The sequence below is a fragment of the Gastrolobium bilobum genome, unplaced genomic scaffold, assembly GCF_033153095.1.
Source record: "Gastrolobium bilobum isolate Gb01-03AN ecotype WA unplaced genomic scaffold, APGP_CSIRO_Gbil_v1 utg24947, whole genome shotgun sequence".
NCBI classification, from domain to species: domain Eukaryota; kingdom Viridiplantae; phylum Streptophyta; class Magnoliopsida; order Fabales; family Fabaceae; genus Gastrolobium; species Gastrolobium bilobum.
The window spans coordinates 1-71,894 of NW_026895771.1; the positions used below are offsets into that span (position 1 = coordinate 1).

Genomic DNA, 71,894 nt, shown 5'->3' on the forward strand with positions numbered 1-71,894 from the left:
CATCTATCATTTCAACAATTGCATATCACAGACCATTTCAAAGAGAAACAAAACAAGTTCTAGAGTGATTCAACAGTAAAGTTCACACCAAAAAAAAAAAATTCTGTTTAGGCTCAAAAGCTTACGGCTAAGGGTGTGAGATTCATGTTTCCACTCTCTATTTGATCACTTTAGTTATTCTTCTCTTATTCTAGTGAACTATGAAGCATGCTTGACTGACGCTCATTTATATATGAAAAAATAAATTTATACGTCATACTCTTAATCTCAGATATCAAACAATTTCATGTAATCACTCACTGTGCATACACATCAAGCTCAATGGAAAAATTTAAAAATTCATTATTTGAATTTTCGCGAAATATTTAGTGATTAAGGATGGATGGGGTATTAAAAACTAAATTTAAAGTAAGCTAGTATATATAAAAACTTTAAAATAAACTAATACTTAATCAACATAATTTCTAAAATAAACTAATACTAAATAATATAAAAATAATGAACTATAATATGAAAATAATATTGAGAAACTCCCCTGAAAAACTGCATTTGTAATTTGGATATTTCTGTGTACTCCGTGTAATCATGAGTTTCTCCTTCCGGCCATGTGAAGTTTATGGTCTGATAAATTGCGTGGTACCCATTCCCAGATTTAAATCTTGTTGTCCTCAGCAATAAATTTAAATCTAAAAGAATCCTAAGCAAGAAATCAGAAAAATTTGATACTGTACTCTACACACATGTCACAGATAAAGAAACTACGTCAGCATGTCATATCCAAAAAAAATCATAGTCATGTCAAGATCAGTTTCAATATACATCTCATATCAACATGAACTAAAATCAACAAAAGAAAAAAAATCTAAACATTGAGACAATGGTCAATCCTTATCAATTTCAGTAGTGGGTACAATATCATTTCTATCAGCATCCTGTGTAGTGTCTGCAACCATATCAGCATTAGTATTCGAGTATCCAGTATGTTTGCAAAGTTAGTGCAATTTCCACATAACAATTCCCAGATTTATATTCAGATGCATCTGAAAATAATAATGAGTATATGGAACTGCAATACTTTAACAGTATGCATAATGTCAAAGATGAGTGCGCTTAAGCGCAGTGATTCACGCTTAAGCGCGCTGAGGCAGTGAGAAATGGGATAAAAATTTTATTGTTTATCGCGCTTAAGCGCGATTCGGAGCGCTTAAGCGCGCTAGGGCCGAGAGAAATTTCACTTTTGGGGGCTTAAGCCTCCTTTAAGGGCTTAAGCTCTCAATACTTAGAAAATTTTCTCCATATTTTCCTATTCCTTGCATTCATCTCTACTGTGTATTCTTCCACCTCAATAATTCTACTCAATATCATACACAAAACATATAAATGAATAAGAGTTGCGTACCTGTGTATGCTTTAATCTCACTTACACCTGAAAGTCCATCTCAACAGAATTTGATCATTAACCTCAATGTTTTTATTTTTTTGATTTTTATGATATGACTAAAATAAACTATGCTAAGAATAATTAAAATAAGCTAAACTAAAATTAAAATACTAAAATGTTGGAAAATATAAAATATAGTTGGGTTGCCTCCCACAAGCGCTTGTTTTACGTCACGAGCCTGACGTACCTCTTTTACGTTCATGGTGGCTCAAAGCATGGGCTTGGTGATGACCAAGCTCCATCATTCAGAAATGGTGTCCTCCCATAGTACTCTTGTGCATATGTGTGAGATGCAGTAGGCTCAATAGCTTTGAATTTTGTGTTTACGTGCTTTCCGTTGCTCCTGAGCTTCTCCATTTTAACCTTTGGCTTACTTTCTTGAGAAGAATTCTCTTTGTGCTCTTCTTCTCTTTTCTTTTCACTAATATAGCAGACTTGATCTTCCGGTTGAATTATAGGTGAGGGAACTTCTTTATCAAAGAACTTGAAAATTGCTTGCTCCCCATCTACCCGTAAGATCAACTCGCCTTTCGGTACATCAATCAGCACTCCTGAGGTTTCCAAGAAAGGTCTTCCGAAGATCATTGGAATAGTAGAATTTTCCTCTATATCAAGGATGAAAAAGTCAACAGAAATGATGAATTTGTCAACCTTTACCAGTATGTCCTCAATAATACCATAAGCTTGCTTTGTAGAGCGGTCAACCAGTTGAACTATTGTCTTGGTTGGCCTTACTTCAGTGATCCCCAGTTTCTTTATCATAAGTAGTGGCATCACGTTGATGCTGGCACCGAGATCACATAGAACATTTTTCACTTCCATATTGCCTATGTTGCATGGAATGCTGAATCTTCCTGGATCTTTAAGCTTTGGAGGCAACTTTTTCTGGATAATGGCACTGCATTCCTCTGTCAGAGTCACCGTCTCACATTCTTGTAGCTTACGCTTTCGTGATAGAAGATCTTTCATGAACTTTGCGTAATTGGGCATGTTCTCCAAGGCTTCAGTAAACGGGATATTGATTTGCAGCTTCTTGAAAATGTCAAGGAACTTGGAATACTGCTGCTTTTTGATTTCCTCTCTGAGCGTCTGCGGATATGGAATCTTTGCATAAGGTGAGAGCTCTAATGGCTTTTCTTGCCTTTCTTGAGCTTTCTTTTTCTCCCATTTGAACTCTTTCTTTTCAGGAACAATTTTCTCTGCAGCAAATTCTTTGGAAACTTCCTTTTCTTTTTCCTTTTCAGTTGCAAGTTCATCATCTTTCTTTTTCTCAACTGAAGGCTTTACCATAGGTTCAATGGCTTTCTCACTCATAGTAGTAATCGCATTGCAGTGTTCCCTACTTGGATTTGGAATAGTGTTACCTGGAAAAGTTCCTTGAACTCTGTCAGTGAACTGCTTTGATAGCTGGCCAATCTGAGTTTCAAGATTCCGGATAGAAGCTTCTTGATTCCGGAATGAGGCCCTTGTCTCTTGCATAAAGGCTGAAGTGTCCTCTCTGAAATTATTGGAACTTTGAATGTAGTCTGATGTGGTCTTGGATAGTTGTGCAAAGGCCTTTTCCCATTCTGATTGTTGTGGAGGTTGCTGTTGCACTGGCATAGGAGGATTCAGCTGATGGTTCGAACTGTAACTAAATCCCGGGTGTTGATTTTGATTTTTATTTCTCCACCCTTGATTTTGATTATTGTCGTATTGGTTCCTCCTTGGATTATATGGAGCTTTTTGATCATGCCAAATTCCAATAACATCTGCAGTTTCGGGTGCCTGGCAGTCTTCAGTAGCATGAGTATATGCACAAATATCACAAATGATAGCAGGAGTATTAACAGAAGAAACTTGAAATTCAGAAAATTGTTCTTCGAGAGCATCTAGCTGTTGTTGCTGTTTCTTATTGGATTGTAAAATCTGCTCATTCTGAGCCAAGATGGCATCACAGCCATCAAGCTTCATTATCCCCGCTCTTCTCTGTGGTACCGGAGCATTATCGTACTCTTGAGAGGCTAGAGATTCTAGCAATTCTAAAGCTTCCTCTGGAGTTTTTGTTTTTAACGACCCTCCTGATGCAGCATTCACCAATGTTCTTGTGTTGGGCGTCATCCCTTGGAAGAAAGTTCTCGCTTGTTCCCATGCTTCAATGCCATGTTGGGGACACTTCCTGAGTAGTCCTTTGAATCTTTCCCATGCTTCATATAGAGATTCACTTCCTTTTTGTTCAAAAGAAGTGATATCCGCCTTGAGCTTTGCCATTTTCGAAGATGAGAAAATTTTTTCTAAAAATTTGGTTGCCAAATCATCCCAATGGGTGATGCTTCCTTGAGGTAACGATTGCAAAAAACCTCTTGCTTCGTCTTTAAGTGAACAAGGGAACAATCTGAGCAAAATAGCATCCCAAGACACCCCATTCATCTTCAAGGTATCACAGTATAGTAAGAAGTTTTCTAAATAGATGTAAGGGTCTTCCGTGCTTCCTCCGGCAAACTGGTCCTTTTGAATCAGTTGTAATAATGCAGGCCTGAGTTCAAAGTTGTTAGCATCCACTTGTGGTCTAACAATGCTAGCTGTCTGTGGAACTCTAGCAGGAGTCATGTAATCTCCCAATGTTCTTGGAGGTGGAGGTGGTGGAACTCTATTTTCTTCTGTCATTGCTTCTTCTCTTGGTTCTGTTGAGCTTGAAGCTTCTTTCTCTTGTTGTCTTCTTTCTTTAGCAAGTTTTATGTTTCTTTTTGCTGTTTTCTCTATCTCTGGGTCGAATAGCAAGGAATTGGTGTCAATGATACCTCGCATAAACCAGAAAATAGATTATAAAATAAAAATAAAGACTGGATTTAAATATAAAAAAAAAATAGCAGAAAAATAAGGTCCAATCTAAAGAATTAATAGCTACTATTAATGTTGAAATAGTAATCCCCGGCAATGGCGCCAAAAACTTGTTGCTACTCACAGCAAGTGCACCGATCGTACAAGTAATATAATGATTAAGTAAGAGATCGTTCCCACGAGGATTACGGTTCAAGCACCAATTCACTATCGCAACTTAAGTTGGACAATCAAAAGTGTATTTGGAAACAGGATTTGAATTACAAAATTAAAATATTAAATATTAAAGCTAATTACTTGCAAGAATTAAAGACAAGAAATTAAAGATGTGATTTACGAATGTAAAAGAACGTAGCTAGGGGTTCGATTTCATTTAATCCCATTATTACGTTTGAATTCCTTCTTAATGTTAATTGTCCTTAGTATCAATCTAATCAATTCTTTCGCATGTTATTAGAGCTCAATCCCTTGTTACTCTAAAACCTTTACAATATTGGAAGAACCCTAGTTCCCCGTTTATTCCCCAAGCATGCAAGCATTAAGTTCAAGAATCTTAAAGATTACGCAAACCCTATGTCTATCCCTAGAATCATAACATTTACGATGAAGTTATCAGATATGGATCACACACCAACATTCCTATTGTCATGCATTCACCGATGATCATTATATAAGTTTCAAGCCTATATAAAGCATTAAAAACAGATAACTTCATTCATGATATAAAGGAAAATTAACACAGCGAATTGTTTAAAACATAATAAATCGACTAAAATCCATCTAACCCTAACTAATTAAAGAACTAGCCAGACATAGCAAAGTCAAGAACAAAAGAAACTATAAAATTTCCCCCAAACTCCATAGGTGATTGGTGGATCTTCAATATCTCCAGTGAACACTTGACGTTGATCCGTCTCCGCCGCTCACGAACATGAATCTGATGTTTCTCTGCGTTCCTTCTGCCTCCAAGCACCCAAGAGTTGTTTAGCAATGTAAAAGTTATGTATTTCTGGTCCCCAATGGTCTTTTTATTGGCCAAGAGTTCGTATCCCAATAAAACACATTGAATGGGCCTAAATTGGATCTGACTGGGCGCTTAAGCTTGTTGTAGCGCGCTTAAGCGCCCTAGGATGGTGATTTCTGACTCGCGTTGCGCGCTTAAGCTCGATGGAGGGCGCTTAAGCGCGATCCTCGCGGCAAAACTTTCTTCTCGTGGCGCGCTTAAGCTCTGAGTTGGGGGCTTAAGCGCCCAGAGGCAGTAGCTATTTGCGTTTTTAGGGAGTTTAAGCTTCTGAATGAAGGCTTAAGCTCCCTCTTCTAACAACTTGGGAATCTTGATAAGATCTTCAAATCTTTTTGTTTTGCTTTCCATCTATCCATATCTTTTCTGATTTGATATCCCTTTATCCAAATCTTCATATTTGAATCCATTTGTTATCAAATCCCTTCAAAAATAGCAAATATATTATTTAGTTCCAACAATTAGATAATGTTCATGATTATCATTTTAAAACCCTAATTTTTGACTTGTTCAACTAGATAATTCATATTATTTTAGTCCATAAAACAAGATAAACTAAAGGTTTATCATGCACGTCTTGCAAAACACAGCACACGACACATGGCAATTGCGCGTTGACTTCACACGTATGAGGTGATACGCGACTTGAACACATATTTCATATGCATTTCACTTGCATTAAATTGTTAAATAATTTGTCAATGGGTGAAATATTTCTGATTTTGTATTGTATCGATCAAAAAGCATGAAAATAAAGAGTGGTGAAGGGTGATTTAAGTTATCAAGCATTGTCAGTTCATATATATAAACTTAACTTTACAATTGATTTTGGTTTTAGTGCTGTGACTAGAGAAGTCATAGAATTTGATGCTGCTTTCATTATATACAAGGGCACGAATTTGTAGTACAAGCATTTGAGATTAACTTGTTTCAAGATTAAAAATGCTTAATGTAATGTAGCATTAGTGATGGTTGACTTTGATACCCTATTAGGTAATAGCTGAAGAAGATCAACCGTGGTGCACACCCAACAGCATTGAATACATATCAGCTTGAATACTGTGTAACTTCATTTTGTTAGACATATTTAGCTTGAAGGAATATGAACACTCGCAAGACAAATGCTACAATCATCATAATATGGTATGACAGATATCTCAATGTCATGCAGATAATAATCTAGTTATATGTTTCGTATAATGACACCATAAGACATGTCATTTTATTCCTTTACATAGTACCATAGAGTAGCAAATTATAAACATACATTTTATTCCTTGACATGAATTTTAACTTGTCCTGGTTACTTTAAGTGGTACTGTGCAATTAGGGAATGTGTGAAAGCACACATGCATTCTTCTCAATTTTCGTGGTGTACTTTGGGTCCATTGGCTTCCTGTTCAGAAAATTTGAGTACCATTTAACAGAGAGCTTAGACCGTCTCCTAAACTCTGGATCCTTTATATCTATGTAATATAGGCCATAACTTAATTCATATCCACTTAGTAACTCGAATGCATCCAAGAAGGACCATACAAAATAGCCTTTTACATTCAATCCACTCCTTTCAATGTGTCAAGAGTAAAGGAAAAGATGAGGAAGGAAAAAAGAGAAAAAAAAAATAGTTAGCATTCATGATCATCCAATTGACAAATAAAGTGTGTCATGTTAAGACATCATACACTCTTTGTAACGTTCCCATTTGAAAATGAAAACCAAAGTAGAGGTACCTCAGTGCACCAACCATGCTCTCTCTATGTATTCATGCAAGTACTCCACCCTTGACCAGTCATCCAATGATGAATTACGAAGCGTTTGTTGCCCTGCAAAGCTCAAAAAATCTTACCATACTACTTTATAATTGGAACCTTGAATTTGTTGTGTATGATTCATACTTCGCATGCTGATGAGGGCCCTAATTATCGGGGTCAGCAGAAAGGAAACTGGGGTTCCGCTCCCAGGTGAGCGGGCGGGGGTCGGGGGGCAGCGCCCTCAAGCCCGTAGAGGCTAGGTACTATTGTGGGCCTCTATTTTATTGTAATTTTCTTAGCAGTTTGGGCTTGGGCCCATGAATAACTGCTGTTAGGATTTTCTAATCCTATTTATATTTTCCTTGTAAATCGAGTGACTTGTAACGAGTGGTGGTGAGGAGAATATAGTACAGACAAGCTGGACGTAGACTTAATTGGGTGAACCAAGGTAAATCATCGTGTCAATCTCTCTACTTATCTCTTTTTATGTTTTCTCGATTTTGTGTGATTGTCGATTTCCAACAGAATTTGTTAATAAAAGACATGGGAAGCTTTTGAATTGATGATCTCAGGGAGGTACAAAGATCATGTCATAAATTGGAATATCAAAAAATTGCCATACCATTTTCTTGTATGTAATTAGGAAAATTGCCATAATTGTTCTTCAATGAGTTTAGCATCCCTTGCAAACTCCAGGTTGTGATTGGAATCTGAACGAACCATCTGGTTAGTGGAAATTAAGGACTGAAGATCCATCTTCAGAAAAAAATAAAAAAAAATAAACAAGGAACTGCACCATGTTCCTAGAAACTCTGCTCTTACCTCATATGAAGATGCATCGTTTTGATCAAGTCCTACAACCAAAAGATCATTAATTAGCTCTCTTGTTACAAACTCATTAAAGCTACTTTTGAAGCAAATAATAGCAAGAAAATCTGTCTATCCATGTACAACAAGTATCTTGATCATAAAGTTAAGGATGAGATATGACAGAATAAAGAGACATTTATATATAAGTAACTTGTTAAAGCTCAATATAGAATTCATAATGTAATTGTAACACTCTGTTCGCCACCGGTTAGTTAACATATATATGGTACAAAAATGCTACATAATTAAATATTTAAGCGAAAAATTTAACCTATAAAAATATCACTGTTAACCGCGTAACTAAGTGACTTAACTTTTCTTTTAATTTATCCTTAATTATTGAATCATGTAATTCCTTTTTAAATTATTATAATTTGTACAATCTATACCTGTGCAGACATCTTATTTATTCTATCGGTAACTGTAATTAATAGTCAAAATACTATTTAGTTATGATATCTTGTACCATTCCGAACAGGGTCCAACGGACAACATAATAGCTGTAAACTGGACCTACCGGGATCAAATCCTTAATCTTATATAATCCCTGAAATATAGAGAAGTCTATAAATATATCAAACTATCCTACTCAGTGAACTAAAAATGGCTTTGTACCAATAACATTACCATCTATATACATATACTGCATAACATCTTAACCTAAGGTTACACATGCCTCAAAACAATAACATCTATATAAGTGCATGATCATACATTATGCCAAAACAATAAGTACATTCATCATCCCGAAATATCCAGTCATCTCTCCAGTATATCTGGGATCTCTATCCTGACGTCACCTCCTACTCTGTGAAGGCTCTCCTGCAGCTGAAGTACCTGAAATATATCCCAATAACATCGGGTGAGAATAAATCTCAATAAACTTAGGGTTTATGGAGTAGTCTCCCCTGTGAGTTCATTTCCTGCATGTAAGGTCAAATACATATAGCATAGCATATATTTTATAAGCCTATTAATTTTATCATGTTATCTTAGATATCCAATCACATGTCATCACCTATATGAATGCAACTATACTAAGTATCTAACATAATGCAATAGATAAACGCACAGATATTGCAACCATGATCCTTCAGGACCCCTGGTGGAACAACACAGAGGAAAATCCTCCTAAACCAAGAGCTTGCCTCTTGAAACTCTTACATCAAACTTACTTGAAACACAAGTAATTAGGTCAAATCCTCAGAACTCTGGTCAGGAATCATTATATCTCCTGATTCACACCTGTTATTCAAATATATATCAGATTTGACTTTCACACATCCGAATGTATCAGAAGACTTATATCTTGTCAATTCCACATTTCATTCTTGACAATTTATACCTATACCACAAGTCAGACCTAAACCTTAATAATTGACATTCTTTTACATTATGTTAAACTTATATCCAAACAACATCAGTTAGAGACTTAACCACTCAAACCAATTTGAAACTTACTTCAATTAAGTTTCTAGGTTTAATTATTAACTAACTTAATATATGCTAATAATTAAAAAATAACGAGACAACATGAATTTTTTGCGAGTTATTTTTCCTAATACGAATTCACAAATTTTTTTGTACGAATTTTTGTGTCATGTTGGGAGTCGACCCGCGTGTGACACCCCTACTTGGTGGTATTTTTGATAATTTTAATTTTCATCAGGTTCATACATATTCAAAAACAAAAACAGCAAACTATCAAACTAAGCCTTAGCAAAGTTACTGACAAAAAGCAGTATTCCGAGGATCAACAAACCATCTTTGATTCTTCGGTCATGATATTTTTATCCACCATTGAATTTCAAATGATAGATGTGACACATAAGAGGATTATACATCCGAAAAAAAAAATTACAACATACAAAAGAACATAAAGATATAAACTTTAAAACATAATCCTAAATATTAGATAAAGTTAGAATAAATTAAAAAAGTGATAAATTTAAAACATAAGATAGCATTAGCTTGATTCCAAGGAACATTCCTGCAAATGAAACAAAAGAGTAACATCAACCGTAAAAAAAAAAAAAAAAAAAAGAACACAATGGTTATTTGAAGCAAAATAGTAATCTATTGTCACCATTATCCTTTCCAAATTTCTAATTAATAATTATGATAAATAATAAGATTGCTTTATTTTTTAAAATTGATAGTTATCCAATTGCTTCTACCAAAATTATAGGATAAAAGCAGGAAAAAGCACCATACAGATGCAATTGGGATAAAGAATTTCCCAGTTAATGATGATTGAATAAGTTTTTCCAAACTAACACAGACAAAAGCCCAGTCAACCGGTACAAGACCAGTCTCGCACCTGCCAAATATGTGACTTTTTGCCACGTAGACAGTCCCATACCATTCCTGTGTGTCACCTTGGAAATATCTATGGTACTATTGTTGTACCATTCACTTAGTGCATCTATCTAATAAAAAATAAGTAATGGCTTTCATGCTTGCATGGAAATGAGAGACTTTTTTTTATCCAATATCACTCGTTGAATGGCAGATATACCTACTATAGATGTACAGAAGATGCTCTTGTGTCACCTTCTTCCATATGGGCCACTATAACACTGAAACCATATGGTGTTAGTGCGAGACTAGACCCGCATATACTGTATGTGGCACTAGTCTTGTACATTGAATGTGTGGGACTAGTCCCGCACTGACACCATACAATTTTAGTGTTGCAGAAGCAAACATCAAGTGCGCAACTTACAGGATCATGCCATATGGCTCAATCCTGACTGTCCATCCTACCAAACCCATCGCCAAACCCCAATATATACCCTCTAACCATCCGAAAATCACAACTCCAGCTATTTTCTCACCTTCCTCCTTTTTGTGTTTGATATTTGCATTGTGTTTCCCCTCATCATATTCATATCCTTTCTTTTTTATCACTCTCATTTTGTGTTCTATAGCTTTCAAACACCTTTTTTACCTTATCATCTTATTTATCTTATCCTTATTTTGAGCCATAATCTTCCCTTCATTTTTTAGTTTTATTTGTGCAATAGTACTACTACAATAGATTAATTTCATTCATTCATATATTACAATGGTTCTAAATTTGTAAGTGTAGGCAATTTGACTTTTGAAAAAATAAAAAGAGTAATGTATAATACCCAAGGCATGTCCGTTGAATATCTAAAGAAGAAGATCCGTCAAAATGTAATTACTTGTGTTTATCTATGCAAGGAATGTCTCTTAAGCAACATAAATAACATTACTGCTCATTTTGGTAATTACTTGTGTTTATCTAACCAACTTATTTTCATTATCACCCTCCATATCTGCTGGGAGTGGAGTCACTCCCATGAAATGATGTATTACTGTTAAATTGATGACATTTCCCTTAAATTCAAATGTACAAAACATTACAACTTAAATAAGTAAGGCTGTTACTAAACAGTTCATCAAAAGCATCCTAAATGCACGTAACAATAAAGTAACAACATGTAACAGTAAAGGCTAACAAAAGCTAATCAAAGACTATCAGCGTAGATATACTAACAAACTAAAGGTTACAACAATACCTACATTAATATCTACATATCATAACAGTCTATAGAATCTTCTATTCCAACACTCCCCCTCAAGTTGGAGCATGAAGACATGAAATGCCTAGCTTGGGAAGAAACGCAAGGAAAGAAGCACGACCAAGTGCCTTTGTGAAAATGTCTGCGAGTTGCAAATGAGAACGAACAAAACTAGTCTGAATAGTCTTAGATAATAGCCTCTACGCGAACGAAATGACAATCAATCTCTATGTGCTTTGTGCGCTCGTGGAACACAGGATTGGCCGCAATATGTATAGCTGCTTGATTATCACAACATAATTCCATCGGGTCATCATGTAACACTTGAAGAGAGTCAAGAAAAGACTTCAATCATATCAATTCAGCTGTTGCAGCAGCCATGGATCGGTACTCAGCTTCTGCTGAGGAACGTGAGACAGTAAGTTGCTTCTTTGTTTTCCACGAGATAGGAGATGTACCAAGCATAATAAAGAAACCAAAAACTGAACGGTGAGTCAAGGGACAACTAGCCCAATCTGAATCACAATAAGCATGAATCTTGAAATCACTTTGAGATACAAGAAAAATTCCTTGGCCAGGATTCATTTTAATGTATCTCAGTGCGCGGATAGCAGCTTCATAATGGGCTTCTTTCGGGGCTTGCATGAATTGTGAGAGAGTATGCACTACATAACTCAAATCTGGTCGAGTTATTGTCAGGTATACCAACTTGCCAATAATTCTTCGATATCATCCTGGATCACCATAGTCTGGTCCATCATCAAGTGCCAAACGGTGATTTTGTTCAATTGGGAACTGAACTGGTTTACAATCTGACAATCCTGCTTCTTTGAGAATGTCCAAAGCATATTTTCTTTGACACATAAAAACACCCTCTTTATTACGAGCAACCTCAATGCCTAAAAAATACTTCAAGTGTCCCAAGTCTTTAATTTTAAAGCACTTATTAAGATAAACTTTAACCTCTTCACAAGCATGAGAATCGTTACCTGCTAGCACCAAATCATCAACATAGACCAAAATAGCCAAGAAAGTAGAACCACGCGTCAAAGTGAACAAAGTATGATCTGCCTCAGATTGAATGAAACAGTACTGTACAAGTGACGAACTGAATTTAGCAAACCAATTCCTTGGAGATTGTCTTAAACCATACAGAGACCTTTGCAAACGACACACTTTTCCTGCTTGTCCTTAATTAAAGCCTGGTGGAATACACATGTAAACCTCTTCATCAAGTTCTCCATTAAGGAACGCGTTATGAACGCCCATTTGATGCAAATACCATCCTTTTGCTGCTGCCACTGAGAGTAGAGTTTTGACACTTACCATTTTTGCCACAGGAGCGTAAGTTTCATGGAAATCTTCTCCTGGAACTTGGTGATTTCCAGCAATCACTAACCGTGCTTTATAAAGTTCTATGCTCCCATTGGAATGATATTTTATTTTGTATACCCATTTGCATGGAAGAGCGTGTTTGCGTATAGGTAGATCAGTGATTGTCCATGTTTGATTTTCTTCTAAAGCGTGGATCTCTTTTGCCATTGCTTTCCACCATGCATCATGAGTCATTGCTTCTTTAAAAGAGCGTGGTTCACTGCCTGCATCAATACTAGCAAGAAACACACGATGTTTTGGAGAAAATTTATTAGTGTTCACAAAGTTGGCGACTGGATACCGCATACCTGAGGTGGAGTTGGATGACGTGATGCTGGATGGTGGTGTATGTGTCTTGATGGAATTGCACTTGTAATCACTTAATTATGCTGGAGGCTTTCTTGTGCGTGAAGGGCGAGGAGAAGCAGGTTGAACCGAGGCTGGATTTTCTTGCGCAAGTGCAGTGGTAGGTTCTGCACGCCTCTGATCATCAAGTGCAGTAACTGGTTCTGCACGTCGCTGAGCATCAGTAAACATAGAATCTGCATTTAGTTCATGTGCATGATTCAGTGCACTCCCCCTATCAACCAATAATGCTTCGGGGGCAAAATCATTTGCATGTGATGGGAACAGCAAGACTGGAGAGTCATTTGATATAGAAGAAGGTAACAATGGAGTAGCTGCTTGCATTACACCTGTATCAACAAATGGAAATTCATTTTCGTGAAAGCTTACATCCCGTGAGACAAAAAATTCCTTTGTTTGAAGATCATACAGTCTCTAACCTTTCTTCCCAAACGGATAGCCAACAAATATACACCTGTGAGCCCTTGCACTAAATTTGTTTTTTGGTTTTGGTTGTTTTACAGCATAACACAAACAACCAAAAACTCTTAGATGATCATAATCTGCAGCACAACCATGCAAAAGCTTATAAGGAGTCTTACCATTAAGAATTCTGGTTGGTGTACGATTAATAATATGAGCTGCTGTCATTACACTCTCACCCCATAATTTAATTGGCAAATTAGCTTGAAATAAAAAGAGCACGGGAGACATTCAAGACATGCCTATGTTTCCTTTCTACTCGGCCATTCTGTTGTGGCGTATGAACACATGACTTTTGATGAAGAATTCCATTTTCAGCAAATAACTCAATCATTTTGTTAGAAGTAAATCGGTTCCTTTATCTGATCGAACCCTTTTCACTGTTGTATTAAATTGATTTTGCACCATTAGAAAAAATTTACGCAACAAATCATATGTTTCACTCTTATCACCCATCAAACAAGTCTATACCGCTCGACTAAAATCGTCAACTATTGTAAAGAAATAATAAGCATCAGATGAAGAGGAAGTACGGTAAGGACCCCATGTGTCACAATGAATAAGATCAAATATTTTATTGCTTTTTGGATCACTAAATGGAAAAGAAGATCGATGTTGTTTGGCTCGATAACAGACATCACAAGCCTTATTGTCATTGCAAAAAGGAAAACTACCAGAAAAATTAATCATAGAGAGTGCCTCAGATGACGCATGTCCTAACCGTTGGTGCCAAACTTCTTGCATGTTACTGGAACGAACTGTTAATGCTGCTGCTTGGCTTGGCTGAAACACATACACACCATCCTTGTGATCACCCAATCCAGTCTCCGTCCTCAGCGTGCGGTCCTGCAATATACAACTATTATTAGTGAACACAATGTGAACATTTTGTTGACGGACCATCTGAGAAACAGATATTAAATTGCATTGTAAATTTGGCACAAATAAGACATGAGATAAAGACAGTGAAGGAGTTAACAAAACGGTTCATTGCTTCACTGCATGAGCAACAACACCATTTGGTAACCTAATGGGCAAAGGTGCAATGTCTGTAATATTTTTCAGCAGCTGCAACGTTCCTGTCATATGGCGTGATGCACCGCCTATGTAGCACCGATACGACACGCGACACGTGACACGATACGACACGACACGTCAATCCTAAAAAGTTATGGATTTCGACACGTTGGGACACGTTTTAATATTAAATAATATTTTTAATTTATATAGTATATATTTCATTTAATATTTAATAATTTAACAAAAAATTGAAACTAAATTAATAATACCCATCAACACGTTATAAAGATGGAAGCTTTAATAAAAAAAATAAGAACTGGGATGAGAGATATATAATATCAGATAGAGAGATCAAATCATATTAGAGAGAGAGATCATAGACAAGGAGATACAACAAGAGCGTGATAGGAATTGACAACAATGATGCTGAGATGATCTCTTATCTACTTAAGGGGAAAAAAGACAAAATAATAAAATTGATATGATCAGGTGGAAGCTTTATTAATATATTTTAATTTTAAAAAAAATTAAAAAAAATTCAAAAAAATTCAAAAAATTTACGAAAATGTCATTTGACCGGGTCGGACACAGTCAAATTCGCGTGTCAGAATGGTCAACGTGTCGAAAAAAGTTGACCGCGTGTCCGACACCGTGTCGGAGCGTGTCGCCGTGTCGGAGCGTGTCTGACACGACTCTCCCTGTTTTTACAAGTGTTCGTGCTTCCTTGTGCACCGCTATCTACAAGCCATTGATAATTTAAAACATTACCAGTTAATTTATCTGTTGAGCTTTGCGGTTTATCAACCAGTGTGAGCAGCTGCGTGACAACATCAAGTGTTAGAGCAGAGAACGCATTAGCTTGTGGTACTGGTTCCTCTATCTGAGCTGCATTTTCCACAAAAGGCTTTGCATGAAATCCTCCACGTTGGTTGTTCCTATCACCACCAGAAAAACGTTGTTTTGGTTGTTTCTATCACCACCAAATCGACCACGTCCTCGTCCCCTTCCAACACCACTGCCAATAACACATCCAGGATAACCAAAAGCCTGCCAACATCGAGAGGCTTCATGATTATTCTTTCCGCAGTGAATTCATGGAGGGCGTTCAAAGAACTTGTCTTTGACAGGTGCGACCAGCTGTGTTGCACAGCCTATTTCATCAACACGAACATTCTGAGTTCGCGTAATAGATCGATGAGTTTCTTCTTGTGTCAGGATTGCATAGACTTTATTCATTGATGGAAGTGGTAACTGATTGAGGATTTGCGAACGTAATTAGTCGTATGCAGAATCGTCCAGGCCCATAAGAAATTTGTACACCCGATCATGCTTCCTCTCTTCTTCAATCTCCTTCGCATACACACAGTTGTCACCACATGGACAAGGCGTGTAGCTCTTGCTGCTTGCAAGCTCATCCCAGATCGCGCGCAGCTTCATGTAATATTCAGCAACGATGCTGTCATGTTGTTGGACATTGGCAAGACTAGCTTTGAGTTGATACTGCCGAGTAAAATTCTCGACTGCATATCGCTCCTTTAAGTCATCCCAGAGGTCTTTTACTTCATCAAAACTGAATGAATGGTTGTAATTTTTTATCGAGGGTGTATTGTATCCATCCGTTGATCATAGAACTGCACATCTCCCAAGCGCGCTATTCGTCAACCTTCGCTTTGTCTGGTTTCTTCACTGATCCATCAACAAAACCGATTTTATTTTTTGCTTTCAGGGCATTTTTCATGAGTTTTGCCCAATTGTCATAGTTTGCCTCTCCACGAAGCATAACAGTTGTCAAGATAATCCCTGGGCTATCTGATCCAGCCAGATAGAATGGTGATCCAGGGTCTGATGGCTTCAACCCACTACTACTGGTGTTGGTCATTTTTGAATGGAATGGAGCTTTTGCTTACACTGTCAGAGTTTGAATGTTGCGGAAGTTTTATGGAAGGATCGCTCTGATACCATGTTAAATTGATGACATTTCCCTTAAATTCAAATGTACAAAACGTTACAACTTAAATAAGTGAGGCTGTTACTAAACAACTCATCAAAACTGCATCCTAAATGCACGTAACAGTAAAGTAACAACATGTAACAATAAAGGCTAACAAAAGCTAATCAAAGACTATTAGCGTAGATATCCTAACAAACTAAAGGTTACAACAATACCTACAATAATATCTACATATCATAACAGCCTATAGAATCTTTTATTCCAACAATTACATTATGCCAATTGTTTTGTGCTCGTTCGGAAACTAATTGTTCGTCACTGGGAAAACCAATAGGTTTGAGTTTCCGGCCTCCACCTATCTACTAATGCACTAATAAGTGCATTGTCAATCTGAAAAAAGAAGAAGGATAAAATGAGTAAGTCCAACAAGATATGATATGGGTCATGCACATCCCTCAAAGATCCCTGTGAGGCTTGCTTCACCTTCAAGGTCCTGGAACGTCCATCGTCCCAAACAGCCTGCGAGATTGTGTTTGCTGCACATTAGGATCTTTGGGACCCGGCACAATGTGGTTTCGCTCACCAGCCGTTTAACTAAATTTGTAAAAAATCATAATTACTATTTTTTGAATATTAACATTCATTACATTACTTACCAAATTATAATTTAAAATATTTAAATTTAAAAAACAAAATTAACAAAATTTTAAATTTTACAATAACTAAATATAAAATTAATTTGGTTGTTATCCTAATGTTTTAAATATACATATAATACCCAAATATCGAATATATAATTCTAAATATTAAACATAAAACATATTAAAAATATTAAAATAATTACATAAATTAAAATCTAACAGCAAATCCCCAACTGTATTGTCCAATCTCTCCAAAATCTCCTGCAAGCAACGCAATATAGCGACATCCGACGAGCTACCTCCAGATTTGTCGCAAAGAAGCCATGACTCTAACATACGCGCAATGTGTGCCTTAGTAAAAAATATAACATGTTGTGGATCCGCAGCAACTACACCTTAATGCACATAGAGTCTATCTAGGTATGAGAGCTTAACATCCCCATAAGGCTGCTCTGCATCGACGGGTGCCTGACCAAACACCTCCTGCTACATGACCCGCCAGTCCGTAGATGTAACCCTCGTAACCACTCTCCCATCAGTCGGCATACCCAAAATAGCCGCAACATCCTGCAACGTGATGGTCATCTCGCCCTGGGTCATGTGGAAGGTATGTGTCTCTGGTCTCCACCTCTCCACCAGAGCACTGATCAACATGGGATCAATCTGAAATAAATGCAGACAAACTATCAAAATAAACGATACTATAAAGTACACTAAGTTTTTCACAAATAATTATTAAATTAAAAGGCTCATCACTGGTACTTTCTTATATGCGTACCTGAATATGTCGCATATGTGCGACATGTAGGAAGTCAGCTTGTGACAGATAGTCTGCCACAATGTCGGGAATAGCATCAAGAGATGGCCCCCCTGCATCTTACCGCGTCTAGACTTGCACTGGTGACACTTCTCCTCATTCCACACAACCTGTGAAACATGCGTGCGCTGCATGCGCCTCCTAAGTACATCCCACCTGTATGGTCCTGTAAGCACGTGTGTCCTGGGATCCGAAGGCTCGGGCTGAGCCTCAGTATCAGATGTAGACCGAGGTGACTCGGACGATGACGAGTCAGCCATAATAGTGTATTGTACACAATTACAAATTAATTGATTTCATTAATATATTCAAAAGTCATTACGTTAATTACATGTGTTATAAAATATATTAAATTACATGTGTGCAATATTCCTAGGTCACTAATATATTCTTAAGTCGCTAATATATTCCTAGGGTCTAAGACACTACTTTAACATATTCCTAGATCACTATAATAAAAGTTATATGTGCAAGTTCCTAATTTACTATTATAACATGTATAATACTATATTTAAAAAATTGATAAAGCAGATATGAAGACTTACTTGTTCGACAGAGATTCGCCGCACGAAATTCTCCACAAATAATCTAGAGAGAAGTCAGATCAATTTTAGAGAGAAGGTGCCAGAAGCAAAAGTGAAAATGGGGGTTTACATAGCCCAGGGCATTCACGCTTGGCCTGGGCGTGAATAGTCACGCCTAATTTGGGCGTGAATTATTCACGCCTCATTTGGGCGTGAAATTTTCAGCCCTTTTTGGGCGTAAATGACTGCTATAGATTCGAAATTAGTTTCTAAACTGCCATCTATCTGTAATTATTTATTAAAATAGTAATATTTTAATTTTTTTGCCAACATAAAATATGCTTCTATCCTAATTTTTTATACATGACATATATAAAGTAATTCATAAAATAAATAAATACAAAATTAATTCACTAACATGTAAAAGTGAATTCCACAAATCTGTAGAGAAAGGTTAAAGAAACACTTTTAGAGAGATTGAGGGGTTTAGTAAGAGGAAATGAAGAGAGACATGGACAAAAAGATTATGGAGGGGGGGGGGGAGAGTTTGCAAGGTATAGGAGAGAGAAACCACATTTAATTCCTGTCAAGTGCAGGACAACCTACATGGCACTGAATCTTGTACCTAGGACGTGCAGGACTTACGTGGCACTGTGTGACACATCATTTCTGGGCAGGACTTGCCTACGTGGCAGAAAGTCCCGTATTTGGCAGGTGTGAGAGATTGGTCTTATGCTAGTTGACTTTGCGTTTGACTGCATTAGTTTGAAAAAACTTGTCCAATTAACATTAACTGGGCAATTCTTTTGCCTAAGTGCATCTGTATGGTGCTTTCGCTGATAAAAGCATCTTTTTAGGTGATTTTAAATCGAATAATGAATGGGTAAATTTTGACGAACTTATTAGAAGATTTTCCTACTAAACTATGATTCATAAACCAACTTAAAAAAATTTAAAGTTTCCAAATTAGTTCATTAACCAATAATGCCTTGAAATCATGTTGATTTTTATATGCGACAAAAGGAAAATAATATATATATATATATATATAGATATTTTATGTAAGATTACTATTATGAATTTCTAAATATTGTTGGGATTGTTCTTATTTGGAAAGTAATTAAAAACTTAAAATAACTATAATACACAATACAAAATACCCCAAAGGATCATGAAAATAGAGAGACCACTAAGTAAGAAATCGAGAAATACACAAGGTGGAAGACCCGAGAGTCAGAATTTGGAACTCTTCCCTCGGCTCCAACACAATCACAACCTTCTCTTCCTTATGCGCTGCCACAATTTCCTTCCAATTCAGCAACGGACATCGGAGCTACTCGTTACTGTGGGAGAAATTGCAGTGTGATATCTAGGGATAGGTCCTAGCACGGAACTTGCAGTATAGTTTGGTCTTAAAAGGGAGGAAGGAGCAGGAGGCATCATTTTTATTTTATTTTTTAGAGAAAGGGTTGAGAATGGTGAATGAAAAAAAAAAAGCAAAATAGAAAAGTGATTCTCTTTTTGTTCCGTCTAATGGAGAAGCAATTTTTTTTTTGTTTTATTCCCCAACGCAAAAAATAAACTTATTCATCGGGAACAAAAATATATATCAGTTTTATGAAATGCTATTTCTATTTGTTTCTGTTCTTAGGAAAAAAAATTTAAAAAAAAAATGATTCTCGGATGGTTGTCATTCGCACCCGTATTTTCTTCTAGTTACCTTCTAGCTACTTTCTTCTAGTTACCTATTGTTTCATGGAGAAGGATAATGTAACAACCAACTAATGTTATATTTATTTCCATCTTTGTATGATTATGATTTTTCATATTTATTTTCACCTTTGAATGGTTATGATTTTCCATATTTAATGATTTCACATTAAATATAGGAAATTATAACCATACAAAGATGAAAATAAATATAACCATTAGATCAACATAATCGATCTAACGGTGAAATTGATTGGTAGTAATATTGGTAGTAATACTAGTTGGTTGTTACAATATCATACCCCTTGTTTCATACACGTAATCAGCAGTCAAGACGCTCTGCCCAAAGAGAATCATAGTGATTAATTCAAAGACTATAAGTGATCTTACATCCTAAATAATTAGATAAGGGTCAGTATTAATCTTATTCATTTGATTACATTTATTTTGGTTCATTCCAAATTTTACAATTAATGTGCTACTATTTTTATTTGGGGTAGTTGCCAATGTAAATTTTAATTTTGTTATCTCTAGCTCGCTCCCCGACCGTGATGAACCCTTCCTCGGCTCATAACTCGAGTTCGACGACATCGTTTTGGAATCTCCATTGTTGTTATAGAATCAATATTCGCCTTCCGTCGCCTAATCGGCTTGGTCGCTGCCTGACCAACTTTCTCCATAATTGAGAAGAGGATAAAAAATAAAAATAAAATAAAATTGTGTTAACAAACGTAATTTCGATTCTCCGAATAAAAATGAAATGTGTTAACAAATGTAATTTTCATTCTAAGAATTCTTCCAAGGCACAAAATTAGAAAAAAAAAAAACTATTTCATCTCAGAATTAGTGATGGGGAACAGAATGATTATCATGCACGATCTAAGTAAGTAAAGAAAAAAAATAACTAGAAGAAAAACAAAGATAAAAGAGAAAGGTTGAGCAATAAATTCTTATTGTATTGTGATGTATGACAATCATTGTATCAGCATATATTCATAGGTTTTCAAGGCATTGTAGGATACAACTAAATAAATGATCGAAACTACTCTTCTTCAAGAATTACAATTTGAGGTTAAGTCTTTTGGTAGTTGTTACATAATAGTATAAACTATTAAAAAAAACTCATCCACCAGCTTAAGCTTTTTGGTTGAATTGATTCTTTAAATGGTATCAGAGCCTCGGTGTCACGGGTTCAATTCTCATCGCCCCCTCCTCCACTTTCTCCTGTGGAATTTTCTTAGCACAAGTAGGTGAACTTGTGCATTATCTATCCTTCAAGCCCAGTGGGCTATCGTATGAGTGGGCATGTTAGAGAATAGTATAAACCATTAAAAATTTCTCACCCACCAGCTAGAGTCTCGGTGTCACGGGTTCAATTCTCATCGCCCCCCCTCCCCCCACTTTCTCCTATGAAATTTTCTTAGCACAGGTAGGTGGACTTTGTCTATCCTTCAAGTCTGGTGGGCTATCGTGCCCAACTTAAGTTTTTGGGTTAAATTGGTTCTTTATAATAGTTATGGACATCCATTGGTTATATTGTTTATAACACATTTTATTTTTCTCTTTAATCATTAGATATAAAAATTATTCACATGATATTTTAGTATAACTTATATGTAATGTATTTCTACAAAAGACCTATTGTATTAATAAAATAGTTTTTAAAAATATATGTTTAATTATAATAATATATTTTATGTATTAATAAAATATGATCTTACGATAATTTATGTCATTGTAAATAAGAGTGAAATTCAAAATTATGTTTTTGTCATATCATATTATAAAAAGTGATTAAAGGATCACATGATTTCAATACTAAACGAAATATAAGTTAAATTAAATAATTAAAGATGCAAAATGTTCATTTGAAACAAAAGGAAAAATTAATTAATTTAATAATTAATTATAAAATGAATTTATTTTGAATGAGAATGAAACTATTTGAAATGTCTATTACATAATGTTACTTAACATTTATTTACTAAATGAATGGTTAAAGGATGATTTAAGAATAAAAATTATTTTTGAATTTATAAGGAATGATATTATCACATAAAATTATTAAAAAAAATATTTACATTTCTTATGCTAAGTGTGGTTTATGTGTGAGTGACTGACTTTTTGCCTAAGTGGAATTAGCATGTGTTACACAACGATCAAATCTTGATTTGCATGATAAGCACAAAACTATCAAGAACTATCCTTATCAAGATCAAATTTCCGTAAGTACTTATGAATCCAATGCAAGTCACATGTGTTGGAAAAAAATAAACTGTGGAATATATTCCATTTTATCTATGACAAAGATCCATCAATGATCTTGAAACTTATGAAGTCAGGTTGTGGAAGATTGAAATTAGCACATCCATTAACATCAGTGTGACAAACGTTTGCTTTCAACGTGTTGTATACCCAACGCACCAAACTTGACTTGCATAGTGAATGAGTGGAAGACTTTCTAATTACATAGTGGATGCGTTTTCTTGACTTTGGTTCTTGTGTGAGTAACTTTCTGCATATAAATATCTGCAACATTCCATGAATTGCATATCAGTCTCTGATTGCATTACACAACAGTGAGTGAATATTTCAACTTATACCCGCCATTATGTTGATTTTTCCAATGCTTCAGTTCATGAAGCTCATACCGTTTTGGAAGCTTCTTGTAATGTTCTTTTGTGCATTCTTAATGGCCTTTTCTTCTGATATTGCTGCAGCTTCAGCCACATTACAAAGTAGAGAAGCAAATGCTTTGTTGAAATGGAAAGCCAGCCTTCACTACAACCAAAGCCATGCTTTGCTATCTTCATGGACTGGCAATAGTCCTTGCAATAATTGGCTCGGAATTTAGTGTGACTTTTCCATGTCTGTCTCCAACATTAATCTTACAAATATTGGATTAAGAGGTATGCTTCAATGTCTTAACTTCACTTTACTTCCAAACATTTTCACTCTAGATATGAGTCTCAACTCCTTGAATGGAAGTATTCCTCCCCAAATTATTGTGTTGTCCAAACTCTCTTATCTTGATCTCAGAGACAATCATCTCACTGGAACTATCCCAAGTTCTATTGGGAATCTAGTCCTCTTGTCACATTTTGATGTAGGAGGCAACAACCTTATTGGCAAAATTCCAAATGAAATTTGGAATTTGCACAACTTAAAGTATTTGGAATTTGGAGCAAATCAATTTAATGGTTCCATTCCCCATGAAATTGTGAAGTTGCAGAAGCTAGAGACTCTAGATTTTGGTCAAAGTGGTCTTTCCGGTCCTATCCCTCAAGAACTCTGAAAGTTGGGAAATCTAAAAGAGCTCTCTCTTTGGGATTGCAATCTCACATGGTCTATCCCAATTTCTGTAGGAAAGTTGGTCAACTTGTCATATCTAGATTTGTCCATTAACTCTCTTTCTGGTACAATCCCCTCTTCAATTGGAAACTTGAGCAATTTACAATATCTTTACCTTAATGGCAACAATCTCACTGGTTCAATTCCTTCCACTTTTGGAAATTTGACAAAGGTCGGTTTATTATATTTGCACTCAAATGCAATCATCGGGTCAATACCACCATCAATTGGTAATTTAGCTAATTTGGAGAAAGTTAACTTTTCTAAAAATAAACTCTCAGGACCAATTATTTCCACTACTGGAAATTTAACAAAGGTCACTTTGTTACAGTTATTCTTAAATGAACTTACTGGACCAATACCATCCTCAATTGGTAATTTGGTTCATTTGCAATCAGTTGCCCTTAATAGAAATAAACTCTTTGGACCAATTCCTTCCACTATTGGAAATTTGACAAAGATCAGTATATTATTTTTACACTTTAATAAACTCAGTTGGAACATTCCAATAAAAATGAACATGCTTACAAATTTGGAAAGTTTGATGTTAGATGATAATCATTTTACTGGTCATTTGCCTCATAACATTTGCATTAGCGGAAAGTTGACAAACTTCACTATTGCAAATAACCATTTTACTGGCCCCATTCCAAAGAGTTTTAAGAATTGCTCTAGGCTAAGAAGAGTTCAACTTCAACAAAATCAACTGAGTGGAAATATAACAGATGAATTTGGTGTATATCCAAATTTAGACTACATCGAATTGAGTGACAATAATTTTTATGGTCACCTTTCACCAAATTGGGGAAAGTGTTATAGCCTCACAAGCCTTAAGATCTCCAACAATAATTTATCAGGTGCCATACCACCAGAACTAGGCGAGGCAATCAACTTACATGTACTTGACTTATCTTCAAACCATCTCACAGGAAAAATTCCAAATGAGTTAGGTAAATTGACTTCATTGATCAAACTCTTGATAAGCAACAATCATCTTTCAGAAAATGTTCCTGTGCAAATAATATCATTGCCCGAACTTGATACCTTGGAGCTTGCAGGGAATAATTTAAGTGGCTTCATCACATAGCATCTTGTAAGGTTGCATAAGTTGTTGAACTTAAATTTGAGCCAAAATAATTTTAAAGGAAATATTCCTGTTGAGTTTGGCCAATTCAAAGTTCTCCGAAGTCTTGATCTTAGTGGGAATTTTTTGGGCGGAACAATACCAACAGTGCTTGGATTGCTGAAATATTTAGAAATATTGAATCTCTCACACAGTAATCTTTTTGGTATCATTCCCTCTAGCTTTGAAGGTATGTTAAGCTTGACATCTGTTGATATATCATACAACCAATTACAAGGTCCCCTTCCAAACATTCCAGCCTTTCATAATGCAACAATTGAAGCTTTGAGAAATAATAGTGGCTTGTGTGGTAATATCTCTGGCTTGGAGCCTTGTCCTTCATCAAGTGGTAGCTTTCATCATCATAAGACTAACAAAGTCATATTAGTAGTTCTACCCCTTACATTGGGCATTCTACTATTAGTATTATTTGTTATCGTAGTCTCTTGTCATCTTTACCGATCTTCAAGCACAAAAGAAAACCAAGCTGCATAATCACAACCTCAAAATCTATTTTCAATATGGAGTTTTGATGGAAAAATGGTGTATGAGAACATTATTGAAGCCACAGAAGAGTTTGACAACAAACATCTCATTGGAATTGGAGGGCAAACAAGTGTTTACAGAGCAGAGTTACCAACAGGTCAAGTTGTTGTTGTGAAGAAACTTCATTCAGCATCCAATGAAGAAATCTCCAATCTAAAAGCTTTCACAAGTGAGATCCAAGCTTTGACAGAAATTCGACATCGTAACGTTGTTAAGTTATATGGGTTTTGTTCCCATTCACGATACTCATTTCTGGTTTATGAGTTCTTGGAGAAGGGTAGTGTGGAGATGATTTTGAAAAATGGTGAACAAGCAACTGAATTTGATTGGAAAAGGAGGGTAAATGTGATTAAAGGTGTAGCTAATGCTTTATGCTATATGCACCATGACTGCTCGCCTCCAATTGTTCATCGAGATATATCAAGCAAGAATGTTCTTTTGGATTTGGAATATGTGGCTCATGTCTCTGACTTCGGAACAACTAAGCTCCTCAATCCAAATTCAACCAAATGGACATCATTTGCAGGCACCTTTGGATATGCTGCTCCAGGTTAATTCCCTTTCTTTCTAAACTAATTAAGGATATAATGATTTTGTGGTTTGTCTTTGCTAGTAATTTGAGAACATAACTACTTAATAATTATCTACATCTCATGTTAGTTTCTTGATTCCTTTTTTGTAAATGATAGCTCTGTTAATTTGATACAGAACTTGGTTACACAATGGAAGTAAATGAGAAATGTGATGTGTATAGTTTTGGAGTATTAGCATTGGAAATACTCTTTGGAAAGCATGTCATGTCTTCTTCATGGATTGTTGTGGACTCAACAATTGATAATATGTCATTGATGGATAAGTTGGACCAACGTCTCCCTCATGAAGTGATTCCTATTGTGAAAGATGTATTAGCGATTGCAAGGATAACAATTGCATGCTTGAATGAAAGCCCACGCTCTTGCCCTACCATGGAGCAAGTTGTCAAGGAGCTTGTAATGTTGAAGTGATCTTCAATGGATTAGTTCTAGATTGCCACACAAATATAGCCGAAAGTTTGTGTTATCAAATTTGCTTAAGTTCTCTTGTTCTTCTCTATTTTGTGTTGTGAACTTTTTTTTTCCTTTCTATTTTGCATTGTAAGTCATTTTAATTTTGTTGTTTTTGAGCTTTAGACACCTTACTTAATAGTGTGCTCAGCAATGGAGATATGAAGTAGATTTCAATTTAAAATTTTGCACTTGAGGATTACTCATCCACCCTCACTAACTCTTTCGAAACACCCCGGTTCACCAACCAGAATACTTGTGTTAGCATGTGTAGCACTACACAATTTCGTCGCAAAGAATGTCGCTAAGATGAATTTCCAATTGAACTAATACATGCATCTTCAACTTCAGTATCATCAGTTAATGAAGAGGATAATTTTCAACACATTGGTCAAACCCAAGAGCATGAATAAGACAATGCTAATGCGTGGAGGGCTCGTGTAGCTTTAGATATGTGGAGAGCTATTGCTTAGTAGGATATCAAGTTATATCAAATTACTGATTAAAAAAAAATTATATTAGGTTTACTTTTTTATTAATATCATTGCATTTCTTTGTTATTTTTTTATTGACTATGGTATTTTTGAATATTCGTTAAAAATTCATATGGTTTTTTAAAAACTTATAAATCACGTCCTTTCAAATCTTTTAAATTCTATTAAAATTCTTTAAAATTCAATCTTATAAAATCTTGATTTTAAAAAAAGTCTTTAAAGTCACTACAATTCTATATTGTCTTTTAAAATCTAAAAAAAAATTATATCAAAATAGTCTTTTAAAATCTTAATTCAATACACCCCTCTTATTTGATTTAGCTTTTAGATTTACTCATTTGTAATATTAATTATCATATATTCATTATATATTTTTTGGATAGAATATTCATTGGAAATTAATAAGTACTTATATTAATACTAAATAATAGATACTATAAATTATAAGTTAAATAAATAAACAAATTTTACTAATAGGATAAACGAACTATAATAAATAATAATATTATCATTTTTATTATTAAAAATAAATTTAAAAGAAATACTGTTATATATGGACCTGACAAAGGCTGTAACAAATACTAACAATGTCCATCAGCAGCAATATTTTTGTAAAATTTGTAAAATTAAATTAATTAATAACAAGAACATTATTATTTATATTAAATAACCACATAATTTTTTGCATTATGTGATATTATATACATCATCAATTAATCTGATATAAACAAAACTTATCCATCAGTTTCTCAAACTACCAACGATGCCCATCATGAAGTAGGGGTTTTCAAACTTGCTTTTCCCATGTTTATAGGGAGAAAACAACGATCACAATAGACTGGTCTTACATGTTTCATGATTTAGAGTTTTCGATCGAAAAGCTTTGAATGCACATACTGTAAATTGAAATTCACATTTAAAAATAACTTAAGATTGTTTATTTAGACGATAATTAATTTATTTTAAACAACCTTTACGATAGGAACTTGTTTAACAAGTTTTAGTGAAATGAAAATTATATAGTGAACCTAAGTTGCACTCATGACATTCTTAATTACAGCTGCCAATTCATCATAGGCTACTTCCCAAGCATTGCTCAATTCCTCACTCCATTTCTCTCCCATTGCTTCTTTTATTGTTTTAAGCAATGCTTCTTTAACCACCTACAAATCATTATTAATTGTTAGTTTATCTCTGACATAGATAAATAAAATATAATCAAATAAAGCTTAACTTGAACAAAATATTCCGATTTCCGAGAGAATTAAGAAGTGATAATAAATAATTAGCGAACATTGTAATAGATAGAAAGATTGTTAATACTTAATATACTCATCTTAAAATATACTTATCATAATTTACCTTAACTATTTATTACCATTGGTTGTGCCATAATTTAAATGAAAAAAAAAATGAGATAGAAGGTGCTTACTTATTGCGTTTCTAAAGTATCAAAGACGTGATTATTACAACCATGCAAAATTTAAGAATGCATCTATTGCAACATGTTATTATTTATCATACCTCGAAATGGGGATCAAGTACTCCTTTCTGGACGTGAACAGAACCCAAATACTTTAATATGGTATCTGAAACCACTACTTCTCCTTTTGCTCTTAGTTGAATGGCTGACTCACATGTCTACAATTTCAACAAAATCATGTAACAAAGAAAAATTTAAAATAATAATCACAAAATACTAATGGGATATGATACTATCACTAATATGAGAATGCCAAGAAATTTATATAAAAAATATTAAATCAACTTAAAAGTTTAACTAACCATCTTTCTAATGAGTTAAAGTAAAATAAAAAAACTCATACATCCTGTTAATTCAGGATTTTCATTTTTTAAGTAACTAATACAGTTATTTTATACTTTGAAATATTCATTTTGATTTAGCTAATGAAAAGAATTATTAGCCTAAACATTTTTAGGAGATTCAACAATTTCCTTTTATGTTTTAATCTCCTTAAAAATTATTCTAATAATTTTTCTGCTTAAAATGTTAAATTTCTTTTAAAAGAATCAATACAGATAAAACTTAGTTATTCAAAAAAACAAAAAACTTTCAAATTTAAATTAATTTTTAGTATTTTTCTTCCTGGTTATACAATTAAGAGAATTGTTAAGCTTTATCGTGATGAACTAAAATCGTATACGTTTAGATTTTGTGAAAGTTCTAAAATTGTATTTCTAATATTTTTTCCTCTTTAGAACTTCTGACCATTCTATCATTGTTTTTAAATAATATCGTTAATAGTTAAAAACGTGTGGGCAATTCGATAAATTGGGTAAAACAAATACAGAGTAAAATGATGAAAAGCCTAGCCATATGTTAGAATATAATATATAAAATTATGGACATTATCAATTTATATGCGTATAATTCTTAAAACCACTATTAGTCATTGATTTTATTTGTATTAATTATTCTAATTTATTTAGTGAATTGTTAGATATAAGAAAAATCCACCATTAATAATGAATGTAAAATTTATTACCCTTACACCAATATAAGGTAATTCATTTCCCACAAAACTAATATAAAACACAAATTCGAAGTGCCATTTATAAAATTGCAAGCATTATGATCAAATCTTAAGTACTAGTACTGTAACTACTCTTTATTTAATTTTTTTTTTTGACATCAAATTTGAAAAAAATTTAAAAATAATAAAAATATAAAATATAAATAAAAAATGTTCATTTATATTCTTAGAGTATTAGACACAGATACACGTCTGACATTGCGCTTGTGAAATAATTGGGAGAAAAAAAAAACTTGAAATCACATAAAATAGCTATAATTTTATGCTAGATTGCGCTTACCAGCTCGAAAACCTTTTCAGCATGGGCCTCGAGATTAGGATTATTCTTAGGTACTTCATCAGAGTCCCTTAGAAACGAAAACATGTCCTTCGCCGCAGGTGCTTTCTCCAATATCCTATTTTTAAAGACGAAAGACGGAAATTATACTCTTTATGCTACGTAAGAGTCCTATTTCATTTTACACTCATATAAAAAGACGTGTTTTTTCTTCTTTTTTTAAAAAAAAATTGGCAGGTCTCACTTAATTTATCTCACAACATGAGATAGCTTCTCTCATACAATATGAGAGAAGTAAAACCCTATATATATATATACTCACACAATCTCTTTACAAAACACAACTAACAACAAAAAGGGTAAACACATAGTGATAGAAAACTTACAATGTGTAGAAGAGAATGCTATGGTGAGGAATGTTTTGCTTGAACACTTCCCATGAACTCTTCACTAAAGCCTCTTGCTTTTCAGTGAAAGCACCCATATTTCTTTTTTATATATCTTGCTTGTTATTTGTATTCTCCAATGCAATAATTTTGTGTCCAATACTTGTTTATATAGGAGACTTGGAGAGTGAGAAGAGGTGAAGCTGATTTCTTTTATTTTGTTATTGAAAGTATGTCTTGGCATGCATGGTGGTGGGTGGCTATTGCCATGGCTAAGAGATAATAATCTTTTCAAAAAATTAATCAAATAGTTTTTTAATTAATTAAAGTAAATAAATAATTTATTTTTTGTTTAAAACTTTAAAATGTTTAATGTAATTTTATTTTTAGTTTTTCTAGTAACTAATGTTATTATTAATTAGAAGAATCTTAACACTACACTATTCGATCCATGCATTTCAAAAACTTAATGAAATAGTTTTTTTTAAATTAATTCAAGTAAGTAAAGAATTTTTTTTTAATTTAAAATATTTAATGTGATTTTTTTAGTTTTTCAAGTAACTAATGTAATTGTTAATTAGAAAAGTGTTAACAATACTAGGGGTGTTAACGGGCCGAGCCGAGCCGAGCTTTGGTCTTAAAAGTCTAAGCCTGTGTTTAAATGTGTCAGTCTAACCAAGCCTGTTACCTGTTATGAATATAATTTCAGCCTGTGGCCTGTCTTATTTACAAAAAATAAAAGTCTGGTTTAGCCTCTTAGCCTGTTTAAAACAAAATAAGACAACAAAAATTTATCCAAACAAAATATACAGTCAACAACATTAGTAATTCCATAAATATTCATAAATTTAATGTATATCCAAACAACATAATATAAAACAAAATCATTCAAAAAGTTTATTTAATTAATAAAATAGGATGAAATGGATTGAGGAGAGAGAGAGGACTATCACAAGTAGTATAAAAAATATAAAATAAAAATAAAAATTAATATATTAGGCTAGCCTGAGAGGCTCTAAGACCGAGCTTTTAAATTGGAGCCTGAGACCTTTTTATTAAACGGGCTTTTATACAAGTCCAAGCCTTGTTCCAACAATCAATTTTAGCCATAAAAGCTCAGGCCTTCACGAGCCGAGCCAAAGGCCCCTGACTCGTTTAGCACCCGTAAACAATACCATACTTGATACATGCATGCATTTCAAAACTTTTTTTTTTTTTAGTTTGAAGGGGCAGAAAAGAAGCCCCAACTTTATTATGATTATTATTATTATTATTATTATTGTTATTTTTAGGTGAAATCTTATGCTAACTCTGCCAATAAAGAGTGGACTGGGGCTATTACCCAATTACAAAATTAAAAGGATATAACAATTTTTTTTGGAAAAATAATGATATAAAAAATACAAGAGTTGAGACATGAGGAGCATCTCACAAAAAGAAAGTTGGACATCACAACAAAAATTATAGGCATTAGGGGAGAACTTTTTATGTAAATTTATCCTTAGTAAAAGTTATTATTTATTAATTAATACATTGTTATACTAACCATAACCAATGCATGTTCAAAAGATATTGATAAAAAATTAAAAACAATAAGTACTGAATAATAAATATATGGTTTGATATAGTGAAATTTCCAAAGGCATTTATTATTATCTTTTAAGTAATTCAAACGATTTTACAACAAATGTATTAAATGTGTTTTATCCGATGCATTTAGACGCTTGTTGGTGAAAATCATACCTAATTATATATTTTATGTTATATAAAACATATTTTTTTTTAAATAAAATTTTTGCGAACGAATACCTTAATTAAGAGTACTTTTTAAGAAATTAAATTATTCAATGCATTGAGAATCAAAAACTTTTACTTTTCTAATAATCTTTCTTATTTTTGTTTCTTTAACAAATGTTCTAGTAAAATCTTTAAAATAACGTGTTAACGTATAATTAACATATATAATATTCGTTATTTATAAAATAAGTTTATACAAAAATCTCTTGGGAGACAGAAAACGTAGTTTGGTGTTGTACATACAAGAAAATTGTGATATTTCTGTGTTATATTAGTCAATTAAGTTTGGGTTGACTTCTCATGCTTCCAATGGTTGGGATTTGAAGCACCTTGCATTGAGGCGTAAAGTCATGGTATCGGAACCTGGTTGCATTGGACCATAGTTATATTAATTGTTTTTTTTTTTTTTTGGGTAGAAAGTTATGTTAATTGATTAAATTAATAAATATTGTAAAATAATTTCAAACATGAAAAAATTGAAATGAATTTTTTTTTCAATCTTTCATGAACTTAACATGATTATTAAACTAAAATATTCGATGATGCTCGTTGTGATTTATTTATTTTTATATTAATTTTGTTGAGCTTCTTTTATAAAAAAAAAAAACTAAAATCTTAGGAAAATATATAATATTTTTTTTGGAAAAATAATAATATAAAATATGAAAGGGATGAGACACAAGTAGATATCTCATCAAATAAAATTGGGCGGCACAGCAAAGAATAAGCACAAGCAGGGGCCAGAATCTTTTCATGTAAATTTAACCTCAATGAAAAGTCATTATATATTAATAATTTATAAGATATCATTTCTCATGCTTAAAAAATTCTGTTTGAAAAATTAAAATTAATAAGTATTAAATAAAAAATATACAATTTGATTTAAAAAAATTAAAATTAATGAAATTAATCATATGAATGGCAACGTAAGAAACCCAACATTTTAACCCAAAACATTATGATTTTAAATTTATGAATCCTTTTAATTATATGTTCCTTACTTAGTTCATTTCTAATTGATATAAAATTTAATTAGTCATTAAACACTTATATTTCTAATAATCATGCCCTTAAATAAGAAACCCAACATACTCATTAAACAACAATATTGGTTAAAACCCAATATGTCACATGTCACATGTCACATGTCCAACAAGTGCGGCGCAATAGTTGAAGATTGAACACATAATCATTTGACTAAAGTGTTCTTTGGCGATTTAAGTTGCTTCATGAAGTGGGACCAAGACCTTAATGGATTGGGCCTATGAAATTTGTCGCATGACATCGTCCAGAACGAAACGAAACTATAATGAATTCAAAATATCAATCCATACACAAAGCTCACTATTACCTATGTGAATGATCTATTTTGTATTTATGTACAATCCGTCAATCAATCAATATCTTTCTATGTGTTCTATTCGTATACATAAAGACACCATATATTCAATAGATATATCTTTCTATGTAATGCTACTAAAACTGCAATTCATTTATATATTTTGTGTCAACACATCATTGGTGCCGTCTTAACATGGGTTTAGTAAAATAATAAGAGACGAGAGAAACATTGAAATAAATCTGTATATTGAATTAATTCATAAGAGTACAATATATAAAGAAATACAAATGAGCTTAGCTCAGACCTAACATAATCCTAATAAAATAAGGAAATAGATCTCTATAAATAATAAAGATATCCTAAAGATATTCTCTCCAACAGTTTTTAATTCATAATAGTCCAATAGACAGTCATTTTATTCTGCACATGCTAACACAAAGTAGAAAATTGTCACCCCAAGAGTATCCGAAATTATTTTTACTTGTCTATAATCTATATCACTTTAAGCAGCATTATGCAGTAAGGGAGTGTGTGATAGCACAAGTGCATTGTTCTCAATTTCCTTGGTGACCTTTGGGTCCATAGACCTCCCATTCAGAAAATTTGAGTACCATTCAGCAGAAAGCTTAGGTTGCCTCCTCAAGCTTGGATCTTTCACATCTATGTAGTATAGGCCATAACTTGTTTCATATCCAGTCAATAACTCGAATGCATCCAAGAAGGACCATGCAAAATAACCTTTTACATTCGATCCACTCCTTTCAATGTGTCAAGAATAAAAAGAAACCAAAAAAAGAATCAACTAACATTCAGTAAACAATTGATAACTACTGTGAATGAAATGAAGAGGTATCATGTTAAGACATAGTACCTTAGTGCATCAAGCATGCTCCTAATATATTCATGCAAGTACTTCACCCTTGACCAGTCAACCAATGATGAATTTCGAAGTGTTTGTTGTCCTGAAAAGCTCAAAAACTTACTATGCAACTAGATAATAGAATGTTGAATTTGTTGATTTTGAAATGATGATTATAGGCAGATACATAGATCATGTTATATAATTTTTTGAGGGAGACAAGAGACTGAGCCATACCATTTTCGTGTATGTAAATTGGAAAATTTCCATAAACATCCTTCAATGAGTCTAGCACCCCTTGCAAACTCCAGGTTGTAATTGGGATCTAATCCAGCCAGCTTGTTAGTTGAAAAAAAAATGAATAACATAACAAAACAAAAAGATTAACAGCACCATGTTTCCTATTCTGCTCTTACCTCATATGTAGGTGCATCCTTTTGAGCAAGTCCTATGACCAGAAAGAGCATTACATTAATTAGCTGTCTCAGATCCTCAAATTAGAAGTAAGAAAAGAAAATGAAGTGCGTGAATTTCAAGCAACAACAAGTGACAGGTTTCAACAAACTTTAAAGCATTGGATTCACGGATCCTTCCACTTATATGGTTCTCGATTAGTTCATTCCTAACCAATGTGAGTTTTCATCCCTCACACTTGAATTCTCAACCATAATGTAATCAAAACTGCAGGAAAAGTATAATAACATACTTTCAAGTTCCGCTGCCATATCTGTATGGTAATCTCTATCTTCCATCTGCAGGCTGCCAGGACTGTTCTTAACATAATACGTGTGGTAAAAGTTTATTCCTAAGAAGTCTATTGAGCCCTTGACCAGATTTGATTCCTTTTGGGTGAAGGAAGGAAGCCTTGAGCCAGCATTCTTTTTCATTATATCAGGGTAATCTCCAAAAGTGAAGGGATTTAGAAACCTGCAATAACAAATCATAGAGAAATCAACAGTAGCAAATACTAATGGCACTGAAAGCAATGCCAGTTATTTGATTGAATAAGAACAGTATTAGATTTTTGTGACTATATCCTTTGGTGCAACATTCATCAATGGAATTAAAAAATAAAGTGGCAAGAGTTTAATCATTGTTAACACATTCTTCATATTATAATATACTTTCATGGTAATGTGGCATGTTTATTATTCATGGTTTAAGCTCAATGTCCTCTTGTATGTGAGGACATATTAGAGATATAAAAATCCTGAATCTTCACTTAAAAGTTTAAACTTTTTGTAGACTCGGTCTTTTGCAATCCTGATAATGCCAAATAGGGTATTGTCAATAATAGACATTAGAGAGAGATACCATTACAAGATTATTACTTACCACCCAATTAGGAAATCTTTGGCCCTTTGAGTGGCACTTATATCTTCACTAGTATTTGCTCGAGGAACAAGGCCAAAAGTAAGTAGATTAAACCCAATAAAGCCATGCTGCTTGTCCTGCATTTAACATAGATTGTTTTCCTGAACAAATTAAATAATGACTATCATCATTCAAAATGATATCATCATGAGCAACTGTAATGCTATCCTGCATAATTATGTTACCAAAGTGAAAACAGAAGGCGGTGAAAGCGTCATACATTATTTTACCTGGTATTTCTTCCTGTACAATCTAACAGCTGATGCATGTGCTAACAACATATGATGGGCTGCCAAATAAGGCTCAGTTGAGTAATTTCCCCTGCTGCAGTTAGCTTTATCCGAAGGTAAACACCTCTGAGGTGGTAAGTCTCCTGAACCATAGCCTCCCATTGCATACACATTGGCCTCATTGACTGTGGTCCAATACTTAACTCTGTCACCAAATTCTCTGAAGCACACATCCGCATATGTTGTGAAGTCTTTCCTACAAGCATTCATATAAAGACAATAAAACCATTTCTCAGTTCTTTTCCAGGTGCACTTGGCATGTTCTTTGTCTTGCACAAGATGGCAATACAATTAGAGACTTGGAATTTGGGAACCATACACAATTCTTCGACTAACCCATCCTCCATATTCATCCTCAAGTGTTTGTGGTAGGTCCCAATGATGTAATGTAACATGTGCTTGAATTCCTACAAGGTGAGGAAACATTAACATAAACAATTATATATCAGCATATAACTTGGAAGAACCTCTCTTAGGTGTTAATCAAATTTTATAAGGAAAATCAAGTCTTGAGAAGAACCATGGCTTATCAGTTCATTGATAAGGTTGTTGTAATACTGCAATCCCTTGGGATTAACTTGTCCTTTTCCATCTGGTAATAGAAGAAAACAAGTAGTCACTAGTCATAACAGTAATCAACTGTGTCAAATACAGATAACTTTAGGCATTGATTTAAGAATCTCTCATAAACAAAATTTTGGTGATGTTACCCGGAATAAGTCTTGACCATGATATGGAAAATCTATAGGCATCTAAACCCATGTTGGCCATGAGTTGGACATCTTCCTGCACGAAATCAGGGTTTGGTATGTACTTAGTGCAAAGTATTTAGTAATTTTTTTTTGGTTGTCTATATATATACTCCACACTCACAGTCACAGACCTTATATTTATGATATTGATCGCATGCTACATCTCCATCACCTTCGTATTTATTCCCTGAAAATATATTTGAAGTATTAAATTTTTTAATAAAAGGATAACATTAAACTAAATAAAAATAAAAAAATCATTAAGAAATGAAGTATATTATATATGTGTGAGTAGAGTACAGTACCATTTCCAGCATGGGCGAAGGTATCCCATATGCTTGGTTTCCTGCCATCTTCATTTGCAGCACCTTCAACCTTTCAAAATCAAAAGACTAATATAGAGTGAACTGATTCTCAGATGAAAAGGAAGAAACATGAAGAGAAGAAAGAACCTGATAAGCTGAGGTTGATGCACCAAACACAAAGTCAGAAGGGAAGTCATATCTGGTGAAGGTATAAGCAGAAGGGAGCACCGATACTAACACTGTTGTCAAAGCAAACACCTTCAACATCAACCCCATACTGCTCATGCTTTCAGCTGTGTTTGTCGACAATCAACCATATATATATATATATATATATATATATATTTGTTGGGAAATAATACTCTCATGTCACATGAGATACTCTCATTTTCCTACACAAATTTGTTTTCCGTGCCAAATAATTTTTCTTTTCTTTTTAAATATAAAATATGGGACCCACATTTAACTTCTCTCTACTTTTTTACTCTCCTACAATCCTACAACATAAGAAAAGCTAAACCCATATTTGTTATGAATTTTATAATTGTCATTTAACACGAGTTTACAATTTTTCTACACACCCTTCAATTTTCGTGCTGACATACATCTTACTTATAATTTTTTCTAACACATAATTTTTTCTAACATATCAATATCCTATCCTTTTTATCTCTACATAATCAGATTTCAATTCTCCCTCGTAATTATAAAACCCATTTGTTATACCACCAAATAGTTGTGATGTTGTTGCAAAGTCATCTTCTCATGTCACTTTCAGATGGAAATCCGTGCCTATTGTTTTTGTTTTTTGTTTTTTGTTTTCTTCTTCAGTGGCCCCATATCACAACTTTGTGGGTGCTGCAAATTTCAAACTTCTCCCGCGATTGTTGTATTACATGTGCTACCTTGCTTCATTCACGCGAAGACTCACAAAATATCTATGGCAATGGCCAGCGGCACGCTGCACCCTATAAAACAGGATGTCATATTTTTAGATATTTATTCCAGTATTTTTTTTTCTTTTAAAAAAGTATGCTGGATATTTGAATTAAAGTAATTTTAAAACGTAAAAATATAAATAAATAATTTTTTTAAAATTAGTTTTGTTATTTTTTGATAAGAAATCTAAAATCTTCAATATATATATATATATGAAAAAAATTACTCTTATGCTACATGTGATAACTTTCTCTCCTACACACTCTTCGATAACTGTGTCACCTTTTTCTTTTCTTTTCTTTTTATTTTTTAGATGGTGGAGCCAACAAATTTATTTCTATGACATGAGATAATTTATCTCCTGTAACATGAGATTAATAAAACCTTATATATATATATATATATTTTTTTTTTTTTTGAAATTAGAAAAGATGAAAGGGATGAGACACAAGTAGTAGGGAAATTTATTCCCTGGTCTCTTTTTTTCTTTTTCTTCTCCCTCTCTCTTCTCTCTTCTCTCTCTACTTTTTTCTCTCTTGCGGACCAAAGGGCCGAGAGCTCTAAATTTTCTCTCCACAAGTAGATATCTCTTCAAATAAAATTAGACACCACACTGTAGAATGCGTTGATTGATTATTTTGTCCTTATTTTGTGGTGTTTAACTAATGGATTGACATTTACTCGGGTGAAAGACTTTATTACTCAAGTAACTCATTTAGGGGGCTATATTTATAAAACCCCATTTAGCTCGAGTAAGAGGTCATATAACCTTTCTCTCTCTTCATTCTAAAACCCTAAGATTATCCCCTAATCTCCAAAAACTTCCTAGATCAACAAAGGTGTTCTTAATCATCAATCTTTGATTTTTCATCTGGTTTGTGGCTGATTTTCGGTGGGTATTTGGGCAAAATTTCCAAATCCAAATTTTAACCCAAATCTAATTTTGCTGGTTGCTTTCTTATGGATTTATGTTTTTGTTAAAAAAATTACTCAATTTGGATTATTTTTACAGTTTTCTATTCATTCCGTATGGTTGATAGATGACCACGTAAGCGACCTGCTTGGAGAGGTGTCCCAAGAACCGCCACAATGGGTCTTCATTGTCTACGTTTGTTCATCCTGACCCTTTGGACATGTCATATAGATATTTGTTCTAGAATGATCAAACTGAGACAAGTCAGTTCATATCAGAGTATCTTCCCTAAAACATAGTGGAGCCAAATCTTTAGATTCAACATTTTTTATAACGGAGGGCTTCGACATTGTTCATGTTCTTTATCGCGCACACTTGAGAGTGCTTGTGGAGATATCATGCATGTATTCATAGGTCATGGTGAAAGCCTTCTACTAAAACTTGAGGTACTTTAATGGAGACCTCACGTTTATTATTATTTGAGGCATTGGCATTGTAGGTAACTTATAAGATGTGGACCAAGTTGTTGGGTTATGATTTCAATGTCATTGTGGGTTTTATGCCTTATGACGGGGAGCGTCACACTATTATTGAGGGTTATAGGCGTGCCAATATTGTGCCTAAAGTGAAGCGGTGTGATGTGAGGCTTGTGCAGTACACACAGTTTGATGTTGGGTTGCTGACTATAGTTGCATGTATACTGTTCTATATCATGCCAAATTATTTTCATATGACCTCATAATCCCTAGATAATGCTGGTAAGCTATGTTGCACCGACACTCTTTTATCCCTTTCTCTTTCCCAATGTCTCTCACCCTTTATCTCTCCTCCCCTTTCTCTCTCTTTAATGGCGCTTCGGCATCAAAAAAAGGTGCAAGCTTTTTTCTTATTTCATCTAACCCAGCCATTTTTATGAGCATTTACATAAAAAATTGAAATTGGGTGTCAAGAACAAACAAACCCAGATGCCATATTGGGCGTAACATAGAGAGAACAGAGATCATTTCCTCACTTGAAAGTGAAAAACAAGATAAGAAGAAGGAGATAAGTTGATTTGATTTTAAATTTCAACAACAAAGAAGAAACGTTATGTTAATCATGTATTAATTCAAATGAAGGGATTATTCGTGGTTTTCATTTTTTTGTATTTTTGTGATTTATGTCATGTTCAATTATATCATATTCAAGAAATTTTGAAAATTATACTCATCCAGCAGAACTATCATGCCATTGATCATTGCATAGATTTAGATACAAATATAAATTCAGGTTGTAAATTACGCAAATCGATAGAGAGAAAGGGGAGGAGAGAGAAAAAGTGTGGGAGGCAGTGAGGAGAAAGAAAGGGGGAAAAGGTTTATTTTATTCCGCAACTCTCCACCATTGGATGAGATTGTAATCGAACGATATTAAAATGGGTAGCAACGGTCGATATTTGCGATATAAAATAAAATCTTTTTTCCCCTTTCTTCCTCCTAACTTCCTCCATACCCTTTCTCTCTCCTCCCCTTTCTCTCTTCCTCTGCGACCAAGACAAAAAATAATGAGAAAATCGAACGAAAAACACATACGACCATCAATTAAAAAACCTCACTTATTTTACCTATCCCTAAACAAAATATCTTCAAAATTAAAGGTGACCGGAGGAAGAGTAACTGAAAATAATCCATATAATTCTATAAATCCCAAATATGAGACTATCAAATTCAGACATGCTTATTCCTTAGGGTTCATAGAGCGGGTCTTGCTTAATTTCATTGAGCCAACGTGCATTGTGTTTGTGTATAGAAATTGATGAAGGATGTGTTGGGTTCCTTCTGTATGAAGGTGAGGGATGTTGACGAACTCGGCAAGTGCACCGGTCGTACAAGTAATAAAGTGATAAGAAAAGTTGTCGATCCTAAGAGGACTGATGAACAAGCAATAATTTATCTATTTAGCTAAAGTTAGATCAATCATAAAAGGATTTCTTGAGAATATTGTAATTAAATTAAAAACAGAATTTGTAAACTTATTTTTAGTTTTTAATATTTTAGAAAATAAATTCAGAATTAATAAATCTAGAAATTGAGTTTAAGTTTTAATAAAAATGCATAGCTAGGACTCGACTTTCCCAATAGTTTCCTAACAAATCTACCTATTCCTATGATTATATTCAAGATCAAGTTATTAACAGTTTTTTCTATATTTGATCAAATCTCAATCCCATGGTAATCTAATCCTTTATTTCACTCCAAAGCCTAATCCCTTAGTACTTCTTCATAAATTAAGCATTAACGCAAGAACCTACGATTATAGAATTCATAAGTCTATCCCTAGATCATACAAATTCCAGCAATCAATCAATCGGAATCGGTACACCAACATTCTTATTGTCATGTACAACTTTAATGCTCATTCAAGATTGGCCAGGTCATAAACAAGTCTAGGAATTTTAAACAGATTAATTTCATAACTTAAAATCAAGAATATAAATCATAAGAAAAGGCAAACAACGTTCAAGAACCCATTAGTTTCGTCTAGCCCTAACTACTTAAAGAAAATTAGCTTGACATAGTCAGGAAAACAAGAACAATAGATGAAAAGAAACTAAAACTCATAAAAAGGAAAATAAAACCCGATCTCCACAGTGAAGTTTTGATTGTTCCTCCGCTGTTGTGCTCCTCTGCCTCGTCTTCCGAATGTATAGAACAAGCCCTAAAGTGTTCTTTTAAAGAATAAACTGGGCTTTTTAATATTTGGATTAGCTCGCTGAACAAGAATTAATATTGATTAATTCTTTATTTTTCTTGATCTTTATCCTTTGCAAACTACCTTTATCCCTTAGAATTGGTGATTTGTTACTTTAAACCTGAAACATTAATTATTATTTGAACTCTTTTTAACCATAAAAACATAGTGTCTTGGACACTTATCAAGGGATCTGATTCTGAACATTGAATTATCTATTCGTTTATTTGAATTATCCCTTTTCACCCATCCATCTCCAGCGACTTTAGAGAGATCCTTTAGTACTTCTGAATTAGACAAGTAGATGCAAGGGATACGGAAAGTAGATATCTCATCAAATAAAATTAGACATCACAGCGTAGAATGGGTTGATTGATTATTTTGTCCTTATTTTAAATTTTTTTTACCATTTTATCTTCTTCCGTAAAATATATTAATTTGCGGATGTTTAACTAAGGGGGTGTTTGGTATAGGAGTTTTTATTTTTATTTTTTACCCGGGAATCACGATTACTAGGAATATAGTTGGAATATTATTTTCCTGGGAATGTTACAAAAAATTATCGGAAATTTTGGCCAATTTTACTGAGAGTATATTTGGTTGATGATAAAATCTTGCCATCCTCCACATCATAAGCAGGATCCAAACCAGTCAAGTCAGCATCAGGATACCTGACAGAAACCTGATGAAGGGCGTTGTTGAAAGAGTGATACATTAGGTTGGCCAAAGCCTCCTCCAACTTTTCCACCTGCCCTGCGGCTTTCTTGAAGTCCTCATCTTTGGCGTGGAGGCTCCCTTGCGCAACAAACAAGTTGGAGGACAGTTGATCCTTCTCCGTCCGGAGAACCTCCTTCTCCTTCATAATTTCTTCCAATGACTTCTTCAAGTCATCCTTCTCGTTGGACAGCCGCTTAACCTAATCATCTGCCTTCTTCAGCCGCCCAGACAAAGACTGGTTTGAAGCTTTCCTGTCAGCAACCTCTTTACCAAGGTGCCCAACCTCAGCGGTCAGACCATCGACCTGTCGCCCAAAATCAGCAAGGCGATCCTCCTGAAGGGAACACCGTTCATCAACAGCAAGGGCGATCTCCTGCATCCCTAAGATGCGACCAATGACCACCTGGGTGCAATTCATAAATTATCGACGATCAAGACGCTCAGGAATCGCCATCTTAGGACGCCCAACGTTGGGGAATCCATTAACAAGGTCCCTCTCCGACAAGCTGAGGGCCCTGCCCACGATAATTTTTGCAAAAGGGGGAGGTGAGTCTTCAGTTTCCGACGTCACGCGAGGATGGTCGCCCTCTCCATCGCCAGAAGCATGGTTGTTCGCTTGGTCACTTTCACATGCACCGTCATGGAACTGCCCACCCCCAGATGATTCATGGTGTGCTACCTTGAAAGCTTGGGGCGGTGTCAAACTTGGTTCTGCACCCCGTTTCAACCTAGATCCCTCAAGGGCCGACGATCCGGATCCCAGCGTCGACTCGCTGGCCGAAGAGTTGCCCGCCACGCCAGTGGGTTCCATAATGATCGGGCGATTGGCTCGTTTCTCCAACTCCCCAGCAGGGATGTCAGCGGCAGAATGATTTTTCTTCTTCAAAGTCCTAATCTCTTTATCCTTTCCTTTACCCGTGTCCTTCCTCTTTGAAGGAAGGTTGGGCTGAGTTTGAGGAGCCACGCCCTGCTTGGCCTTCAGCTTAGCAGCCGCATCGCGAGCAAGCTTCAACATCTCTGTCGCCATGTTTCCAACTGCAAACAGTAAAGACAAGGTTAATATTGATCATTTTGGTAAAGACAAACGCAAGAAAAAACAGTATAGGTCATCACAAACAAAAAACAACACAAAATGCCATCACACCTCCATGGCACAACACTTGCTTCGTGGGCCACCGGTCAAGACCTCCCTTTAGCTCCACAAACTAATCAATCACATGTATCTCCTTAGGAGACAAGGCCCCTAGAGCAAACAAATACTGACCAGCTGGCGTCTCGTAATGGGTCTTAGTCCAGTAGAGGGGAAACCGATAATCCCTACTCGACCGATCAACAAAAAAAGGAAGTTCACCCTCTCCCAACCCAGGTTCAATCCAGAATAAAGTGTGTGTCCAGATATTATACGAATTGGCGTACTGGGCAAATATTGATCCAATCGCATTACCCGCCTTTAACGAAACCCAGCCAAGTTTCTTCTTGGACGGCGACACTTGAAAACAGTAAAAGAACAATCGTACTGAATACGCCCAACCAAAATACCGACATATGCTCTCATAAACTCGAACAAACGCCCAAGCGTTGGGATGCAGTTATGAAGGCGCGACCTGTAAGTGGGATAATACCCCTATCTCAAACTCTGACAGCGAAAACCTCAATTTCTGATCAGTGAAATGTGTCTTGTACACCATAAACCGCCATCGAGCTCTTGCCGCCATATGAGGCGCGTCACAAACCCGGCGATCAGCACCGACTGCGAACGGTTGCCACTTCGCCTCGTATGCACCATTTTCAGTAATGGTGAAGCTAAGTTCAGATTTATAGTGGCGGCGCAGGATGTCCCGATTAGCATAACTCGAAGAAGTAATAGCCACCACCGAGTAAACCCAATTCCTCGCCTCAAGACCGTCGTCCGATTGAGCAACCGCCATAAGTCAAAAAGTTTTCAAATCCTTCCCGGGAGCGACAAACACACAGTCAATCCTCAAAACTTCACCGACGCCAGAAGACCACTGCAAAGGGAAACTGGACACCCCACCACGCCCTACAAACACTCGTGTCACAACCAACGCCCCCACGCCAAACAAAAAAAAAGAAAAAGAAAAAGAAATAGTGCAAAACATAGTTAACTCACCATCAGAATCCAAGGTATCTGAGGAACTTGAAGAATAAAAATCTGAATAGCTCAGATTAGAAGGCCACCAGGCAGGCGGTATCTTATAAAGTCCTATGTCTTCAAAGATGGCGTCCCACACGCCATTCCTTATAAGGCGACCATCCTCTGGGTGGTATCTACCTAACCGGTTCTCTGTGGACTCGTCATACATACGACGATGGAAAGATTGGGGAATAGGGGGAATTTGACCGTGTGACGTGCGAAGGGCAACTGAAGAAGGGCGAGGGTTGAAATAATACTCTAAAGGACGATTTTGTGGTTGACGATTGATATTGGATATGGGTCGAATAAGTCACCCAACTCCAAGTTCAGAACGTCATGAAACACGGCGACGGGAAGCAACCCTCGAGACGCGTGAGCGCCCAGAAGGCCTAGAATGGTTTCTTCGTGAAGAACGAAGGCTGGCCCCCTCAATTGATCTTCCTGACCGTCGTCTCCTAGACCTTGCAGACGAACGCCCGCCAGATCTGGAATTTCCCTCTCCAATCACTCCACGGCATCCACTATGCAGGTTGGAACATGACGCCTCACCGGCAAATGGGAAGACTGGCTCTAAAGCTCTTTCGGGAAGGAGATTTTGGATCTCCTCTTCACTAAAACCCAGAAGTTCGGGTACTTTGCCATGGGGCAATTTCTCAACCCCATGAATTAAAGGACGACTTGGGGCGCAACTAGTAAGATACTCTCGCATTGCTGGCCTCACCACACTATCTCCCAGTGCCTCAAAGGCTTCATCAAACTTCTCTTCCTTAATTTCCACTTCCGACTCAGGAAGTATGAGACCAGGGATGGGTTCTATAAACCTAACCGTCGACGCCACAGAAAAAGAAGTAGAAGGAAACCAGAAACAAAGAAGCGAAATGATGAAAGAAGAAGCAAGAAACACTATACCTGGGAAATTGCAAAAAGTGAGAGAAAGAAGACCGGCACTATCACACTCACTGAGGGTAGGAAACAAGCAGAAGGGCAGAGGCACAACAGTGTACAGTCCGCGTGAGGGAGGACCCCACGAGAGGTTTCCCCCTTTATATAGAAAGAGGAGGAGGAAGGTCACGTACATACACGTGTAAGCCCTCCTCACCCAGCCGTAAGATGACACAGTCATCGTGCAACTGACGGTTGCGATAAAGGACAAAATGGTCACCTTAAGAGGACAGGTCACCCATCACGTCGCATTAATGCGACGTGCCTCGGGACACTTGGGTTCTCGCAATAAATTGTAATGATGGAAAAACTTATCATAACGGCTCCTCGAAAATCGGAAAGCTACCCGAGAATACCAGAGGTGGCAGCTTTTTATGAAAAACCCTCAGCCAATCACCGCTAAACCACTAAGATGTTACAGCTGTCATCTGAAGAAATGACTCACACCCAGTACTTTCGTATCGCCTAACAAGGCGTTGTCAAAGCTGTCCACCTTGACACCAACCTACACTAGTTACCAAGATCGCCAAACGACTCACACCCAGTACTTTCGTGTCGCCAAACAAGGCGTTGTCAACGTGTCCACCTTGGCACCAACTTACACTTGCTGCCAAGCTGGGGGTTCTGGATGGCCCAACAAGAGTCAAGCCCAATGGTCAAGGCCCCACCAAGCATCCACGTCAGCCCTACTTGCTGGGGCGACGCACACCCCCCAACGTGGTAACTTCCCAAGGTTAAACACTAAAGTATCCTTCCTTGGGACCTCAACCCCCGAAAGCAGTCGCCCAAATGCCATAAGAGGAAGCTGTCCCCCTGTGACCCACGCTGACACCACCGGACGCAGAAGGCACAGCGCTGCTACGATGGCAGCGCCTGTCACGCCCAACACTGCCATCGGTATGCGATCCCAAGAAGAGTTGACCTTCTCCCCACCAACCTTCTCCCAGGAAGCAGGATTTTCTCTTATAAATAACCCCCCAGGGGCACACAAGAAGGTATCTTATGTATCGTTATTATGCCCATTTATATTAAGTCACATATTTACCCATAATTTCCCTATTGTTATTAACTTGTTATACTTGGAATCATACTATCTAGCCTGGTCTTTACCTAAGCTAGGGGTATCATTTATATAGTGACAACCCCCCAAAGGGGACATAGTGGGCTTATAGATTCCAACGGTACACATAACATATTACCAAAAAAAAAAAAAATTGCTAATTATTTAGTAAGCAATGGTTTGTTTTTTGACATGAACAATAAATCAGCAAAATCTGCAGAAAGAACAAAAACAAAAGTCCTATAATTATTTAGTAATAGCTTATACATCCTTCGGGAACTTTAGACGGAAAATAGCAAATGTCCCTATCCAGGGTTTATGCAATTTTTGCTCTTAGTAATGGTAAAAATTCCTAGATAAATTAACCATAGTAGTGTAGTGATTCGTGATTCGTGATTCGTGATTCGTGATTCGTGATTCGATAGCAACAATTAAAAAACCGACAAGCTTTTTGTGTTATAAAGCTGCATTTTATATTATACGTAGCTGAATAAGAATTGTTCCTATTAAAAAGAATAAGAATTGTTCCTATTAAAAAGAATAAGAAATGATTAAGATCAAATATCAAGGGAAACAAAATATTATCAGGTAAACAACTTATGTCATTTTTATTTATTAAATAAATGAAATTTCTGCATAAATTTATCAGTTTACCACAAAATATAACTCGTTGGCAGATATCTCTATATGAATTGTCACATTAAAATTGATGGAGGAACATGGGATCACGCATGGTATGTGATTCCAAGCTAAATTTGATTTGATAGCCATGTTGTATGTTATATTTGGCCCACGTCTTTTGTCAATTGTCATTTTTTCGAAAATCTTTTATAAGAAAAAGCATCAGTTATGTGAATTATTGCTTTCGCTTTCTATCCTCCAGCTAGATATATCATTGTCATATAATGGAATGATTGTGTCTTCACCTTTAAAAAAGATGTTTTGCCCGACATCTGCAATAATTGCGTTGACGAAGTCCCCACTTTTCTTTTTACAACACTCATTCATTCTCTAAACTTGTGTTCTGAATTCAATCTCACAAAAACTTGTGCACCTTGTTCACTTGTGAAAAAAATGGCTGATGATCTTTTGTTTAACATCGTTGAGAAATTGATCGAGAAGCTTGGTTCGTTGGCTGTTGAGAGCTGGAACGTCAGAGATGATCTTGAAAAGCTCGTGGAAGACATGACTGAAATCAAGGCTGTGGTTATGGATGCAGAGGAGCAGCAGCAGCATGGCACCAACCGTCAAGTGAAAGTGTGGGTTGACAAGCTCAGAGATGCACTTTACGATGCTGAGGACTTGGTTGATGAGTTCTCCACTGAAGGCTTGAGACGCCAAGTGATTACCAGAGATAAGAAGGCTAAAAAGGTTCGCATCTTCTTCTCCTCATCCAACCAGCTTCTATTTTCTTTCAAAATGTCTCGGAAAATTAAGAAGATGGGGAAGACAATAGATGCCCTTAATGTTGGTAGAAGAAATTTCCATTTTGCTAATCGAACTCCTGAGCAACGGGTTGCGAAGCAAAGACAGACAGACTCCTTCGTTCGTGAGGAAGATGTTATTGGAAGAGAGGAGGAGAAGGAGGTCCTTTTGGAGATGCTATTGAACACAAGTGTGGATGTGAAAGAGAATGTTTCAATCATTTCCATCATTGGAATTGGAGGACTTGGAAAGACTGCACTTGCTCAACTCCTTTATAATCATAAGGCTGTCCAGGAGCATTTTGAGTTGAAAATGTGGGTGTGTGTATCTGACGATGAGTTTGATGTGAGAGCTATTGCTTCAAAGATCATAGCATCTAATGAGATGGTAGTGCAGCAGGAACTCCGAAAGAAAATTGAAGGGAATAGATATTTACTTGTCCTTGATGACGTGTGGAATGAGGACCGTGAGCGTTGGCTTCAATTAATGAAATTGTTGTTGATGGATGGAGCAAAAGGAAGTAAAATAATCATAACCACGAGAAGGTGGCCAAGATAACTGGCACGTCTTCACCCTTCAAAATAAAGGGTCTAGATGTAGAAGAATCTTGGAAGTTGTTCTCTCGGTTAGCTTTTGAGAATGGGAAAGAACCGGAGAATCAGAAGTTGGTGTCAATTGGCAAGGAAATTGTGAAGATATGTTCGGGGGTTCCTCTTGCCATCAGATGCACGGGAAGCTTAATGTATTCCAAGGTGACTGAAGATGAATGGTTAAACTTCAAGGATAAAGATCTTGTTAAAATCAATGAAGATCTTGTTAAAAACAAGGAAGAATGCGTCGATGCAGTATTTCAACTTCTCAAATTAAGTTATGATCATCTCCCCTTCCACCTTAAAAAATGCTTGTCATTTTGTTCGTTGTTTCCGAAAGATTATGCCATTGAACTGACATGGTTGATTCAACTTTGGGTAGCACAAGGGTTTGTTGAGTCATCGGATGTCAATTTAATAGGGAAGTCACAACTTGAGAAATTGGAATTGACATGGGGCAGGCAAATTGATGACGATGACAATGACGCGGATAAAGATAACATAATTCTACAAGCCCTACTTCCGCTTCCGCTTCACAACATCAAGGGTTTGGGGATAAGTGGATTTGGTGGTGTTAGAATCCCTCGTTCTATCAACTCATTCGCGAATTTGCTTAAGATGTCATTAATTGGTTGCGCAAGAATGCAATATCTCCCACAATTACATATGCTGCTGCATCTCAAAAGTCTCTGGCTTACAAGTATGCCTTGTCTGGAATGGATAAACACCGATTGCAGTAATGATAGTTCATCAACATTTTTTCCATCACTCAAATTCATCTGTATTGAGGGGTTACAAAATCTAAAAGGATGGTGTAGATGTAGCGAAGAAGGAATGCCAAGAGGTTGTTGTCATCAGTTTAAGAGTCTTGATAAATTATGGATTACCTATTGTCCCAATCTAATTTCAATTCCACAACACACTGATATTCGGCAAGTACGGTTTGAGAATGTGAGTGGAAAGATATTACAGCAAGCAGTCAATCATTCTGAAGTCGAAATTCTTAAGATAATTAGAATAAATGATTTAAAATCCCTGTCGGAAGTCCTTCACCATCTCACAGCACTGCGTGAGTTGCATATTACAAATTGCGAGGAGCTTGGTGTGTGCAGTGATGAAGAAGGTAGTTACAGCATGCAATGGAAACAACTTAACAGCCTCCAACGGTTGCGTTTCTATGGTATAACGAAAATGGAGTGTTTGCCTGAGTGGGTTCAGCATCTTACCACTTTAAAAAGGCTTCGAATTTGGAATTGTGAGAATCTTAGATGTATACCCGCAGGGATAAGCAGCCTTAGACCAACGCTGGAGGATATCGATATCTTTAATTGCCCAAAGTTGACGTCTTTTCCTGAATGGATACATCCGTAGGATTTAAACTTCAATCGTTTACTGCAAGGTGAGATCGAAGCTATCTACTTCTAATATTTTAACTGAGAATCTAATACAGTACATTGAAATAGGGAAGGTGAAGCTTGTAAAAAGTTCGCTAATAATTTTCAAAAACCTCCCTTTCTAGTTCAGTTATTGTTCTAAATTATCTTTTTGAGTTAGATTTATTGGTAAATCTGTTTGGGTTCGTGTCTGGTTTGTTAGCTAATTTCAGTGATTGGTGAATTCAAGGATGTCATTTATCTCCTTCATTTTGTTCCCAAAGCATAGATGCTACTATGAATTTATTTTATCTGCTCTGAATTTGTGAGAAGTTTTAGTATTGTGGAGTTAGAATAGCTAGATTACTGTCTTGTATTTTCTTTTCTGAAGTGCTCAAACTATTGAATGCTTGTATGTTAATATTGATCAAGTTCTGTGTTCCTCATTGAGTAGGTGCATCATGTGGTTATGCACCAACTGTTTGATGAAATGCCAATCTGGAACTGGATATCTACAAGGTATGCATTTCATCTTATGCGAGTTCAGTTGTTGGTAATTGAGCCCAAAACTGATATGGTCTTGATCTATTATGTTTCCTTCCCTCTATGAATATTTAAAAAAAAAAAATCTATGAATGATCTGAGTTGCTTCTTTTCTTGCTATTTAAGTTTTTACTTTTGTTATTTGCATTTCAGAGTTCAAAGTAACAAAAGTTGTTGTGAAATCCATCAAATACCAATCTTGATCCACGATGCAGAATGTCCGTGGTGAGCAATCCCCTAAAGACGAGCATTATCTGAGCTGACTTGATAGTTTTTTTTTGGAGAGGACACATTTCACCAAATTCCTAAAGACGAGCATTATCATCTCCCTTCCAAATCTGAAACTTGGGGGTAAGCTTGGACTTTTATTAGCAATGCTTGGATTAAATTCCTAAAGCAAACTCGGTCCAGCCACACATATTGGCTGCATGCTTACATGTTTTTTATACTCATCTTTTAATTTCATGGTCATATGTAATCTGCTTGTTACATAAGAATTCATATCTAAGAAGCTACTCATGTGATTGCAAACCTGCAAAGGCAGCAAGTTATTACAACTAATTGCTTCTCAGCACCTGGAAAATAATTTAGATCAAGATAAGCTGCCTAGGATAGAACTTTCCCGGGACCCAGCACATAGCAGAAGCTTTATAGCACTCGGCTGCCCTTGTGGATTCTGATGCATGGTTAAGCTTTCAGTGATGATCATTGAAATTTGAAATTTTGTTTGATAATCTCCATAACTTGGTTAACAAAAGTTGATTTTATTAGTTATGAAGAAGACGGTGACATTGTTTTGACGTATGGTGCTGTTGATACATAGTGCATGCGCCACCAAAGTGTTTGCAAGGTAAGCAACTCGAACAATTTGTTTCTTAATTAATTATCCAATTGAGGTTTCCAACTTTCCATCATTATTTTTCAGAGTCTTGGCTTTCGGTGTTAAAATAGAGTTTTCTTGGATCAAAGTCTTTTCCAAGTTTAGTGTTTCATTATTTTCTAGACTGATAAGTGATAATAATCACTGCAGTCATGCATATTTTGTGACATCTTGCTTTGTTGAAGTACATTTGCACGTCATTGTTTGGAATGATTTGATAAAAAGCTGACTCAGATAAACTAGAAATCTGTGATTGATCAATATTTTTCAGGGTCTTTGCTTTTGGTATTATTTTGATTTTTAATTTTTTTGATTTTTTTTCTATTTATTTGATGATTCTAATTGGGAAAATGTCTAATTAAATACCATACTGTGAAAGCTACTTCTATTGGAGTCGGTTACAATTTTTGTTTGGATACTTTCTCTGCCATCTAATCTAATCATATAAGAATATAGGTTCCTCTTTGGGATTATGTTTATACAACTTTGCACTGCTGTAATGATACTGTGGCAATCCCTACCTTTGCAGAAAAATATTTGAATGTCACATGCGTTCAAAGCTCGCCCTCAGCTTCCACTTTCTCGAATAATTGAACCTGGTGGTTTTGAGAATGTCACGACCGAACAAGAAGCAGCATTAATTCCTGGACTCAGGTATACTTATCTTTTTATGTGTAAACCTACTCAGGATAACCTTTGGAGGATGGGTGCAAATTTTCTTCTTTTCTTTTTGGGGTTGGAAGTAGTGGAGGCTGAATTGGCAACACTAAAGCTCATTTTTTTATCTCCTTCAGATAAGGTGCTTTGGTGGAGAATATTAATGAGACTCAAGCACAATGCCTATTATCCTTATGATGGTGGGGGACATTGCCTTACTTGCAAGGTAAATAAAACCAAGGAAGTTTTGATCGGGAAGACAAAAGATGATTTTTGATTGATGTTTTAGATGTAAAACAATTGATGATGTATAATTCAGTTGATTAATTCTGTAATTATTTAAATCTACTTTAAGTTGAGAATAAGATGCAGTAAGCTGTTTGAGCTTTGTATTTTATTCAAACACTTGCTACCTTGACTTATTGCTCTTGCAAATATAACCAAAAAAAGTTTTGATATATATAACCTCTGGTGGCGACTTGTTTATTTGATACACTGAAAATTGAAATTTAGTAACTGGGGTTTGTTGTGGAAGGTTACTCTTTCCTTCATTTAATGGGCATGCAAGTCCTGGTATTCTAGTTTTGCTTCTATGGACGTTGCTGGGCATTATTTAGTCCAGAACAAACACATATTTGACTACATAACCAGGTGTATGCGTGGTCTCAGAATCTATCCTTATTTTAAAAGAGGGGCTAATGAAACTTCTTGACATTAGCTCACTAAAATTTGAATCTCACTAGTTCGATTTGAAATTTTAAGACAGTCCAAGAGCCTTCGTCTAAAGTACTTCTTCAATGCCCTTAATGGATTAAATAAACGTAGTTTATAATTGATGATTCTGATTAGTGTTTTTTATGTTACAGTGGATAAAATTATCTCTTATACACACGTGAAAGTGTGTGAGGTCTATTTTTTTCTTTTATCTCATTTATCTTCATATGGGCCTTATATATTTTTGTGTGTATGTACGAAATAAAATTATCTTCTATAATATGAAAAATATTAATCTCAAAATGTAAAAAAAAAAAAAATCACTTGTTACGAATTGAGATTAATAAATTCAGCAACATGCTGCTTAGCCCATCTTGACTATTTACATTTCACAGCAAGAATTAGATGTATCAATAGAAATGGTTAAATTGTTTCCTTTTGCAAGTGTAGTCAGATATTCCTTGACAAATATTGGCTTCCACTACATTTCTCTGTAGATGGCCTACGTAAATGACAAAAGAATTAAGCTCAAAAATATAATTGATTACGTATATATCTTGCTACTTATTTCAAGTAAAATATGCCAATAATTAGTTTATATACATAACGTGTAAATCAAAGAACGATGGAATAATCTATCCTCCACAATGAATTGAGTACTTGAAAGGACTACAGATTATAAAGGTGGAGATGGTACAAAGTAAAAAAATTAAATAAATAATTAATTATGCTAGCATATGAAAATGAAGAAAAAATTATGAAAGGCTAAAGAATATTGGCTTTTTGACCCTTTTGTTCTTCATTAATTAATTAATAACTATTTTGCCCCTTATCCAAAACTATCTATCAATCTGTCCTTCTTTAATCGATTAACTTGAAGAATTAATCGATTAAATGGTCAAAATTGACAAAAATGATTGACTGGAAGATTTAATCGACTAAATTTCCCAAATGAGCGTGAAAGCATTGATTGAATGAGACAAACACGGTATTGGAGGTTATTTGAATTTTGAATTTAATGTAATAGGAGTTGATTGCGATTTGTATTTAATAGGAGCTGATTGCATTTTGTATTTAATAGGAGTTGATTGCGTTTTATATTTAATAGGAGTTGATTGTGTTTTGTATTTAATAGGATCTGATTGCGTTTTATTAGGAGTTGCCATTTTACGAGTTGGTTACTCAAATTCTCTCAAAGAACCGAAAGTATTTCATATTTTAAAAAAATAAAAATAAAATTTCAGGAACAATCCGGATTAGTCCCATAGCCGGCTCAAAGAGTCGAAGCTCGTGGAGATACCGGAGGGAGCCAACTCGTCTCAAAGAGATAATTAGGGTTGGGTAACTCCAAAAAAAAAAAAAAAGAATCATATAATCATTAAAACCTAATAGGTAAGAAAGGAAAGTACTTGAGAAGGCGAAGATCCGAGATGGTGCGTGGCATCTTGAGGTTGGCATACTCTGCGGTTTTTTTGTTTCTTTGATTTGCTTGTTTATCATATTTTAAAACCTAATAAGTTGGCGTACTATATCAAAAGGAAAGTAACAGAATCAGTTCATGTAAATCAATCCAGTTTTCAAGAATCATTTTTCTTTTGTTGGTTTCTTTGTTTGTTTGGTTATCTATGCTTGTTGATTTGCTTCATATGCACGGAATCTGCTTTTGTTTATGGTGGAGATTTGACTTATGTTGCCTGTTGGGAGATTTAATCTATTAACTTGAAAATTTAATCGATTAAATCTTCAAGTCAACCATTTTTGCTAGTTTTGATCATTTAATCGATTAAATCTTCAAGTTAATCGATTAAAGAGGGGCAGATTGGTAGATAGTTTTGAATAAGGGGCAAAATAATTATTAATTAATTAATGAAGGGTAAAAGGGTCAAAAAGCCAAAGAATATTGGCTTCCAGTGTTTAAGCAAAATTGACCACCTATGTAGCACTGATGCTGACACGGGACATGATATAATACGATACTCTGACACGTTAATTCTAAAAAATATTAAATTTTGACACGTTAGGACACATTTTGATATTGAATAATATTTTTAATTTATGTTGCATATATTATATTTAATATTCAATGATTTAATAAAAAAATTAAGCTAAACTTATAATAGCCATTAATTTTTTAAAGAAATATAAGATATCACCAATGTTTATATTAAATTCAATAAAATGGTATTAATAATCCAACAAATGTAATAGTTAGAACTAAAAATGTAACGTAACGTAACTTTTGAACTTTCTTTTTGAGTTTCTACAATGTCCGTTGCAGTGTTGGAGAGTGTCGAAATGTCAAAGAATATCAGAAAGTATCGAATATGACACGTCAAAGTTTTTAAAGTGTCAATACTTCGTAGTTGACGAATAACCCATCCCATCACCTAAAAGTATTTCCATGTATTAAAGCTGAACGGAATATACGCACCAGAATTGCTTTTGTTTCTACCATTTTATCTCCTACTACCAACCATGTTCATAATATTATAGGGGATTACTTTTCTCATGTAGTACGAAAGCAGTTATTTCATATTAAAAACACCAATTTTTAGAAGAAAAAAAAAAGAGGCATATTTTTTAAAGTGAGAGTGAGATGAGAGATCAATCTCATGCCATATAAGAGTATAATTTTTCAATATTATAATAGCAATAGCTGTTCTTTGATGGGGATAGAATGTACGCTGATTCCTTGGTAGATGCTACAACGTTAAAGATGAGGGATACTAGATATGAGAAGATAATCCGATTCATTAATTTTAAAAAATGATAAATGTTAGTATATTTAGACATATTTTCATATTAAATAATATTTTTTATTTATATAATATATATTATATATAATATTAAATAATTTAACAAAAAAATAAATTAATTTATAATACTAATTAATTTTGTAAAAAAAATTATAAATATCTATATTAAATTCAATAAAATAATAATGGTAATGTAACAAATTTAATAGTTAGAATTAAAAATATAACGCAATTTTGGAATTTTTTGGAATCTTTGCGACACATATTAAAATGTTGAAGAGTGTCGGAATATGGAGGAATTTCATAAATTGTAAGTCTTAAGTCCATCACTCACACTACACAGTTTTTTAGTGGAGAAAAGTTTATATCATTTTTAAGATATATGTCTCACGTCTTCTGTGAAAGTGAAAAAATATAAGGGGTCTCGTTTGGAATGATACACCTCTCCCCCTTTTTAGTGTCACACTAACCTCAAAAATCGTCCATTTACGTTTCAATTTTCTTGAGTCTCTCCTCTTAAAGATTCGGCTTCCACATTATCTCAATTCATCACTCCCTCTTTTCACTAAATTTTGAGTTTCTTTGCATCCCTTAGGCTAACCAGCATTTGGGTTTCGAACTTTTCACTAAATTGGTGAATTACCTTGCCTTTTTATACACCAAACACTGAAGTTGCTAATTTTTGCATCAGATAGCGGATTTTCTTCCCTACCCACAAGCAATTGAAGTAAAAGCTTGGATTTCTCTCATCTGGGCAGCATTAAATTTTGCATCTTGGTGAGATTCAGTTGGTTCTGTTTTTTGATTTACATGATGCACACCAAAACTGATTCTGATGTCACGAGCTTAGACCCATCATCACCAAGATCTCCAAAACGACCCGTTTATTATGTGCAGAGTCCCTCAAGGGACTCTCACGATGGCGATAAATGTTCATCTATGCAAGCCACACCAGCTTGTAATAGCCCCATGGAGTCACCTTCACATCACTCCTATGGTCACCATTCAAGGGCGTCCTCTGCCAGCAGGGTCTCAGGTAACTACAACTCTTCTTGGGGAAGGAAAGGGAACCGGAAACGCAACGATAAAGGGTGGCCTGAAAGCAAGGTGATCGAGGAAGAGGGGGGTTACGACGAATTTTACCATGGCAGTAAGGGATTGTCAAGGAGGGCTCAGATCTTCGTTGCCATTATTGGGTTTGTCTTGATTTTCAGTGTGTTTTGTTTGATCATTTGGGGTGCTAGCAGGCCTTATAAACCTCAGCTCAGTGTCAAGGTACATGAATGATGGTTGCTTTTTTTATACCAAGGATTAGCTTCTTGCTTCACATGATGTTTTTTAAATTTAATAAATAAATGGTGGAGTTTGAAGGTATATATTATTTAATAATATCTGGTCTAGTTTTGTTAATCATAGATCAAAACCTTTATTTTTTAAAATAGTTAGAAGGAAACGATTACTATTATATATATTTTTAGAGATAGTTAACCATCTTGGATTTAGGATGATATCTGAGACAGGAAGGATGCGAGTCAGGCCCTCACGTGGTGTGATTGTGGGACAGGACTTGATAATTTGGGATAGAGTCACCACAATCGATTTACTGGAATAGCAGTGATTTGAAAGAAGTGTTGCCTATAGATTTTATGTCATCATTCAATTTCAGTGCTGCTTACTTGTTTGGTGCATACTTATAATGATAGTACACTAGTAACCATGGTAATATGCAGTTTGACCATAAATGTGCATAACCTGCTTCATGGGGGTGTAGCCAACACCCTTCCCAACATTGATTCCTTGTTCTGGTTGCCAAACCTTAGATTGGGTTGAAGGTTGCTGTTTACATGTTGGCATTCATGCACTTTGCACATCTGATTAATAAGTATACATGTTTATAAAAATGGGATTGGGGAGTGTAGATAGCATAGAACTTGAGGTCCGGGGAACATATGCAGGACATTGTATGAATTCACAATCATGCATGTTGCGCCTCCTTATTGATTCAATTTTAAAAAAAAATCTCCCATTGTTCCAGCTGACAATTTAGGATTGCTTGTTTCACACATTGATAATAATGCGTGTCTTGATGAAAATTTGGTTCATCTATCTATTGTTGGTTATATGTTATTGACATGAAGAGAAGCCAATTCTATTTTTCTTTGGATAATGATGGAACTCTAAGTATCATGCTTTTTTATTTATATCCATTTCTCTATTATACATTATTAATGAACTTTCCAACTAACCTAATGATCACTTTTGCCAGAGTCTGACAGTACATAACTTCTACTTCGGAGAAGGGTCAGACATGACAGGAGTTCCAACCAAGATGCTGACAGCAAATTGTTCAATGAGAATAACAGTGCATAACCCTGCAACATTTTTTGGCATTCATGTCAGCTCCAAGTCGGTGAATCTCATGTATTCTGAGATTATAGTTGCAACTGGTGAGGTAAGAATTCTTACACTGACCACTACTTTTTGATTTAGAAGGTTTGGTTTGAGGGGAACAAATGGACCATATGTTGATGTTGATAGTCATCACCACTCTTATTACTATTTAATTCCATGTTCACATACATGTTACTGCAGTTGAAGAAATATTATCAACAGAGAAAGAGTCACCGGACAGTGTCTGTCAACCTGCAAGGAAGCAAGGTTCCTTTATATGGCGCTGGTGCGAGCTTAGCTAGCTTGGTGGACAATGGGAAAATACCAATAACACTTGTCTTTGAAGTGAAATCAAAAGGGAGTGTTGTTGGGAAGTTGGTGAGTTCTAAACATAGACAGCATGTCTCCTGCTCAGTCACCATTGATTTCCACAACAAACAACCTATCAAACTTAAAGAAAATGCATGTACATATGTCTGAGTCGTTTGGTTTTGGTCTAGCTGCAACTAGTTTCTTGTATGCTATTTCAATTCATTCAGGTGGTATGAAAAGAGAAAATTAGTCTAAATGTAATGGTACAATTTTATTTCTCCTTCCTACTAGCTATTTGTCATTTCGTTATTGATATCATCTTTCCTTGAACTAAGTTTTTTCCTGTGGTCTGTGAAAATAAGGAAATAATGACATACATATCAATGTGGACTCGCCTCAGCGATTTGATGAGTAGTTCAACTGGTTTAAACTCGTAGTTCTGATGACAAACTTGAGTAACCCAATAACTTCGTCTCTTTATTCAAGCCTCACTGTCACGGTTAAATGGGTGAGAAAAGCTGAATTATGGAGATTAAATATGGCCCCTAATCTTCCAATTATTTCCTATAATTCTGTATTAGCAGATTACATGAACCAAGACGAAGGATGAGAAGGAACTTAAAAAAATTTCCCAAACACCGTAGAGATAGATGCTTTACCTTAAATTTCGAATCTTGGTTCTGCACGCCTTTTCTTTAAAAGTTCATAAAAAGAACCCCTCGCTTGCTTTACGTAGTAGTAGCATTTGTAGTGATCCAGTTCCATTAATTAACTTTCACTATTATTCATCTCAAATATTTCATTACTTCGTTGGCTTTTATCGTAGTTTATGAGCTCATTTCCAGTTTATGTTCATTAGTTTTATGTCATTTGTTCATTAGTTTCTTGGCTTCGAGGGAACCACATAAACCCTATTTCTAAAAGGTCAATGATCCCCCCCCCAAAAAAAAATGTTTTGTTGTTTTAGCCTTTTTGGCCATAGGTATCCTTGTTTTTATTTGGCCGTCTGGAGAGGGATACAAGAATAAAAGGAATAGTGGGATATTATCCATGAGTTTTTGAGTTCAAAAAAATATTTATTCTCCATTTTCAAACAGTTTGGTAAATCCGAAGAGATTAAAAGGAAACAAACAAAATGATATTCCATGCAATTCAGTGCATACTGTCAAAAAGGTTTCCAATGCGTAGACCTATTGTGGAGATTCAGGAACAAATATCTCAAACTCTTTACAAATCCCAACATCTAATAGAAGTTAAAAGATAATATCACAAATTCTCTACGCTAATACATTCCTCCAATTCTCTCACGTCCCACACCACGCCTATCATCTCTTGCACGATTCATGAACATATCCCGGCGATAGTCTTTTGGTGGCGGGCCACCTCTAAGTGGAGAGCGGCTTCTCTCTCTGACATCACGAGCCCACCTACCACCACCACCACCACGATGGTTAGGAAGTGATGGCAAAGGAGGTGCAGGGGGTGACAGTGGCCTCCTCTCAAATCCTTTCCTTTCATTGGAGAAACCATCTCTTCCACGATCCCTATTATCCCAGTCCAGAGGGGGTGGCCTATCAAACTTGTTTCTCCCCCTGTAGGCATCATCCATGTAATCCATACGCTCTCTACGAACATGGGGATCTGGAAACCTGCCTTCATGCCTGAGGGGTGGCAGAGCAGCAGATCCATACTCTCTAGGACCATCCCTTGCCAACCCGCGAAGAGGTGGAGATCTATAGCTATTCGTATTCCTTTCTGGGGAACGATCTATTGGAGGTCCAGGAAAGCGTCTAGGAGGAGCATGAGGTTGTGGAGGAGCAGGATAACCCCTCCGTGGACTTCCAGCAGGGGCATGACGAGACCTATTACAGCTGTTACAATAGTCCCGCCTCGCAAAGTTAAGATTACCACATCTGCAAGATAGTAAAGCTAACAGATAAGATCTCAGCAGAAAGATCAACCTGTTTGGATGTTCAACCAGAATCCTAAATTTAAAAAAACTTCAGGCTAATTAACAGGTAAGAGCAATGAGTAACTCCAATGAAAAGTTAAGTCTCGTCAAAATTAGAAAGACTTGCACTTACAAGGGATCAGAACAAATCCAATCTCCCTCCCTAGGACGCACATTGGGATTATTTCTACTGTTGCCTTCCCCTCTAGCAAGTCCAGGAACAAAGCCAGGCCCATCAAAAGCTCTACCAATTGGCCTACCACCAACTCTTCCTCGACCATAAGGGGGTGAAAGGTCTCGATATCTACCAGGATCTCTCCCACCTCCATATCCTCGGCTTCGTGACAAGTGATTATAATCAGAATTAGTACGGTGAACTGCATCTCTACGGTGAACAGGAGATAAGGAACCTGCACGAGTTCTATATCCTGGGAAAACAAAGACAGTAAAGTGAGGGAAAATTTAGCATTGCAATCTACAGGCTGAAACCAAAAAAATTGTGATCATGCAACTGCCATATAATCAAGGTGACATTTCAAAGGGAAGGTTACCCCCCACACAGGGCTTCTCCTCCTCATGGATACGTATCATAATCTAAAAAGTGTGAATAGCGCAGGAAGTTTGCATGATAACACCATCAAAGTCACTTCCCAAACACCTGATCCATATTACCAAAATGTAAACAGGTTCTATGAGCAAGGCTTTCCACTAATACATAGTTACCTCCTTTATATCCTTGACCCCAATTCTTTCTATCTCTGAATGCTATATCATAGATCATGATATAGTTAAATGTAGAAATCATTTAACCTAAGCATCTGAAATATCAAACCCAAATTCAAAATATCGGAGCAACAGCAACATAAGCAGTGCAGAATAAAACAAGAACCAAGTTGAAAACCCAGTACAGAATAAGAGCTAACTCATACAAAAAGCTAATCCAAGATGATAAAACAATACACCAATGTCACTTCATCCTTTAGAAAGTAATCAAACTCAGGAGCACAAGATCAGAATGAATGCCACAAGGAAATAACCACCAACACACACCACCAAAGTGCAAAGAATCCCAAAGTTCAGTACTTCTGATTCCTTTTGGAACCATCCACTTCTCTGACTCCATTTGGAACCATCCTTGCTAGTATGCGGTGACAGCCGGAGGTAGATTCAAGCAACATAGTTGACTAATTTGCAGCAAACCATACAAAAGAATGACCCAGGCAGATAAACCCAATTGAAGCCATATACAACAATGCCAGCAACCAATGCATTCTTTTTTTTTTTGGGATGAACTATGCCCCCAAGTAACTTCAAAACAACAGGAGAAAAAATTGGACATAGAGAAGTGCATTCCTTTATTGTTAGAAGATAAGCATCCCTTTCTGTACCACCATATCAATGTCCCGGTCAATCATCCGCATGGATAACATTAAGGATTCATCAGAAGCTACACGACCACATGATAACAAAAATTCCTATATTTCCCTTGTGGAATTACAATTACTATGCTGAAAAGCAGCCTTCCATGTTGTAAATAAATAATAATCAGAATCATCCCTAATTAACCAACCAAAGAAGAAAAACCCATAGAACCTAATGACAACCACCAGCCAAAAACAATCATTGCAAGGACTACTCCAAAAGTAAACTGCTACAAAAGGATGGAATTGAAATAACCGCGAGTTCAACAAAAAAAACCACATAAACCAATAACACTAAGAAGTTTATCCTCAGTGAACATTATCTTCCCATAGGATCAGGTCAGCTTCCGAAAAGGTAGCAAATTAGCAATTACCATTGCAAGGACTATTCCAAAAGTAAACCGCTACATGTAGATGGAATTGAAATAACCGGGAGTTCAACCAAAAAAACCATATAAACCAATAACACTACGAAGTTATCATCAGAGAATATTATCTTCCCATAATATCATGTCAGCTTCCGCAAAGGTAGCAAATTAGCATTTCACCCACCCACAAAGAACTTCTTGGCGCGGAACCTAGATATACCAGCCAAACATTGGTTATAACTTAAGGTTATTTGCCAAAAACAATTTTTAATGGTCAGTTTCTGTCCTCTACAAATCCTGCAACCACATTGATGTTCTAATGCATTGCCCCCACTGTACCATGTATGACAAATACTTCAAATTGTATCCAAGATTTCATTAAACTTGACATGTCTTTACCTTCACAAATATCCCAAACCAAACATATGACCATGACTCTGCAAAATGAGAACCCATGCAACAGATTTAGTGCTGCAAAACCCCCCACATGTTCATGTAGAATGGACTATTTCCAGCACACTTATTAACCCTTTTAAATTAAAAAAAAATCCCAGATCATGATCCAAAGCTGAGTTCACAGCAACATGCCTTCCTCAAGGCCCAAGATCTTGCAGCAACATCAGAGCTGTAACACAAATGCAAAATTTATTCACTGTTGACACTCCACAATCGATGGGAAATCCATATGCGTGGCATGCACATAATGAATAGACAGCAGGTCTAACAAAACCCACATCAACAAGAAATGACAGTTTTCTTCTCACCCAACCCCCAAATTAATTCGAATGCTACAAATTCAACCATTCAATTCTACTTGAAAACCATGCTTTAACCAATTCAGACTTCAAAAACTATATCATAAACAAGTTTTCACGGCAACCATGGGCACCAATTGTTCTCACGTTTCGTTATTATCAACCAACAACTATTGGTGTTGTTATCAGTAGTTGAATTGATAATGAAATAAAACCCAATACCTATTAAACCAAAACTGAAACTAGTTTTACGGGTAGCAAGAACTGAAAAATAAATCTACAACTTCAAAGTCCAATATTCGAAAACAATAATAACAAAAAAACAGACACCAATTTTTTCAGAAACCAAATAAATTGCAACATTCAGATAAACAGAACAAGTTTCTTCAAATTTTAGGAACGAAAAATTCAAAAATCTAACCCAATCACCCGAATCATAAGCATAACGGACATAAGAGATGGAACAAACCAGGGTCATCGGAATATCGATCGGAGCGAGAATAAGGGGGAGGAGGATCTCGGTGGAGTTCGCCGGGCTCGAAATCGCCGGAACGACCACCGGCGGAGGCTCCGCCGCCGCCCTCGCTGTGGGAGGGGCGGACGACGAGGCTGCTCAAGAGAGGCTGGTGATGGTGCGGCGGCGCTTGTTCCTTGTCCCTCGATGAAGCCATAACTCTTTGTGGAGAAGATTGATTATCGCTTTTCTCAATTCTGATCTACGAGTTTCGATCACGGCGTGGCGTGGCTCATATAAACCCTAGAACCACATGCAACATTTGCTATAGTTTTTCATGAAATTACATAAAAGGACAATTATTTTTCTAATTTTGTTTTGCACCCTTTTTATTGTACATATAACAAACGGAATATTCTTAGAATTTTTGCCACAATAGAATTTTAAATTTAAGTACTCGAGTCCACTGTTAATAATTAATAAAATAAAAAACGGCACATATAACTTGAGAAATATATTTCTTAGATTGAATAAGATAATTTCCCTCGTCCAACAAACACAAAAATATTAGGTTCGATACACTTTCTTATGTGTTACATGATGGATAACTTGTACAGAAAGATTTAGTGCTCTATGCACCAAGTCACCAACGAATTCCAATGTGGTTTCAGTTTTCAATACATTCATTCAAAAACAATTTTTTGGATTTTGTTTTATTTTTTTGTGCTCGTTTCATGTGAACTTGTTATGACAATAGCTCCAGCTGCTTGCAATGAATTGCACTTGAGATCCATATGACTTTTGGAATCATGTCATTGTGTAATTTGCTAGTAGAATGCAAAAAATGTTCTGATAGATTATCATCAAAACATAAAGATGAATTATGATAGTTTTATTTGGAATATAATATATCCACTCTTTCTTCTTATCACCAATCTTATTATCATTCATAGGAGAAACTAAGGAGAGGTTTTCAAAAAAAAATAAAAATTAATATATATATAGAGAAATGATTTCACAATCTTTATATCTATAACATAACAATTTTTCTATAATATTATACTTCTTATCCTATTGATTGTAATTGCTTACAAACCACTAAATAGTCATCCATATTCATGTAACCTGGAAGTATTTCTATTCAATCTCTTCTTATTACTTTGTTTTGGAATAGCGAGTGCATTGAACTTTGTCACGGATAAAGAATAAGACTAATCCCTCGTTCGAGGGGTGAGACACATCCTTTAGCCGGTAAAGATTTTTCAAGAATTTGTTTGAAGCAGGATTTGAATTCTTGACTCAAGCAAATCCTTGAAAGCTTAATTGTCAATTGAACTATGCTTGGCTGTTTTGGATTCTTTTGTTAAAATCAGAAAACAAATTATTATATAACACCAAAAACTTCATGTATTGAAATAATTACTATTTAAGATATTTTACAAAAACTAAAATTTATTAAATACTCATAATATATATATATATATATATATATATACTGCAAACTTCAAACAAATCACAATTGGTGTGTTTAGCTGCTCTCCTAATTCTCGTGTTACTTAATGGGTGTATTTATTGAAACTAAGGTTTAAGTTTATGGGTTCTTTTCTTTTTTCATAATCTATTTGTCCAAATGTCAATTTCGGGCTAAAATTGTTGCAAATTTTTGTACAGATTTAATTATAGAAGAATTTAATAATACAAAAAACATAAAAAAAGAGTTAAGTGAATTAACCTTGAATCTTTTAATAAAATTATTTCAAGCTTTTTATATTAGGTTCATATTTTATTGTATTTATTTTGTTTATAACACAAAATATTTTATTTCCGCCCCCCACCAAAAAAATTCTGGGTTAGCCACTATTATCCTTGGATGAAAATTCAATTAACGGCTCCAATATAATATCAAGTGAGCGCCAATGATATTATTTTGATCGAACAATAATAAAACTTGTGGAAAGAGGTACTTAGAAAGAAAGAAAAGTGGTAAGTCTAATATCTCCCGATTTATTTTTAACCCGGCAAAGGGTTAGAGAAGGTAATTACCCTCGTTATACAAATCTTAGTATTAGGCCCTGTTTAAACTTCAAAGAAATATAATGTAACATAAGTTTGCACCCCTTCAAGTTTAATCTTTCAATTTTTTATCTTATTATTCTTCGTATATAATGAAAACTTGGAGGGTTCTTCGAATTTGGTTACATATAGGAGAAAAAGTTATTTTCGACTTATAAGAGAAATATTAATTTCAAAAATATATAATTAAATAAAGAATTTAATTTTTTTTCGATAACTTATATTCTCTGATTTAAAAAATATATATCATTTTGAAGGGAGAAAGATGCTTTTATAATTTTAATTTATGTTAAGACTATATTAATTTTTATCATTATAATTTTTTTTTCTAATCCTAAATTATGTCATTTTGCAGTAATATGAGATAATTTTATTTCTTTATGCAACTGAAAAAATATTAAACCCTTAAATAAATTACCGATTTAATTTTAAAAAACTAAGTTAACATTAATTTATTATGAGACTACTTTAATTTAATTTTTAAATACATAGGTGGTGGGTGAATGATGCAGGAGGGGGCCACGTGTGAGTGAGGCGTTGAAAGAAAGAAGAAAAAACAAGATCTAGACCGATAGTCTCTGAGGTGGGTCACTCACTATTTTACGTAACAGTGACTTAACTATTTATTTAAGACCAAATCATTATTATAAAAATTGACACCTGTCCCAGTCCTCACTCCATGGAATCGTGTCCTTTTGTGGTCCAAACCCACCAACTGTCCATTTCCAACCCATAAAGAATCCTATTTTTTTTTTATATCTACAAAAAAAAAATTCTTATTTTTTTTTTAAAAATCACAATTTTCCTATGGAAGATAATTTTATTTGGGTGAATTTAGAATTAATATTTTATATCTCTTTTAATGCGATAAGTGTACTGAATTTGGTACATCTATTTTTTCTTTTTTTTTGGTATGAAATTCGATACATCTATTTACTAAATGAGAAAAATTTAAATAGATATAAAAAACCCAGGGATTAAAGTGAAATTTTTTTACCCCTTTTCAGTATACCATACCAAATATACCAAAAATTTGATCCTTCCAAATATAATATTGGAAAGGATTCAACATTTGTTCAGAGCTCTCCTATTATTTTTGGAAAACATCTTTCATTTTAATTAAAAAATATTTAATTTTTTTTAATAAAAAAAACATAAAATCTAGTGAGATTAGTAATTTAATATAAAATTAGTTAATTAATTACCTAGTATTGGTTCTCTGTTTTCGTTAGCTTTATCTCTGCCATTCTCGGGATCCTTCCTTTACTTTCTCCTCAAACCAACGACACTATTGATTGGATTTCTCTTTTCTGTTTTCCTTCGCAAACCTACAACAACCTGGCGCACGATAGCACCAACGCTTTTAGTTTCGTAATAACTGTTTCTGTTTCACAACCGTAATTATTTTCACTTCCAAACCCGAACAAACTCCTTGAAAATTTTCCTTCCTCTTTCTGTTTTCCTTCTCTGAACCGAACGGAGGATCTGTCATCTGAGTCAGAGTCACAGAATCAGAGAGAGAGAGAGAGAGCTTTACGATCGGAGCTCTCTGTTGATTGGTGTGTATTCAGCTGCGATTTCATTTTCTTCTCTGTTGTTTGGTGCGTATTCAGCTGCGATTTCATTTTCTTTTGTTTTTATTTCATTCTCCATTTTTTTGTTCTGTTTGTTTCACCTCGATTCAGTTTTGAACAAGTTTTCATAGATTCCGTGCTGTTGTCTCTCTTAATTTTTTTAATTATTACTTTCTCTTCCCTGTTTTCATATATATACATTTATATATATTTATGTATGAAGAAAAAACAATCGTAAGTTTGTGTGATTACTATAATTCGGTTTTGGTAATTTTGTTTGATTCAGTAGAGATAAACTGATGACTCTGTTAGTTGCAAGTTCTATTATGTGAAATGACTACTGAGTGGTGTTTGAATCTGTCTGATGAAGATGAAATTGCATGAAGGTAAAGGTAATGGGTTATTGTTGATGAAAATTTGCGCTGCAACATGCTTGAATTTCAGTTTTAGCTTAGATTTGGAGAGAACAGAGTTGTGAAGGTTTTAGTTTGCTCCCCTGTAATGTTCACGACCGGAAAAGTTGTATATGTGGCAGCCTTGCCTCCAGAATTGGGAGAAGATGGATTAAAATGCTGTCTGAACACTTTATTTGATAACAACTAAGAATTATGTCTTGATTTCTCAGAGAAAGAATATATATATATATATATATATATATATATATATATATATATATATATATCTTTTTGGGTTCCAGTATTGTTAGTGTCTAACAAATTATTAAACTGTGATTTTGCAGTTAAAGTTTATATAAAGGAAAAATGTTCCTTACTAAATTTTTCAGTTATGCTGATTCAGGAAGCGAGCAGGTCAAATATTGGCATGTGGGGGCATTATCGTGAAACTTCATCTATGTACAAACGAACTCCTTCAAGAGATAATTCAAACATGGATGACGTGGAAGAAAACTCAGGTATCGCCCCCTTATTGAACCTTTGCAAAATGTACTTCAGGTTATCAGACATCTGTTAGTACTTAGTTCCACTTTGTTGTGGAATATAGCGTCTAACCTAAATACCTCCTGAAGGAAATTTCCTACCTGTGCAACTATTGCCATCTTTCCAATATAATCCTTTCAAGATTTCATTATTCAGAAGAAATGACAAATCATCTAATCTTGAAAGAGATCCATGATCCATCTGGCTTTTTCTTCTATGCTGTTGCTATTGACAATTTTCAATTGACTGTCAGAGCTGAAAATGATAATTGAAAAGATGCCCTGGGTTAATGATGTACTGCAAATTTTGATGAGGTCTTTAATCATGATGAATGCTAACCATGCTATTTTACATGCCTGATAGATCTTTTAGACAACTGCTTGGATAAGGAAACCTCAAATCCTTCATGGAAGCTTTCCTTACCGCATGTACTTGTGGCAACCATTTCTTCGTTCCTATTTGGATACCATCTCGGGTTCGTTCCTCCATAATTTCTCCTCTACCATGCCCTCTCTTGGTTTCTTGACTTTAATTGAGAATCCATTAAAGACGTCACTTTTTATCCTTTGTTTTTTTGGGTTCTATTCAGAGTAGTTAATGAACCACTTGAGAGCATTTCCGTGGATCTTGGCTTCAGTGGAAATACCTTGGCTGAAGGTGACACAGAAGATTCCAAAACCCGTGCTTAATTTGATGTCGTATTATAAATTTCTAATAATTAGATTTGGCTCTTTTGTTTCAAATGAAGGCCTGGTGGTGAGCATTTGTCTTGGTGGTGCCTTGATTGGATGTCTACTGAGTGGCTGGATTGCTGATGGGGTGGGGCGTCGTAGAGCTTTCCAGTTGTGTGCTTTGCCAATGATAATCGGTGCTTCTATGAGGTCATATTTCCGGAACCAATATATGTTGTTTGATTCACTCTTCTTCTTTTTTTCTGTGGAATAAATGGGAATTTTCTTTGCAATTTATGGTTTTATCCCTCTTGCATTGGAGATTATGCGCTATGATTTAATTTTAAATCCATCTATTGTACATTTGCAAGGAGGATATTTATTATAAGTCTTTAAGGCTCTTTCTATGGATAACTAAGCTCGTCCTTGTCAATTTCATGCCACTGTAGTATAGCCAGGATATTATCATTTCCTGTCCTTGTGATATGATAGTAAATTAACATCTGTTGGTCTGCAGAACTACTAAGATTAACAAGTATGAATTGATTGATGTAATCGCACTTAGTTTTTATTTGTTGGCTCTTTAGGTTTCAATTGTTTTTGAGAGGTTGATCTGTTGGTCACTTTGGAAGCGCAGCATAGATTATTTAATGTGTTGAAATCTTTTGTTGTTGTTGTTGTTTTTTTCTTCTTTTTTTTGTAATTTGTGATAAAATCTTTTTACATGTTTCTTCCCTATCCCTAATGTACCTCACTGCCATCTTATGGTTTCCATAGGACCTCTTCACCTATGATGATATTTTCATGTTCCTTGTCAGTTCTAGAAAAGAGGATATGCTTTTCTTCTTTCATATATGCAAAGAACCTTGGGATACACCACCCCAAAAGCTAGCTCTAAGGGTGGGAGTGTCCAAGGTCTTATAAACTCCACATTAGTTGCACATACAACCAATGTGTGACTATATATCTCAACACGCCCCCTCACACGAGAGCCCATTGGGCTTGAAGAGTGGACAATGCAACAGGCCCAGCCTACCTGTGCTAAAAAATTCCACAAGAGAAAGTGGGGGGCGGCGAAGATCGAACCCGGGACACGAGGCTCTGATACCATGCAAAGAACCTTGGGATACACCACTCCAAAAGCTAGCTCTAAGGGTGGGAGTGTCCAAGGCCTTATAAACTCCACATTAGTTGCACATACAACCAATGTGCGACTATATATCTCAACAATATATTTTGATCATATCCTCTCTTTGGAAGGGAATAACATAACACAGCAAATCACCGGTTTTTTGAATTTCTAGATTTGGTGGACAGGGTGTGCTTTAAGCAGACCTTCGGTTTTGATTTTAAGGGGCAATGGTTAGATTTCCTTAGTGCTATACATGTTATACTACAGTCCAAATGTTCTTCAAGTTGCTTTTACTGAAACATCTAACCCCTCTGTGGATTTCAATTCGGTCAAGTGGCAGTCTTTACCTTTATGTTTTCATATATAATTCTTATGGCTGATTTCCTGATTGGAAAATTCTGCATTTTCAGTTCAGCAACAAACAACTTGTTTGGCATGCTTGTAGGAAGGTTATTTGTTGGGACTGGCCTGGGCTTGGGCCCTCCTGTTGCCTCTCTGTATGTGACAGAGGTATGTTTACAGTTGGCCCATTGTATATGGCCCAACCATTGATTCAAGAAACTCGTAGTCAACTAGAGTTGTAGCCCAATAAGTATGGTCCAATTGTTGAAAAAGGCAATGATTTGAAATATAACAAATTACAATCGAATCCAAGTCCCAATAAAGCAGCAGATGTGATTGTGATTTGTTTGGGAAGAAAAGGAAAGCAACATATTTGGCATGATTTGAGATTAAAGATTTGGAATGTATTTTGAATTATTTATTTGTAATTTATTTATTTATTTTTAGATGTTAATTACTGTTATTTTATTTTAGGAAGTTTTATTATTTTTAGAATTTTAGATTTAGAATTTTGAATCACTTTGTAATTAGTCTATAAAAAGGTGCTTATGACCCTTATTCTAGGAGTTGAATATTTTGATATTTTGTTAATTATAATTGAGAACCGGAAGGTTACTCTTTTGAGAAAATCCCAACTTTCTGTTTAGCCACTTTTCTATGCGCTTTCGGCATCATTTGGTATCAGAGCACTAGTTTTCCTTCAACCAATGGCTGAAGAGAATCGTGGAGGTCGACAACGGCGTAGTCACGAGGGTAGGGAACGTGGATTCGTTCCTGAAGAATATAGACAACTGCGTCAGATTGACCCGCGAGATATCGAAAATGAAGAGCTCGGAAGGCGGATCCAGGATTTGAAGCAACAACTTGAGCAAGCGTTGGATAAGAAAATCCAAGTTTTGAAGCGACTATGTGTGTGGGCACAGAGAAAGAGAATTCAAGATTTGGAGGAACGACTCATGCGGGTATGCATGAAAATTCAAATTTTGAAGCAAACTCTTGCGGAGGTGCAGAGCATGAAAATTCAATATTTGGAGCGACGACTTGCGTGGACAAAGTTGGGCATTCAATTCGAAGAAGGAATGGAATTAGATGACGCATCTGATGACGAAGAAGAGGACGTCAATCCCTTGGGGATTCTAAACCAGGGACAGAATTGGGAAGTACGACCTGGAAATCAGTCCACTTTTCAAGATATCGAGATGCAAATTAGCATTCCTGACTTTGATGTCTATGATCATAATCTAGTTTGTGATGATGATCCGATCTATAATGATGATCCAATTTATGATGATTATCCGATTGTTGATAATTATCCCATTTATGATGATTATCCATCTTATGATGATAATCCAGTCTATAATAAATCTGATGGTGAATCAGATTATGAAGATCTAATAGAGGAAGATTTATCATTTGAATTTTTGTCTAAAGATATTGAGATCAGTGGAGATAAACAAGATTCGAGGACGAATCTTTTCCTAGCAAGGGAGAATGATGCACTTATAGTTGGCCCATTGTATATGGCCCAACCATTGATTCAAGAAACTCGTAGTCAACTAGAGTTGTGGCCCAATAAGTATGGTCCAATTGTTGAAAGAGGCAATGATTTGAAATATAACAAATTACAATCGAATCCAAGTCCCAATAAAGCAGCAGATGTGATTGTGATTTGTTTGGGAAGAAAAGGAAAGCAACATATTTGGCATGATTTGAGATTAAAGATTTGGGATGTATTTTGTATTATTTATTTGTAATTTTTTATTTATTTTTAGATGTTAATTACTGTTATTTTATTTTAGGAAGTTTTATTATTTTTAGAATTTTAGATTTAGAATTTTGAATCACTTTGTAAGTAGTCTATAAAAGGGTGCTTATGACCCTTATTCTAGGAGTTGAATATTTTGATATTTTGTTAATTATAATTGAGAACCGAAGGGTTACTCTTTTGAGAAAATTTCAACTTTCTGTTTAGCCACTTTTCTATGCGCTTTCGGCATCAGTGGGAGTGTCTAAGGCCTTATAAACTCCACATTAGTTGCACATACAACCAACGTGCGACTATATATCTCAACAATATATTTTGATCATATCCTCTCTTTGGAAGGGAATAACATAACACAGCAAATCACCGGTTTTTTGAATTTCTAGATTTGGTGGACAGGGTGTGCTTTAAGCAGACCTTCAGTTTTGATTTTAAGGGGCAATGGTTAGATTTCCTTAGAGCTATACATGTTATACTACAGTCCAAATGTTCTTCAAGTTGCTTTTACTGAGACATCTAACCCCTCTGTGGATTTCAATTCGGTCA

At 35.2% G+C, this 71,894-nt stretch overlaps 6 protein-coding genes, 1 non-coding gene and 2 pseudogenes across 12 annotated transcripts in view; 5 read left to right on the top strand and 4 right to left on the bottom strand.

Moving 5' to 3' along the window:
* Positions 1-1,876: 1,876 nt before the first annotated feature.
* Positions 1,877-4,087, bottom strand: LOC133295758 (uncharacterized; the record flags this gene model as incomplete). Its single annotated transcript, XM_061494614.1, has 3 exons — positions 3,781-4,087; positions 2,729-3,627; positions 1,877-2,677 (listed from the first exon to the last, which is right to left on the bottom strand). Coding segments are annotated over exons 1-3 (2,007 nt in total), but the record flags the coding sequence as incomplete, so codon positions are not given.
* On the top strand, positions 3,579-3,685 carry LOC133295760 (small nucleolar RNA R71). The gene has a single exon (XR_009749400.1). It is a non-coding gene; the product is annotated as a small nucleolar RNA R71 (small nucleolar RNA).
* Positions 4,088-22,927: 18,840 nt separating the features above from the next.
* LOC133295746 (MDIS1-interacting receptor like kinase 2-like) lies at positions 22,928-26,340 on the top strand (annotated as a pseudogene).
* Positions 26,341-27,901: 1,561 nt separating this feature from the next.
* Positions 27,902-30,189, bottom strand: LOC133295747 (leghemoglobin-like). The gene is made up of 4 exons (XM_061494602.1): positions 30,092-30,189; positions 29,709-29,823; positions 28,398-28,514; positions 27,902-28,036 (listed from the first exon to the last, which is right to left on the bottom strand). The coding sequence occupies exons 1-4, from the start codon at positions 30,187-30,189 to the stop codon at positions 27,902-27,904; spliced, it is 465 nt and encodes a 154-aa protein (XP_061350586.1).
* Positions 30,190-33,536: 3,347 nt separating this feature from the next.
* Positions 33,537-37,094, bottom strand: LOC133295745 (beta-glucosidase 11-like). Of its 3 annotated transcripts, none has more exons than XM_061494600.1 (13): positions 36,958-37,094; positions 36,811-36,873; positions 36,637-36,692; positions 36,464-36,539; positions 36,274-36,345; positions 36,073-36,160; positions 35,694-35,949; positions 35,425-35,540; positions 34,796-35,016; positions 34,506-34,537; positions 34,327-34,414; positions 34,102-34,192; positions 33,537-33,988 (listed from the first exon to the last, which is right to left on the bottom strand). In XM_061494600.1, exons 4-13 carry the CDS (start codon positions 36,522-36,524, stop codon positions 33,733-33,735), a joined length of 1,281 nt encoding a protein of 426 aa, XP_061350584.1. In that variant the 5' UTR covers positions 36,525-36,539; positions 36,637-36,692; positions 36,811-36,873; positions 36,958-37,094; the 3' UTR covers positions 33,537-33,732. The 3 variants fall into 3 exon arrangements, with proteins under 3 accessions (XP_061350584.1, XP_061350582.1, XP_061350583.1); XM_061494598.1 differs by having other exon boundaries at positions 36,811-36,880; positions 36,958-37,085; XM_061494599.1 differs by lacking the exon at positions 34,506-34,537 and having other exon boundaries at positions 34,755-35,016; positions 36,637-36,677; positions 36,811-36,880; positions 36,958-37,085.
* Positions 37,095-47,200: 10,106 nt separating this feature from the next.
* On the top strand, positions 47,201-51,047 carry LOC133295751 (putative disease resistance protein RGA4; annotated as a pseudogene).
* Positions 51,048-55,632: 4,585 nt separating this feature from the next.
* Positions 55,633-58,153, top strand: LOC133295757 (uncharacterized). The gene is made up of 3 exons (XM_061494613.1): positions 55,633-56,479; positions 57,471-57,656; positions 57,797-58,153. The coding sequence occupies exons 1-3, from the start codon at positions 56,015-56,017 to the stop codon at positions 58,073-58,075; spliced, it is 930 nt and encodes a 309-aa protein (XP_061350597.1). The 5' UTR covers positions 55,633-56,014; the 3' UTR covers positions 58,076-58,153.
* An 886-nt stretch (positions 58,154-59,039) lies between these two features.
* On the bottom strand, positions 59,040-63,161 carry LOC133295750 (uncharacterized). The gene is made up of 3 exons (XM_061494607.1): positions 62,872-63,161; positions 59,992-60,286; positions 59,040-59,820 (listed from the first exon to the last, which is right to left on the bottom strand). Exons 1-3 carry the CDS (start codon positions 63,071-63,073, stop codon positions 59,190-59,192), a joined length of 1,128 nt encoding a protein of 375 aa, XP_061350591.1. The 5' UTR covers positions 63,074-63,161; the 3' UTR covers positions 59,040-59,189.
* A 3,007-nt stretch (positions 63,162-66,168) lies between these two features.
* The window catches only part of LOC133295743 (probable plastidic glucose transporter 2), a 15,108-nt gene continuing 9,382 nt past the window's right edge, over positions 66,169-71,894 (top strand). Inside the window, exons 1-5 of one of the 4 annotated variants that reach the window (XM_061494597.1) lie at positions 66,169-66,488; positions 67,302-67,416; positions 67,805-67,916; positions 68,031-68,098; positions 68,190-68,322. In XM_061494597.1, coding sequence (XP_061350581.1) covers positions 67,326-67,416; positions 67,805-67,916; positions 68,031-68,098; positions 68,190-68,322 — 404 coding nt within the window. In that variant the 5' untranslated portion in view covers positions 66,169-66,488; positions 67,302-67,325. Of the gene's footprint in view, positions 66,531-67,287; positions 67,417-67,804; positions 67,917-68,030; positions 68,099-68,189; positions 68,323-69,654; positions 69,755-71,894 lie in introns of those variants that run through there. The other 3 variants (XM_061494596.1, XM_061494595.1, XM_061494594.1) reach the window with 3 other exon arrangements.

Coding starts and splice junctions, on each gene's coding strand:
- LOC133295745 (XM_061494598.1), bottom strand. CDS start 37,077: ATGTTGAAGGTGTTTGCTTTGACAACAGTGTTAGTATCGGTGCTCCCT. Junction 36,881..36,957: donor CATCAACCTCAGCTTATCAG/GTTCTTTCTTCT, acceptor TGATTTTGAAAG/GTTGAAGGTGCTGCAAATGA. Junction 33,989..34,101: donor AGCATGCTTGATGCACTAAG/GTACTATGTCTT, acceptor ACACATTGAAAG/GAGTGGATCGAATGTAAAAG.
- LOC133295747 (XM_061494602.1), bottom strand. CDS start 30,189: ATGGGTGCTTTCACTGAAAAGCAAGAGGCTTTAGTGAAGAGTTCATGG. Junction 28,515..29,708: donor CTGAAAAGGTTTTCGAGCTG/GTAAGCGCAATC, acceptor TTGAAATTGTAG/ACATGTGAGTCAGCCATTCA. Junction 28,037..28,397: donor TACTTGATCCCCATTTCGAG/GTATGATAAATA, acceptor AATGATTTGTAG/GTGGTTAAAGAAGCATTGCT.
- LOC133295757 (XM_061494613.1), top strand. CDS start 56,015: ATGATGCACACCAAAACTGATTCTGATGTCACGAGCTTAGACCCATCA. Junction 56,480..57,470: donor AACCTCAGCTCAGTGTCAAG/GTACATGAATGA, acceptor CACTTTTGCCAG/AGTCTGACAGTACATAACTT. Junction 57,657..57,796: donor TTATAGTTGCAACTGGTGAG/GTAAGAATTCTT, acceptor ATGTTACTGCAG/TTGAAGAAATATTATCAACA.
- LOC133295750 (XM_061494607.1), bottom strand. CDS start 63,073: ATGGCTTCATCGAGGGACAAGGAACAAGCGCCGCCGCACCATCACCAG. Junction 60,287..62,871: donor TCGATATTCCGATGACCCTG/GTTTGTTCCATC, acceptor TTGTTTTCCCAG/GATATAGAACTCGTGCAGGT. Junction 59,821..59,991: donor TGGATTTGTTCTGATCCCTT/GTAAGTGCAAGT, acceptor ACTATCTTGCAG/ATGTGGTAATCTTAACTTTG.